General features: G+C 42.5%; 1 protein-coding gene and 1 long non-coding RNA gene across 3 annotated transcripts; one reads left to right on the forward strand and one right to left on the reverse strand.

The window, feature by feature from the left end:
* Window positions 1-694: 694 nt before the first annotated feature.
* On the reverse strand, window positions 695-52,540 carry LSS (lanosterol synthase). Its single transcript, XM_077448165.1, has 22 exons — window positions 52,391-52,540; window positions 47,794-47,953; window positions 45,029-45,167; window positions 44,836-44,944; window positions 41,862-41,983; window positions 38,756-38,852; window positions 32,897-33,032; window positions 32,715-32,823; window positions 29,054-29,172; window positions 28,462-28,559; window positions 27,073-27,100; window positions 23,978-24,034; window positions 21,527-21,598; window positions 18,624-18,674; window positions 14,264-14,413; window positions 10,961-11,057; window positions 10,066-10,171; window positions 7,999-8,064; window positions 6,583-6,663; window positions 6,091-6,255; window positions 4,483-4,561; window positions 695-1,508 (listed from the first exon to the last, which is right to left on the reverse strand). Exons 1-22 carry the CDS (start codon window positions 52,402-52,404, stop codon window positions 1,362-1,364), a joined length of 2,202 nt encoding a protein of 733 aa, XP_077304291.1. The 5' UTR covers window positions 52,405-52,540; the 3' UTR covers window positions 695-1,361.
* A 6,854-nt stretch (window positions 52,541-59,394) lies between these two features.
* On the forward strand, window positions 59,395-64,860 carry LOC143924110 (uncharacterized). 2 transcript variants are annotated; one of them, XR_013261823.1, is made up of 4 exons: window positions 59,400-59,666; window positions 62,605-62,626; window positions 64,131-64,427; window positions 64,588-64,860. It is a non-coding gene; the product is annotated as an uncharacterized LOC143924110 (long non-coding RNA). The 2 variants fall into 2 exon arrangements; XR_013261822.1 differs by having other exon boundaries at window positions 59,395-59,666; window positions 64,131-64,860.
* The last annotated feature ends 7,229 nt before the right edge of the window (window positions 64,861-72,089 follow it).

Here is a 72,089-nt window from a genome sequence, read left to right on the forward strand (position 1 = left end):
GATAACATCCCACTCTCACTAGCACCCCAAACTAAAGACAGTGATATGTAAGTATGTGCAGATTAAGTGCCTCAACATCTGTAAATGGACATGTTAGTTGCATATTGCATGGCCAGCTTAAGCCTGATGGCCTAGATGACCCTGCCTACCAAATGGGACAGCAAATAAAAGACCTTACCTCTCCATACATTCTCTATGTTATTCACATATGCTGGAATCTTCTAACATACCAGTTACCCTGGGTAATTAGCTCTGTTATATATTCCATGCATGACCTTACAGACAATCTGATTCCATGCATGCATCCTAAGAGAAGTCCATTCTTTCTTGTGGAATTTGTAACAAGAACCAAGTACTGCTGAACAATCGGTGTATTATTAGCAAAAAAATAATCATGTAAGGCATGGGTGTTCAATCTGTGGCCATCCAGCTGTTGAAGGACTACAAATTCCATGAGGGAACCAATCTTCTTTAGCCTGGGGCTCTGGTTTGTTGAGTCAATACAATGACTGATTAAAACTCCCAGGCCTATCCAGCTATTTTTGCTGCCAGTGAGGGTGCCCAATATAGAAATATGTTAAAGAGAATTAGAGTCCCTGCATTTAAAAGGACCCTGGCTTCAGCTTTTGAGACTTCTACAGTCCTTGTAAGCCAACCTTAGCAATATCTATATATAGAGAGAGAAACCACAATGTAACTATTGTAAAAACTTTATTTTGCAAAGGTAAAAAGCAGTAGTGACAGGTTATCTTTTCTTTCACTATGCACAAGTTACTTAAACAATTAAATTACTACATAGCCACGGTTAGGTTACCCATGTTTTTGTGCAAAATATACCTTGGTTGCCTGAACTAAAATTATTTTATAACATTCTGGTCATTTTACTATTAGACGAGAACTACAATCAGAAGGCTGACAATCAAATTTTAGCTCATACTGTTTCATGTTATGTTGCTGTTTCTCAGTGTGCCTGCAGCAGCACACCATCACAGTGAAGGTTGCAATCTAAAAAGGCTCTTCCCATGATATTATGTTTTTAGTAGATAAAATTGGAAAGTGTGTAGTAGCTTACCTACAAAATGAAGGTTAAGGCATTTTTATGTCAATTTGGTGTCCCAAAAACATAAAGCATACACTGCTTTTCTTTTTTGTGCCTATTTGTGTTTTTGTTTTTTTCTAGAGCTCTCCTTTCAATATTGCACAAACTGATAGTAAGAAATATATTGAATAAATACTGTCAGGTTTGATTTTAAAAATTAATAACCAATTAACAAATTAACCATTTTAGCAGACTGAAAAACTTGGGAGGTAGACAGGTTTTGTAAGGGGTAGTTGGTAGTTAGTCCTGTATTCACTGATGATCAGCCATATCTGGCCTTATGGATGCCAGCTAGAGGGCTGTTTGGATGAAGACGAGAAAAACGCCCCAGCGTCCATATTGGGAAAACATTTCGATATGAGGTGTAGCTTATAGCACAGCTCTTGTTAAACACACCTGATATATTCTCCTAGACAGAAAAATATATATAAGAATATAAGTAATACAAATCATAATCAGTGAATTTCAACTATAATAACATTTATATGTAAAGCTGTAAATATGTAACTTATACTAAAAGGCTTGTTAAGGACTGAGCTTGATTCAAATACCCATGTCATTTAAATATCTGTTCATCTTAAAGCCGCAGTGACCCAAACAGAAGTGGGAGCGGGTACCTGTCAAATCCATGTACCTTCCCCACCGATCCTCTAACTCCCCAAAAAGTGCCAAAAGTAGAAGGGGGGGGGATTGGAGGGACTTTCCCTTTAGAATAAAGTTCCGCTTTAACAAACGTGTGAAAAGAAGCCAAGAAACTGCCTCAACTCTGATGCTGAAAAGCCCATGCAACACTAAGAGAGCTGCTACAGTGAGCTTTAAAGTAGAAGAAAAGTCATAACCTAACTAATCGACACTCACCCCCATTCTGTTTACCCTATAAAAGGAAGGATGCCTATATTAACCTATTCTGAAGTTACTCCAGTTCCGGTCATCTGAGCAGATCCCAACACTAGCTTTAGTGGGGAGGAGGAACAGCCAACAACTTATGCCACGTAGAAAGTCTATCGGTGACGTCATCGCACAGGTTCTGAAGCCATTGTCGGTGATTTCTCCCCTTCACTGAAGCCGACACTGGAAAGATCATGTGACCGGACTGCAGCGACTTCAGAATAGATAAGTATAAGCATCCTTCTTTTTACAATGTAGATAGAATAGGCTTAGAATGGGGGTAGGAGTAGTTTTAAGCTTAGTTAGATTTTGAATTCCTTCCACTTTAAAAAGTTTTGGAAGAAATCTATCCTCCAGACTGCATGCTATAAAAATAGCAATGGTGGAAAAAGAAAGAGACAGGGACACCCTTGTGGGAACCTTAAAGTGTTACTAAACCCATCGCAGTAAAATCAGTTGGTATATGCAGAATAGCTTGCTTGTTATACTCACTGTGGAACTTAGGGGGTTAATCCTCTGTATTGTGTAAAAATGCTCTTTGATCTTGTATGGACAGATCCTCCCCCTCCTCAGGGGCGGATCCAGGGCGGGGGGGTAATGGGGAAATTGCTCCCCCTGAGAGTCGGCGGGTGACTGAGCAGGCCGGCAGGCCGGTGAGTGAGCAATCATGCCAGCGGGCGGGTGTGTGACTGAGCGAGTAGGCAGGTGTTGTCAGGAAGCCGCTCCCCTTCTGAATATGTGACTGAAGGGACGCACTCCTCCACAGTTAGCCTAGTGTTATAAGTCAGCAAGCGGACATGTTTATACACCCACCAGAGTCTTGCTTTTCACAGTTATTTTTAACAGTTATCTCAACTTATATTTCACTAAATAAGCTGAGTTTACTATTAAAAATAACCGTGAAAAGCAAGACTCCGGTAGCTGTATAAAGATGTCCACTTGCCGACTTCTAACTCTAGGCTTACTGCTGACAAGTGGGGATGTACCAAGGTGGCCGAAATGCACCATATTCTGATGAGTAGCGGCTTTCTGACATCATCTCTCACCCTGCATCACCACAGCTCAGCTTCTGACAGAACACTGCCATCACTGTGCAGGCGTGGGCAGCAGAGAGATTACATTATCTCTCACTGCCCGCCTTCACTCTGGGACACAGCCACTGGTAAGTGACAATCTGCATCTTGTGGCAGGCAACATTGTCAAGTGACAGTCCACATCTTGTGGCAGGCGACATTGGCAAGTGACAATCCGCATCTTGTGGCAGGTGACATTACTGGGTTTAGTAACACTTTAAGGAAGCAAAAAGAGGGAATTTGATTTCCCAAAAGTAGTAGCCAAGAAGTAAACTCTCGTAGCACACACCAAGTCCAGACAGCGGACAGACATTTACCTAGGACAGTGATGGCGAACCTTGGCACTCTAGATGTTTTGGAACTACATATCCCATTATGCTCATGCACTCTGCAGTGTAGTGGAGCATCATGGGAGATGTAGTTCCAAAACATCTGGGGTGCCAAGGTTCACCATAACTGACCTAGGATATTTCAGAGCAGGAGATAAGGAAGGAAAGAAGGACAATATCCTGAATCATGTGGAAGGCAGGGACCACCTTTAGTGATCCTGCTAGAAACACACTTCCTGTCCTAGGGTGAGAATGTTCACCATACTTCATCTATGAAGAAGAAATGTTGTCCTCCTGGAACAGAAAGTGTGTTAGGATGTTAGGATTACAGAAAACTACCCCTCTCCTCTGTTATCTGACATGGGGGGGGTGGTATTTTGAAGCTCACCAAGAGAGTTTGGATCAACTCTAACTGATAAGTGCAGCAGAGGCAGAGAGCACAGGAGGTTAAGTAATAGATTTCTGACAGGATCACAGATCAAACAGATTTAACAAAACACTTGTACTGATCTAGTAAACAGACCAAAGGCAGTAAAGAGAAGTTCAGTGTTAGGGTTAAATATACTTTAAGTGGGTATGGCAGCCTCAAAAGCACCTGTAGAAGTTAGGTTACCATGTGCTGTGATAGACTATGTTGTTACAGAAAACAAAAGGATATTTTCTAGGATGAGTAGGCCTTAAAGCGGGAGTAAACCCGCTGAAATTTATTTTTTTCAGACCTGTAAGGGAAAAGGCATAATGAGCTAGTATGCACTGACATTTCACCCGATACACGCCAAGGGAGCTGACATCTTCCCTCTGCGTGTCTTCTGGATATCGCGGCTCCGGCGCTGTGAGTGGCAGGAGCAGGTTTCCGGCAGGGTCTGGCGTCTGCTGGCCTTCCAACCGAGAATTCCCTGTGCGCATGCGCCTCTGCACGCAGCGGCTCATTGCGAGGGGAATATCAACTAAACCATACAGGTTTAGGAGATATTTTTTTTACCTACAGGTAGGCCTTATTATAGGCTTACCTGTAGGTAAAAAGTAAAAAAAAGACTATACAACCGCTTTAATGGCTCCACATGATATGTATTATACGTAATTATAGTCATACCTGAGGCCAGTCCCCATTACTAAGTTGCTTTTCCAGGAGCAGTTTAATGCCTCTTTCCAAAACACCGACATCTGGGAACCTGTATGGTATTACAGGAATATGACCATTATTGTAGCAATTACAGTGAGATGAGTAAAACAAAACACAATTTAACAAATTTCTGAGTAAACAAATATAGATTTTCAAGGGCTAATAGTAAAGAAAAATAAAACACCAAAAAAAAAATAGAAAGAGGAAAGAAGCCATTGATAATCTTTTTTTAATTGATAAGGTACTGATAGAGGATAACCATGGAGAGGGCAGGTAACTACTCCACTGTATCTGTAGAGAGAACCTTGGTTGCCACCTAGGCTGGACTTTAAAGTCATCTTCCTCTCTTCATTTCTATTACATGGGTGTGGGAAAGTGAGCAGTTTAGGCTAGGTTCACACCTATGCACATGCTTTTCATGTGTTTTTGTTGCATTTTCACACATTTTCATGCTTCATGTGGGTTTTTTTTTGTAAGGAGAAGGAGACTGGTTGTTCAACACAAAATCCTACCAAAAATGCATGTACATTGAAGTTCATGGACCCAAAATTGCACATTCTAGCATGAAAAAAGTCCCTGCACCTCTTCCAAAAACGCACTGCAGGAAACTGCACAGAAGTTAATGTGACCCTTAGAAAACCAGGTTAAATCAATTGTCGTGCAATCCTGTTCATCTGAAAACTGCTAGAAAATGCACAGGTATGAACTTAGCCCTACAGATGGAAGAAAAGACAATGTTGCTTTCATATCAGCTCTTGAAATGACACAGCATTTCAGGCAGGATCAACCATTATTTTCTGCATTTGCTAAAAATGTTGTTAGTCTGAAAATGTAAAAATTAATGCAGCCACTGCATCTAGGGAAACTGGTAAGCTGCAATACACTGCATTTTTAGTTCTTGGGTTTAAATACCAGGTATGGATATTTGTAAATATCACATCGGTCCAACTTGGGTCAATGTAACTATACATATACCATATCTGTGGGATACCTCTAGAAACTAGTAATAACTTTAGTAGGCACCCCTTATACCCCTTATACAGTGATCTACACTAGCTTCTGGATCATGCAGACTGCTGCATTGTTTCATTCATAGGCTATTTTGCATTCTCTCAATGAATCAAATCAAAGCTTTGATTCGAGGTAGAGAGATGGGCAGTGATGTCACACCCGCCACCGCATCTAATCAGAGAATGCTTTGCATTCATTCAGAAAATGCATTCTCTGTATAGTGCCTGTGCCAAGCAGCTGACCTTTTGTGTTCACCATGCAGCAGGGAAGCCACTTACCAAGAGAAGCTAATAGAGATCACTGTAATAGGGGTGCCTACTACAGTGATTACTAGCTTCTAGAGGTATGCCACAGGTATAGTATATGCATAGTTACATTGGTCCAAGCTATGTAAAAAAAAAATCCATACCTGAAATTCTTCTTTAAATAAGGAAGCCAAATCTGATGATTTTCTCACTACTGATTACTCAGCAATGGGAGTGTGAGTTTTAAAAGTATAAGTGACTTTTTTCTATATTGCGTGACTTTGCTTCAGAAGTGCCAGGCACACTTTTTTCAAAAACTTACCCAACAGCCATTAGTCCCATCAGAGCCCAGCATGTATTATGTATTTGAGAGTTTGCACTCTGAACATATCTCCTTTCTTCGCAGGACTCAAAATCTTCTCCCCAGCCCCCATCCTTCATTTGATGTGACAGCAGAAAATCGCATGCCTTTCTGATCTCTGGGCAGCTGAACAGGTACAGAGAAAAAAAGAGTAATTATGCATACACTGCAGATAATTATTCATTTGTAAACCCTGCATTTTCTAGCCCATGTATACCTTTCATAATCAAGTTTATTTGTTACAGGTATTTATATAATGCCAACACATCAGTCCCTGCCCTCAAAGAACCTACAATCTAGGTCCCTATCTTACATGTATACATACACGCATTCACATACTAGGGCAATTTTAACAGGAGCCAATTACCCTGCCACTGTGCCCATATATTTTTGAATAAAAGCATGATAAAGAAAGATCTGTCTATCTGACTTTAATGTCGAATCTGTACTTACTCATCAGAGAATTTATATCCCATGCAAGCAAAGGCCTCCAGTCCAAACCAAATGCCGTATGTAAAGCAAACACCCCATGACCTGAAAAATAAAGATAGTATAAATCCATGTTCATAAAGATGTCAGATTGGCCTTTTTTATTGACTCATTTCTGTGAAAGAAACAGAAGAGATGTTATGGATATTACATGTTTCATGGAGGGCAACATTTTTCCATGCACTGACATATCTTGCCCTACAGCAGCCCTGAATGAAAAAGACCCCAGAAAAAAAAGAAATATGATAGGAGACCTCCAAGCATAAGGGAAATCTGCTTCCTCTATTATTTTCACCATTCACTATGTTTTTCCTATGTCAACACGGCACAAAAAACTAATTTAGAAGTAATGAGGACAGACACCAACAATTTAGATACCGTATATACTCGAGTATAAGCCGAGATTTTCAGCCTCTTTTTTGAGGCTGAAAGTGCCCCCCTCGGCTTATACTCGAGTCATCGCTGTCTGCCCGCTCGATCAGCGTGTCGAGCAGACAGACAGCGGCCATTCTGATTCAAAAGCCGCGCCTCCGGCTCCGCCTTCGCCTGTGATAGGCGGAACACTGAATTTTCCAGCAGCCTGTGTTCCGCCTATCACGGGCATCCGCTCATCCTCGTACTACGGACGAGGATGATACGACGTCCGTGATAGGCGGAACACAGGCTGCTGGGAAATTCAGTGTTCCGCCTATCACAGGCGAAGGAGGAGGCGCGGCTTTTGAATTTTACAATGGCCGCCGACGAAGAGGGCACGGGACGGAGGCAAGGCAACGCACGGCACGGGACAGGACGGGACGGGACGGGACGGGACGAAGGCAAGGCACGACACGGGACGGAGGCTCGGGACAAAGGCTCGGGACACAGGTAGGCTGGACACACACACACACACACACACACACACACACACACACACACACACACGGATGGAGACACACACACACGGATGGATGGATGGATGGATGGAGACACACACACACAGGGATGGATGGATGGATGGAGACACACACACACAGGGATGGATGGATGGATGGATGGAGACACACACACACAGGGATGGATGGATGGATGGATGGAGACACACACACACAGGGATGGATGGATGGATGGACACACACACACACAGGGATGGATGGACGGACACACAGGGATGGACGGACACACAGGGATGGACGGACACACAGGGATGGACGGACACACACACAGGGATGGACAGGCATGTCTCACCCTCGGCTTATACACGAGTCAATAAGTTTGCCAGTTTTTTTGGGGGTAAATTGGGGGCCTCGGCTTATATTCGGGTCGGCCTATACTCGAGTATATACGGTACTTTAATTTGTTCCTTGATGAATACGATATAAATAAAAATATATGAACACACACCCTTCCCAGGACCCATCTTCTCTCTGTACTGAACGACAATAATCAAGCCCACGTTGAAGAGTCTCTCTAGAAAAATAAAAATAAAATAATGACTATCAAACAAGGTTTTACATCACAAATATGGCGATATGTTACACAAGAACACCAGCTTTATTGGACAAGACATAACTTTAAAGAGATTGTGATCTAGATCCTTACCTTTCTGCAAAGCCATCTTCCAACCCCTGGCCACATAACAGGCCTGGAGGATGTGACTAGCTTTCCATCAGTAAATGGCCTGGGAACTCAGGGCTCCTCTAATTATCATGGTAAGTATGTGAAGCATGTAACGTACCTTGCATCTCACAGATTGAGGCAGTCTACAGTATGTCATGTCCAGCCTGGTCTACAAATAAGTCAGTCTGGAGTATTCCACTTACAGTATACAAAATATAAGCAACTATGGAATCCAGCCTCCAATCCAAAAAGTAGTACTGACCTACTTAATAGCGGGGGATGTAATCAAAAAATATATTAAGGGGTATCGTGGATTATGCTTTTTGTATTTTTTCTGTTCATAGCCAATAAATATATGTAGTTTAACTTTTTAGGGCGTGTGTTAGTATCATATGTTTTTGTTCTTCTGTTTTGGGTATTCCACTTACAGCACAGTGTAGAAAGGTGAAAAGGTCTGAAGTATGTCATTAAAACACAATGTAAAGAGTGGGGTTGTCCAGCGTAAGCTACAGTATGTCCAACACAGTATACAGAGCAGGGCAGCCCAAGTATGTCATGTACAACACAGAGTGCAAAGTGGGACAGATTAGAGTACATCAAGCACAACACAATGATGCATTTTTTTGAACAATGTAGCATACAGCACAGCCATAATATGTTCACGATTGGAAGTATTATTGTAAACATAAAGCTGGTTGTCTGTTTGTATCATACATCACACTAAACTATGTGATATGAGACTGGAGGGTGGGGCTATTTTTTACTCACTTTCTGGGCTTTCCCTTTAATATATTGTAACTATGAGACTGATATCACAGCTCACATGCAAGAAAGCAAACATAGCTTTAATTGTATTATGATACCTAAAGTTTTTTTATCTTGATTTAGACGTATGTATACAAGTCACATGCTGAGAAGGAAGAGTATCCACTACAGGTACACCGAATAGACATTTTTTAAAAGATATACCGTATATATTTTTATATAGAATTGTATTATATTCGACTTTTTAATTAATATCTCAAATTCAAATAAATAACCATGAGTTTAAATGAATATGAATTTATTGGCAGCCATCATTGGCAACTTTAGCACAAGAAATGTTTAAAAGAAATGTATTCCTTTCAATTCTATATATGTCTTTACACTGGTCTGTTGCACTTCCATTGTGATGTTAAAAATCCTGCTTGCTGCATTTTTGTTCAGTTGAAAAAAAAACGCACCAAAAAGCACCTCCTCACTGAAATGCATTGAAAATGCAGAAAGAACGCTTCAATAAAGCAGCCATGTTACATTTTTAATGTGATTTTTGAGTAACTTGACCTATGAAAAAACACACCATAAGCATAGTAAAAGCACTGCAAAATCAAGTGGATTTTCTGCGCCATTATCGGCATCATTTTCTCTTATTGCCAAAATGGCGTTAACAATTTTTGGCCGATATGTTTCAGCTGCCGAAATTTTGGTGCATCTCTAGTATCCACTTGATGTACTAAGAAGGAACCCAAAAAATAATTATAATTTGCATAAAAATTCGTAATTAAGGATGAACGAAAAACAACTGAAAAAACAGTGGGGTTGATTTACTGAAACTGAAGAGTGTAAAATCTGGTGCAGCTCTGCATAGAAACCAATCAGCCTCCCATTTTTTTTTTTTTTGCCAAAGCTTAATTGAACAGGCTGAAGTTAGAAGCTGATTGGCTACCATGCAGCTTGCACCATATTTTGCAGGCTCTAGTTTTAGTAAATCAACCCCAAATACTATCTGAATGGAGCTGTTTGTATGTCAGCCCAACTCAACTTCCTCGTGCTTTATTCACTGCTGTCAGCGATGGGTATGTGATTGCTTACCTGATTTCATGGGTTTGGTAGTCAGGATCCCAGGCTTGATAATGCTTCAAGGCTTGCATCGCAGCAGATGTGCACTCTACATACGTGTAATCAATCATGATGTCCCCTGAAATATATATGTTTTCCTTACAACAAGGCTATTTGCAAATGTATACAGTGATTAAAAGACAGCATAATCAAAGTGTGGATTTGTTCAAAGTAGACATTTGAAAAAATAATGTATTCATGCTTATTAAAGGAAATGTGTGGTGTATTTCTAGCGCACACATTTTTTTGGTTTATTAGTGCAGTATTTAAAGCAGAACTCTGGTGGAAAAAAAATCCCATACAGTGGGGCTGTGCCCACACTGCATTGGTTAACTCCTTGTTTTGGCCAGTGGTACACAGAAAGGCTATACTTACCCGAGCCTTCGATCCTCTGAAAAGCAGCACTCCCCCAAGGTCCAACGGTGGACTTTTCCTGCCATCCTTAGCTCCAAAGCCAGTTCATGGGTGTAAAGACGTCAGAAACAGTCCATACACAGGGTGGCTTGCATGCACGACGGGGGGGGGGGGGGTTCAGGAGTGGCAGGGACTGGCCTTGTGTTTGGAGGATCAGCAGATTAGGCAAGTATATCTCCGCTCTCCTCACCACTAGACAAAAACGGGCAGTTAACCCATCCAGTACAGGCATAGCCCACTGCAAAAGGAAAACAAATTCCCAGAGTTCTTCATTAAATTTGCTTTTCCATATTTTTGTTAATGATTTAAATAATGATATTTACAGTACATATCTCTAACTAGAGGGAGCTCTGAATTTTGCTGAATTTCTCTGTGCGTTGTCAGGGAAGTCAATGGGATATGTGAAAACACATTTCTGGGATGCAAAATGCTATTATTCAGATCACCTACTTACCAAACACTTCAGAGGGATTCAGCAGTTCAAGCAGGCGGCCACCACGTTTTGTTTCATATGTAGCAAATCCTCCATCAGAATTTCTCATGCTAAGAAGCTGTGAAATCATTAGATCATCTGTGAATGTTACCAGTTTACACAGAAGGAAATTATATAAGTCCAGTGGCGTGTTTATATTGGTCTCAACTAAAACTCACATTGAAAAAAGAGGGTCCCAGTACCTCAACTCCAGGGACAGACGCCTTGAGCTGCACTTTTGTTGCAATCTCACCACTTCATATTTAGCTCATATATATTTAATGTATGTGCCCCTGAAGAGTGGAATCGATCCACGAAACACGTAGGGCTTATTTAGATGCATCTCATCTTCATTGGATGGTTTAGGCCAGTTTTATATATACAGGTTTTATCTTTTATACAGTTTCTGAGGTGGTCCATGTCAGCTAGGATGGCTGTTATATATTTACACTACAATGTATTATCTTGGTGCAGCGGTCATATGTTTATTAAACAATGTATCATTTATCACTGTTGCCAGTTTTCTACATACTATGTTTGTTACATGTTGTCATTATGGACACAAACCTATTAACCCCCCTAGCGGTAATCCCGAGTCTGGCTCAGGTTGGGATTTTACGGACAGTAGTGGTAACCCCGAGCCAGACTCGGGATCACATCGCTGGATACAGGGAGGACACAGGGAGAGTTACTTACCTTGTCCCTTGGATCCAGCGATGTCCGCCACGCTGTGTGATCGAGCTGTCCTCCTCTCAATTCACAGTGCCGAATGCCGCCGAGCTCCGTTCCCTGCGACATTACGGCGCACGGGAGCGGAGAACGGCGGCAAATTCAAAAAAGTAAAAACACACAAAACACACACAGCACTGTAATCTTACAGATTAAAGTACTGTATAAAAAAATACACACACCCTTTGTCCCTAGTGGTCTGTGCAATGCCCTGCGTGCACTTTTATATTATAAATACTGTTTTTTTCTGCCTGAAATTTGGAGATTGTCCATAGCAACCAAAAAGTGTCCCTTTTTCAGTGTTTTAGGATTTGATTACATTATTGAATAATTTTTATTATTCTTTATTATATTATAAACTTTATCATACCCGGGATATCTGCTGGACTCTGGTTTGAACAGATTTAAGAGAGTTATTCCTAAGAATTACAGGACTACAATATAAAACGCCAAATTTCCATGCAAAATAATTGTACCGCTTTCAGCACCTAAATCCAGACTGAATCATACGGCCAGGGAGGTTAATTAATTTTCTTACATGTTATATAATTATTATTTAGCAATAAACATTATGTTTTATATTGACTGCGTTTCTGTTGCCACACATACAGTACTCACTTTTGTGAGATACTGTATGTGCTGATGGGGAAATTGAGCAAACCTGTGGCTGCTAGAAAGAAAGTCACTACTGTTACTAATATGCTTTATTTGCATTGCTGCATTCCAGTGAACTGATGTACTGCTTTGCCTGGATACTTAGAGGGCAGCTTATACTCCATCTGGGCTCAGTACTATATACCATCTAAAATTCATTAACTAAGATTGTGAACCAACCTCTATTATGATATTGGTTCCTATTTTAATTGTTATAATTCAGCATTTAATACTATATTGTTATAAGACAGCTATTTGTTTAACCACTTCCCATCCCGCCTATTATCATATGACGTCTGCAGGACGATCTCCCATCCTTACATCCTGTGCTTCCTAGCCATCTGGGAGGCGCCCTCGTCAGTCGGGAGCCGATACACGTGCCCACCAGCCACGATGTCCGCCGGGCACCCGCGATTGCCCCATAAAAGAGCAGGACCGTTGTTCTGTGTGTGTGAACACACAGATCCACGTTCTGTCAGGTGAGAGGAGACCGATCATGTGCTCCCAGTACAGAGGAATACTGGTCGGTCTCCTCCCCTTGTGAGTCCCCTCCCCCTACAGTTAGAATCACTCCCTAGGGAACACAGTTAACCCCTTGATCACCCCTAGTGTTAACCCCTTCCCTGCCAGTAACATTTATACAGTAATCAGTGCATTTATATAGCACTGATCGCTGTATAAATGTGAATGGTCCCAAAATGGTGTTAAAAGTGCCCAATATCTCCCCCCGCAATGTCAAGATAAAAATCGCAGAACGCCGGCGTTACTAGTAAAAAAAAACAATAATGATAAAAATGCCATAAAACTATCCCCTATTTTGTAGACACTATAACTTTTGCGCAAACCAATCAATATATGCTTATTGTGATTTATTTTTACCAAAAATAAGTAGAAGAATACATATCGGCCTAAACTGAGGGAAAAAAATGTTTTAAAAAAAATGGGATATTTATTATAGCAAAAAGTAAAAAATATTGTTTTTTTTTTTTTTCAAACTTGTCGTTCTTCTTTTGTTTATAGCATAAAAAATAAAAACCGCAGAGTTGATCAAATACCACCAAAAGAAAGCTATATTTGTGGGGAAAAAATTAATTTGGATACAGTGTTGCATGACCGCGTAATTGTCATTCAAAATGTGACAGCGCTGAAAACTGAAAATTGTCTTGGCCAGGAAGGGGGTGAAAATGCCCTGTATTGAAGTAGTTAAGCTTTGTATTTACAGTGTAATTTGTTCTCTCTGTAGGGATGTGTTTGCTCTCTAGGCAACTGTCAGCATCATTAATAAACAGCAACACCGTTTAAGACTGTGTTGTGGGTAAACAGTGATGCATTCTTCCATGTCTATCTGATGTTCACCAATTTTTTCAACAAATACGAATATTCCTTATACTCACCCAGACTTCCTTGCAGCGATTCATCGCTGGCTATGTACTAGGCGGTACCTTTTTTGCATAGTTCATACTTGACTGATACGTTGTTTTGAACTTGATTTCAAAGATGCTTATTTCTCTGACCCTGATGTTGATTTTGATGTGTGATCTAATCTCATTATAGAATTTTATATAGCTGTATCACTCCGCATGGAATGCCCCTGAGGACAGGACTCGACATCGGTCCTGAAACATGTTGTGCTTAACACTGAAGAATTTGCATTTGCCTGTTATATAATTCTGTTCTTGTTTATGCTATTGTTTATTGTGATGTATGCACCACACATTTGTATATAAATAATACATTTCTATTTTCAATAATACCATTCTGTTGATAAGTTGCCCCTAAAGTCCCCTAGTATTCCTATGGGGGGGTACTTCTTGTATATGATTGTAGAATGAAAGTTGTTCCATGTACGGCCAGCCTTACAATCTACTATGTTTAGACATTTCTAATCTAAAAGCGTCTTACCACATCTACAGCCTGTCGTAGTCTGTCCCTTGGAATGTGATCAGATATAAAGGAGCAGTTTTCCTGGAGCAGCATGGCAGATTTTAGTCCTTCAGCTGTACAATCTGCCACAACCCAACTGCAGTCACGAGTGCTGAATGAAAACCCTCCCTGTTATACAAAAAACAGAGGAACATAGAGTCAATGCTATATAGAACAATGCACAGCATTCTAGCTGCTATTGAGCTGCTGCAATATGTAACTTAACTGATCTGCTCTCACCCTATAACTTTTTGGACCTGAATTGCTGTTTTGCATTGGGCACCGTTCTGTGGGAGGCATTTACTGTTAAATATTACTTCTTTACATTTTTATGAAAATTATTTCTAAAATATACAATAGACATACTTCAGGCAGCTCCCATTGATAGTTGGACTATCCAACAAAGACACATAAATAAAAATGACCCCCAGTTGTTCTTCTAAAGCACTACAAGGAAAGTCCAAAAACATGCAAAATATTTTCTGTAAGTGCACATTTGGATTGTTGTTGATGTTAGAGTAACTCCACTTTTATTGAAAAAAAAAATTCCCCTCTAGGTGATCTATGCACATTGCATGGATTTTAACATTTTTAGCCGATTCCTACTTTTTGTTATTCTAGAAATAGCTGTTTGTCTGTGTCCACATGCAGATTGAATCTTTATAGGAGTGATTTTACAATTATCCTGCACCTGCAGGGCTCTAATGAGGAAAGTGGCAGGACCTGCATCCCTTCAGTCATGATTTCCCTTTGGGAGTATGTCATCAAAAATAATATTTTTGTTTCAGAGGATGCTCAAAATCTGATTTATATCTGGGAAAATCAATTAGCTAATCACACAAGCAGGAAATTACATTTCTGGGGGGCGTTCTGTACACCATCTGTGTACGTCTTTAGGTAGCCATATTTTTTTTAGAAAATTCTAGCACTGCACAGTGAAAAGGAAAGGTCATTTTTAATAACAATCAACGACAATATGACTTGAGTAACAATTGTATATGCTATATTATTTATTTATTTAGCTATTTTTTTTCGATTGAAAGTGGAGTTACCCTTTAACATAATTTCAGTATAACATTCACGTTTTTAAATTATTTTATAGTTGTCCTATAGTAATCTCATAATTACAGATTAGTCACTAGAGAGAGCTCTGAATTTTTCTGCAATCAATCAGATTTCACTTTTAGGAGAATACAATAATTCAATTCAATGCCTGTGACACTCCTCGTGAATCCCCCTAACATGCATTTAATCTAGCTCTGGGAAACAGTTTGTCATGTATTATGAGAAAATCTGACCTGTGCTCTTCCTCCAAAGAATAAGTATTCCTAAGTATGGCTTTCCCCAACAACAGCAAACAGACATTTTACTACAATTTTTCACAGTTTAGAGATATGGGGAATTGTGTACATATTTCTGAATGGTATTATTAGATACAGTATGTTTAATATGGCTAATGTTGGGCTTACTGATTATTTAAAGTATAACCAAAGGCAAATTTTGTTTGGACAGAGTGGAGAGATCAGAACACGTCACGTTTTCATTGGTGTCTGTGCTCCAGCTATGGAGATCCACCCTCTCCATTTGTCCTATTTACCATTATCACCTAAAGTGAAAGTATAAGAAAATCCCAAATTTTGGGTTGTCCCCAGAACAGGAAGAGAGGGGAAATCTTTCAATCGGGTCACTAGTTCCAGGGACCCTGGTGACAACCAGGAATTTCAATCAGTTTGGAGGGCTTTTCTCTAATTTACTGTTTTGGATATGGGACGGGAAATGAAGGGAAATCTCCACAGTGGGACAAGGATGGAAAAAACCTGATATAGCACTCACTTATGCTATCCGAAATGAAAAAAAAAAAAGTTGTGCCTTTAGTTTTACTTTAATAGAATTCTACTGGTGGAAGGACACAAAGTCCTTCAATGAACTGAAGGGATAATGCAATGCAAAGAGCAATTGTTGTACATGAAGGGTACTAACCCAAAGTGAACTATTAGGCCGCGTACACACGGGCGGACTGTTCGCCCAACTTTGTTCGTCAAACAATCCGACAAACAGTCCGCTCAAAATTTGCATGAACGGACTTGACCACACACGATGAACGAACAGTCCGCTGAAAGCGTGCGCGATGACGTGAACGGCACGTACGACGGGACGAGAAATTCGACGTCCAATACACTGCAATGCAACCTTCGCCGTGTAAATCCTTTCTGAGCATGCGCGAAACTTAGTTTGTCGAACAAGCCTACACACGAGCGGACTGTCCGCTGAAACCAAGTTTCAGCGGACTGTCTTACGGAAATTCCGAAAAACTTTGTTCGTCAGACTGTCCGCTGAAACTGTCCGCTGAAGCCCACACACGAGCGGACTGTCCGCTGAAACACTGTTCAGCGGACAAAGTTGGGCGAACAGTCCACCCGTGTGTACGCGGCCTTAGACTTCATATTTGTTCAAATAGTCAGAATAATTACGAGGGGTTTATTTACTACAGGCAAATCCTTTTTGCACTAAAAGTGCACTTGGAAGTGCAGTCACTGTAGATCCAAGGGGGATATGCAAGGAAAATAAAAACAGCATTTTAGCTTGTACATGATTGGATGATAAAATCAGCAGAGCTTCCCCTGATTTCAGATCTTCCCTTCAGATTTAGTGACTGCACTTCCAAGTGCACTTGCAGTGTACTTGTAGTGCAAAGTGGAGTTTCCTTTAGTAAATCAACCCCATTGGCTCTTGTGGATTTCAACATTTAATATTTGCCTTTTTTAACAAGCCATTTGGTTTTCACTTGCTACCATATGGTTTCCTCCTCCTTTCCTGAGCGTACTGTAAAAACTAACAGGTGTCCCTAGATAGGATGATATACAGAATCCTCTGTTACTTCTGTTTAACTGGTTTATCGGGTAGCAAAGCACAGATTTAGTAAGCTATTGATAGGCTTAAAGTGGTTCTAAAGCCTAAACATTTTTTACGTTAATGCATTCCCTGCATTAAGGTAAAAAGATTCAGTATCTGTATCATCCGATCCAGCACTGTGCCCATCTGTAGCAGCTCTCCTTGCTCTCAAAGGCTTTTCCTGAAGCAGTGTGAGCCATTGGCTTTTGCTGCTGTCAATCAAATCCTGTGGGAGGCAGGGCCAAACTGCACCATGTGTGTCTATGGATGCAGACAGCATGGCTTGGTATCAAGACCACAGGTGTGCCACCACAGGAAGTGGTTTCATATGGTGGCAAACCAAAAAGAGGAGGAGCCAGGAGCGCCAGCGGGGGACCCCAGAAGAAGAGGATCAGAGCCACTCTGTGCAATTCAATTGTACAGAGCAGGTAAGTATAACATGTTTTTTATTTTAAAAATAGAAAAAAACATAGAAGTTAAAATCACTTTAACCCCCCTGACGGTATTCCCGAGTCTGACTCGGGGTGGATTTTTCATACCAAAAGCGGTATCCCCGAGTCAGACTCGGGACAGCGTCGCTGGATCCAGGAGGAGGTTTCCTTACCTTCTCCTTCGAATCCAGCGATGTCTCCTCGCTGTACGAGCGAGCCGTGCCTCGCTCGATCTATCACATCGGCGATCTCCGTGCCCTGCGAGCGTTGCGACGCACGGGCACGGAGATCGGCGCCAAATTCAAAAAGTGAAATAAACAGTATACATACAGTATAATGTAATCTTACAGATTACATTGCTGTATGTAAATATTTCACATCCCCGTTGTCCCTAGTGGTCTGCCCAGTGTCCTGCATGCAGTTTTATATTGTAAAAACTGTTCTTTATGCCTGGAAACTGGAGATTGTCCATAGCAACCAAAACTGTCCTTTTACATCAAAAATGATTTTAGACCAGCTAGAAAACAGCGATAATAAATTAGAATGACTCGCAGAATTGAGCGATAGCGATTTGTGGGGAGATCCGTCATCAAATACTGAAAAGTAATGACAGTGACAATTCTGCAACTCGGCAAATTTCAGTGTTTTTGATTAGATTACATTATTGAATAATTTTTATTATTGTTATATTATTATTTGGTACAATTATTTATAATTATTTATTATATTATAATTTATGATTTAATTTTTCAAACTTTATCATACCTGGGATGTCTGCTAGACTCTGGTTTGGACAGATTTAAGAGAGTTATTCCTAAGAATTGCAGGACTACAATATAAAACGCCAAATTTTCATGCAAAATAATGGTACCGCTTTTAGCACCTAAAATCCGAAATAATGGTACCGCCAGGGAGGTTAATACAATGGATGTTATGGCAGAATTATAGGGGTAAAGTTTGACCAAAGATAATTTTACAGTGTTGTTTATAGCTATAGGCCCCAAGGTACACATCACCTTGTTCATTTGTCTGTAGTACTTTTTATACTCTGGAGGATTATCTGGTATCTGTAACACAAAAGCATACACAAATTACAACGCACAAAACTTTACACATAGTTGTTATATTGCTTCTGTTTTTTGGGTTAAAGAATAAACTTAGTAAAAACAAAAACATTTCTGTACATTCTAAAGGCAAAGTTGATATTTAAAGCCTATTAAAAAATAATAATGAAAATAAATAAATAAAAATTACACATACACACACATACACACACATATATATATATATAGTACAAAAGTGAGTACACCCCTCACACCCCAATTTGATGCAGTGTGCGGCTTATGGTCTGAGTACTGACAGGCTGACCCCCCCAACCCTTCAACCTCTGCAGCAATGCTTAATCTCTATGTAGAGCAACAATTCTTTTTTTTCGATCCTCACAGAGTTCTTTGCCATGTTGAACTTCCAGTTACCAATATGAGAGAGTGAGAGCGATAATACTAAATTTAACACACCTGCTCCCCATTCACACCTGAGACCTTGTAACACTAAAGAGTCACATGACACCGGGGAGGGAAAATGGCTAATTGGGCCCAAATTGGAGATTTTAAGTTGAGGATGTACTCACTTTTGTTGCCAGCGGTTTAGACATTAATGGCTGTGTGTTGAGTTATTTTGGAGAGGGCAGCAAATTTGCATTGTTATACAAGCTGTACACTTACTACTTTACATTGTAGCAACGTGTAATTTCTTCAGTGTTGTCACATGAAATCAAATATTTACAAAAATGTGAGGGGGTGTACTCACTTTTGTGAGATACCGTATATATATATATATATATATATATATATATATATATACTATATTGCAGCTTACTAATCCTTAGATGAGATGTATGCATTTGCTTTTCTTTATTTTTACGTTTTGATCCTGAGAATAGCATGCTCCCTGTGCCTTCATCTCTGCACTTATTTCTCCATTGTATCTAATTTCTCCATTGTATCTATGGAGGGAGCCATGGTTGTCACACAGGTTGAACTTCAAACATTTGATCACCTTCATTACATGGTGAATTGATGGGATTAGTTTATTATACAATAATGATGAGGTTTTTTGAGCTCTCTCTTTATCTTACAGAAATTGCATTTTCGGCAAGATCAACAAGTGTTTTCTGTACTTGCTGAAAATGTTCTTAGCACAAAAACTGGGAACAAAATACAGCTACTATATCTAAATATTGATATACAACCTACAAAAATGCAAGACAATGGTGTGTTTGTTTGCAGCAACACAAACATCTGAGGGTGACCATTTTCATTCATTTTGAGGCTAGTACTGCATTAACCTAATGTTTAGGGTACTTACAAATGTTACTAGAATTAAGTGGGTATATACGTAACTGTCACAGTCATCAAGTACATATCTTCAAAAATATATATATAAGATATATATTTGGCATGTTTGCATTACCTACAGTGCATCCGGAAGTACTCACAGCGCTTAACTTTTTCCACATTTTGTTATGTTACATCCTCATTTCAAAATTCATTCAATTCATTATTTTCCACAAAATTCTACAAATAATACCCCATAATGACAATGTGACAGAAGTTTGTTTGACATCTTTGCAAATTTATTAAAAATAAAAACAAAAAAAATCCATGTACACAAGTATTCACAGCCTTTGGTCAATACTTTGTTGAAGCCCCTTTGGCACCAATTACAGCCTCAAGTCTTTTTGAGTATGATGCTACAATCTTGGCACACCTATTTTTGGGCAGTTTCTCCCATTCTTCTTTGTAGGACCTCTCAAGCTCCATCAGGTTGGATGGGGAGCGTCAGTGCACAGCCATTTTCAGATCTCTCCAGAGATGTTCAGTCAGGTTCAAGTCTGGGCTCTGGCTGGGCCACTCAAGGACAATCACAGACTTGTCCTATAGCCACGCCTTTGGTATTGGCCAGGTAATAAGTGGTATCTGGTTTCCTCCAGACAAGCTTTGTTTCATCAGACCAGAGAATTTTGTTTCTCATGGTCTGAGAGTCGTTCAAGTGCCTTTTGGCAAACTCTAGGTTGGCTGTCGTGTGCCGTTTCGTGAGGACTGGCTTCCGTCTGGCCACTGCCATACAGGCTTGATTGGTGGAGTGCTGCAGAGATGGTTGTTCTTCTGAAAGGTTCACCTCTCTCCACAGATAAACGATTGAGCTCTGTCAGAGTGACCATCAGGTTCTTGGTCACCTCCCTGACTAAGGCCCTTCTCCCCCGATCGCTCAGTTTGGTCGGGCAGCCCGCTCTAGGAAGAGTTCTGGTGGTTCCAAACTTCTTCCATTTATGGATGATGGAGGCCACTGTGCTCATTGGGACCTTCAATGCTGCAGAAATGTTTCTGTATCCTTCCCCAGATCTATGCCTCAATACAATACTGTCTTTGAGGTCTACAGACAACTCCTTGAACTTCATGGCTTGGTTTGTGCTCTGACATGCACTGTTAACTGTGGGACCTTATTTAGACAGGTGTGTGCCTTTCCAAATCATGTCCAATCAACTGAATTTACCACAGGTGGACTCCAGTCAAGTTGAATAAACATCTCAAGGATGATCAATGGAAACAGGATGCACCTGAGCTCAATTTTGAGTGTCATGACAAAGGCTGTGAATACTTATGTACATGTTATTTTTTTTATTTTTAATAAATTTACAAAGATTTCAAACAAACTTCTTTCGCGTTGCGATTATGGGGTATTGTTTGTAGAATTTTGAGGAAAATAATTGATTTAATTAATTTTGGAATAAGGCTGTAGCATAACAAAATGTGGAAAAAGTGAAGTGCTGTTAATACTTTCCAGATGCACTGTACATCTACACTACACATCCAAATTCCATCATCTTTTGTTCCCCCTAGTGAGCACTGTACTGCACCTGTGAAAAACGCAGAAATTCATGTGCTTTCTCCAACACTTTCTGAAACTGCTTCTTTTTGTGAGCTCCAGCCTGCAAGTTTTAAGAAAAAATAATATGAGTACACATACAAACACACACACACACACACACACACATATAACATTTCTGTCAGAGTTTACCTCATTACAGAAATGACTCCTCGTGTTCTGTCTCCATGAAAATTCCCCATTTGTCTCACATAGAGACAGATGATGACTGGTACCTAGTCCTAGTAGGTATCGATGTGGAATCTCTGTATACACTGATACCTCACTATTCGGGACTAAAAGCTGTGGATTATTTTTTGGGATAAATTTTATTCTGAAATGGCCCACCAAAATTAATTCATCTTGTACCTACTGGAATTTGTCCTCCATAGCAGCCTTTTTCAATTTAATGAAATCAACCATCAACAGGTCTTAGGCACATCTATGGGTGCCCCATGGGCACCTTCATGTGCATGCCTGCACTTGGGTATGTGGGAGGAAACTGTGGTCTATAAATTTAAATCATTTGATAAATCAGTGGGTGTATGGCTATACTATATATATGATATTCTGTTGGTCTGGAATGGAAGTGAAACAGATCTGCATGGGTTCATTAATGAGCTCAATGATAATGAATGCAACATTAAACTCACTTACAGCTTCGATCTGAAATCAATTCCCTTCCTAGACCTCAGGATCTCCAAAAAAGATGGGCAATTTGAAAGTTCTACTTATCAAAAACCTAAGTAAGGCTAACACCTTACTTCGTGCAGATAGTTTCCATCCTAAATCACTGGTGGAAGGCATACCTATTGGCCAATTTCTCCATATTAAGAGGAATTGCACTAGTGACTCTGAAAAAAAGCGGCCGATGAAATGTATGCTAGATTTATGGAAAGAGGCTATACTCATAAGGTCTTAACAAAAGCAAAGAAAAGAGCATTAAACCAAGATAGATTTTTATTGACTATGGAACGTGTCTCTTCTTCCTCCTTCCATGAACAGGATAAACAGAAAGAACCTGTAAGATTTATTACCCAGTATGGCGCACAGTGTCTCGTTGTCCGATACTATCTGGTATAGTGGGAGAATATCTACATATGGTTGCCCGTAGGGCCCCTAAGCTTTCTGACATGCTTACTCAGTCCAAATATGTACGGACATCTGTAGACTCTTAGCTAATGTCCCTTCCTAGAACAATAGGGATGGTTCCATGTAGGCATTTCCAGATATGTAAATTTGTTGAACACAGTGACACGGTCGCTGACGCTGACAATTTAAATACATACAAAATACAAAATCAAAAGTCTAATAAACTGTGCAACCACTAAAGTAATTTACAGTCTACAATGTCAATGCAATAAAACTAGGTAAAACTAAATGCCAACTGCATGTCCGCATTGGCAAACATCTTGGTGATATTAAACACAAGGCACCAAAAAGTCCCTTAGCTTAACATTTTCTCCTTCACCATCAGTCAAAAGTCGACGGGCTGCGGGTGAAGGGGATTTATGCTCTGAAGCTGGGTAACTGATAAAATGCTACTCAAAAAAGAAAAATTCTGGATTTACAAATTAAATACAAAAAGGACTCAATAGGGAGTTAAATCTACAGGTATTTTTAGACTGATTAGACTTGAATCTCATTGAGTTCCTTGAAAAATATGTACTCCTGGTGTAGGCTATGTCTGTTTCTTTTACATTTGATTCGTCCCTTACTTATTTCTAAATGATCTATTTACTTATTGTTTATTCATTTTCATATAATTGTATTTCTTATATTTTTAGTATACTTGTTCACTACATATTGTTTGATTATTCGATTGGTAGGTGGAACGCTGTATGTGCACTGTCTTTAATTCATGAGGAGGTGACCTATCAGTGGATGAGATACCTATATGAGGTCTATAACACTGTTCACACATCCAATTTTGCTGATAAGCAGATGGAGCATTAGGTCTCCTTAAGAGTAAAAAGAAGCTTGGTCAGAAGGTGTATTTAGTCCCAGCTAGAGGACGCCAATTCCTGATGAAGCTGGGGTTTCCAGCGAAACGCGTTGACGTCATACCCCTGTGTGTCTGAGATCGCTCAACTCTTTCCTTTGCATCCATCGAAGTTTGGATGTATCAGTGTGGCTACGATTGCTAGCTGGCTGGGAGCCAAGGATTCCTATACTAGCTATGGTCACTCACTGTACCATGGAGTATACAAGCCAACACATGGAAATGTAACTTTGCAATTACATATAACACCTCTCTGCTATGGAGATTTATAATCTCTTCTTGTACCAGTCATACCCATATGGCATGACAAGGCAGCAAGTGGTGCCAAATCTTCCCAAAGGGGACAAAAAGCAATACAACTTTGACAGTGATTCTGTCCCTCACCAACTCTCTTCAAAACAAAATAACTTGATAAGGCAATAATTACAACAGCTTTTGTACCTCCAGGTATGCCTGTATCGCAAATGCAGTGTCCCACAGCTGAGAGCCATTTGTTCCCTGTGAATAAAAAAAAATGCATTAAGGTAAGAGACTAAAACCATGATATTTTATGATACATGTACACTTACATGCTGACTTACTAATCATACATGTACATGCAGGAGTCAATGGACCCCTTATTAATTCATTAGAGCATTGCCCATGTTAAAACTGAAGTCTAGGCAGATATAGAAAAAAAACATTAAATCCACCTTTACATAGAAAGAACATATGTCTTTACATCAACCACTTATAATGCTTTGCACACCAGTATTTACAATGGCGAAAGAAGGGTAAACACTACCAGCTAATCAAGGGTCAATTATACTGTGTGCTTTGAGTGCTTCTGCTTCTTCAATGTCCAATCACAAGCTGGGTTGGGGTGAGTCCTTGACCAGGCTGCATTACTTAGCTACAGTGTTGGCTACCTTATAAAGGTAAATATGAATTTACAAGGTTCAGTAATCCCTAACAACTAATCTTTAACTTGTCTAACTACAAAAAAATAATGGGAATGGTTACTATGGCCTGCTATATTCTGCTCACTGCACTGCTAAAAAGCCCATGTCTGAAGGAAATAGTTGGTAGAATCAGTAGGATCCCCTTAAGAATTCATATGACCATGACAAAACGTGTAGGGCTTAGACGGGTGACAGGATTGAGAACCTAAATGGGAAATGACGCAGGAATGTGGCCATACTGTCAGTTTGTTATGCCAGTGTTTTCACAATATTGTAAGTGCATTTTAATTTTAATTCTAAAACTAAAGTGGTTTTAAGTAATACTACACTATGTGTGGTCCCTATGCCTTTTGAGTTTGGTTGCAGAGCGCAGGACGGCATGAGGTCTAACTCTTAAAGGGGTCATACACCTTTAATTTTTCTATGATCTATGGGCCAACAATCTTGAGAATAGTATACAATGTGGTTGACCCTACGAATCAAACACTAACAGCGCTCTTTTGCACAATCTGAGTGGTTACTCAGATCTCTAACGTGTTTGCAAACAAAAAAACTCTTATTATAAGAATGTAAAACACATGCCAAACATGATTATCATCTTTCCCCCGTGAGGTTGTATTTCAAAAGCAGTAGATGACTGTCCTACACCATCACCGTTTCCACCAATATGTGTGCCCACATAGATGGCCGCTTCAGAGGGCTGAAGACGTAATCACGAAACGCGTCAGTGCGTGGTCACGCGGAGTGTATGGTCGGCCATAGCAAACGAACCCTGGGACTCTACCAGCAGACAGTTCAAAGCAAAGATCGGTCGGCGGTGAGATGTTTGTAGTGCTATGCTGACATGTTTTTAAGCCATTTTATTATGTGTAAATGTAAGTGCATTATGTTAAAAGGGGGGAGAGGATCATTTTAATAAAGGGTATAACACTATACCAGTCCCTTTGTATTTTTACATGCTTACGTGTAATGAGGAGACTATGCTAGAGAGTGGAGGAGTAAGGAACATTGAAGAATCAGCCATACCGAAAGTCCCAGCTTATAAAGGCCCATTTGCAGAGGTGCTCTGGTAAGCAGCCATCTATGTGGGCACACATATTGGTGGAAACGGTGATGGTGTAGGACAGTCATCTACTGTTTTTGAAATACAACCTCACGGGGGAAGATTTTGCTCCATCCACACGTCTCTCTGCTTGAAGGACTCTTTTATATTGTAAAATGATAATCATGTTTGGCATGTGTTTTACATTGTTCTAATAAGAGTTTTTTGTTTGCAAACACGTTAGAGATCTGAGTAACCACTCAGATTGTGCAAAAGAGCGCTGTTAGTGTTTGATTCGTAGGGTCAACCACATTGTATAGTATTGTCTTTGGATTTATATCAGCTGCTGAGCACTAAAGAGGAGAGAGCTTCTCATAGTGCTAATTGGTCAGAGCGTGCAAGTTCAGCTGAGCTCTTAGGCCGCGTACACACGGGCGGACTGTCTGGCCAACTAAGTCCGTCAGACAATCCGACAGACAGTCCGTTCTACTTTCGAATGAACGGACTTGACCACACACGATGAGCAGACAGTCCGTTGAAAGCTTGCGCGATGACGTGTACAGCACGTACGACGGGACTAGAAATCGGAAATCCAATAGACAGCAATGCAACCTTTCGCCGTGTAAATCCTTTCTGAGCATGCGCCATACTTAGTCCGTCCAACTTGCCTACTCACGAGCGGACTGTCCGCTGAAACCAAAGTTGGACGGACAATATTACGGAAATTCCGAAAGACTTAGTCCGCCAGACTGTCCGCTGAAAAAGTCCGCTGAAGCCCACACACGAGCGGACTGTCTGCTGAAACACGTTTCAGCGGACCAAGTCCGTCAGACAGTCCGCCCGTGTGTACGCGGCCTTAGGAGCGCTGGGTTCAGGTTTAAATTTAATATTCTATTTTATATATTCCTGAAAGTTTGTTTTGAATCTTGAGAATAGAAAGAGGAGTAACACCAATATCACCAACAAAGCATGAGTCAGATTGATCCCCAATGGTGAAGGCGATTGTGACCTGTTTCTAGACAGGTCCACATCTGGAGGTGAGCACTTAGGCACAGCGGTGGTGGGAATCTCTGAGCACAATGTGAAGGATTGGTGAATTTTTAGATTGTAAACTGCACATTGGTGGCTTGTAAATAATATTGTGAAGCTTATATGAAGAAACGCAAGAGAGACTTTAACCACTTCAATACAGGGCACTTTCAACCCCTTCCTGCCCAGAACAATTTTCAGCTTTCAGCTCTGTCACACTTTGAATGACAATTGCGCGGTTATTCTACACTGTCTGTACCCATATTAAATTTGTATCTGATTATCAGCGCAGACCCTCCCTGTCAGGAGAGCTGCTGATCAGCAGGTCTTGTCAGCGCAAACTGAGGAACTGAGGAAAGACGATTACCGGCACTTCCTGGTTACCGCTGTGATCAGCTGTGATTGGTCACAGAAGCTGATTGCTAGCTATCGGTACAAATTAAAAATTTCAGAAACATAAATATTCTAATTACTCTACGCAAACATAGCAAATAGAGTTTGCAAGCATACAAAACAGTATTTACCTGCATTTTCATTCCATCCAGACCCAACCTGTAATAAATAAATACTGTATGAAAAGCAGAACATCAAGCAAAACAAAAGAGAAAAAGACTACACAGATTTGGTCAGTGATAGACAACATAATAGAGTACAGGCAGGTTTATTTTATGATGGAGCCACTTGTGCACAAGACAAAGTAAGAGGAACTTCTGTTGTTCCTCCCACTCTGTGGCATCAAATACCAGAAAGCAACAAGGATTTTGACATTTCTGGTTTGTTTGTTTGTTTACAAGTCTTTACCAGCTTGTAAAGCAGCCAATCAACCCAACATTGGTTTGATTGGTTGCTTTAGAGGTCAGAGGAGAGATAAGGGGTCACACAGACCCCAAATCTCTCCATAAAGTGGACCTGTCATGGCCCGTGCTATCACAAGGAATGCTGTTCATCCCTTGTGATAGTAATAAAGTTGATTAGAAAAAAACTCTGCGCAACTTTAAGCTGGTAACCTGTAAAGGATTTAAAGCTATGCAAATGGGTACTTGAATGTACCATAGCTTGTCACCATTCCACGGGCGTCTGCAATTTTAAATAGTGACATGCTTAGTATCTGTTTACTCAGCGTAACCTCATATTTTATGTTTTACCAAAACATTGGGTATTATATTGTGTTTTTGTTCACTGAAATTCAATAAAGTTTTTTGTTCCGGGAAAATTTGCATTTAATCATCCTTTTCGCAAATGTTGAGTGACATAACAAATTGCAACACCCACCATTTTATTCTTCAGGGCCGGTGCTTAAAAAATATAATGTTTGGGGGTTCTAAGTAATTTTCTAGCAAACAAATGCAGATTTTTACATATATGTGAGCTCTATCAAGATTGGCCTGGGGGAGTAGGTGGTTAAACAGATATGAGCATGAAGCAACTCCATTTTAATTTGCATCTGTTCCCTAAGACCCCTTTCACACCACACCGCCCTTTGCATCGGCAGTAAAACGCCGCTATTTTTAGCGGCGTCTTACCACCGGATTTGAGGAGGATTTGCGGCGCATTTCGGTCGCTAGCGGGGCACTTTTACCCCCCGCTAGCGGCCGCGAAAGGGTTAAAACCGCCGGCAATACGTCGCAATACTGGCGTTTTGCCGGCGGCATTACAGCGCTGCCCCATTGATTTCAATGGGGAGCAGTGGTGGAGAAGCGGTAAACACACCGCTCCTTCACCGCTCCAAAGAAGCTGCTGGCAGGACTTTTTTCTGACGTCCTGCCAGCGCGCCGCTGTAGTGTGAAAGCCCTCGGGGGTTTCACACTACACACAATGGTGCAGCTTCTAACGCTATAGCGCCTGCAAAACACCCTGGTGTGAAAGGGGTGTAAGTGACACCATTTGTCCATTAGCTGCAGCAATATTCTCACCAAAGATAATCTGGTATGCGGTCTACATGCTCCTTGAATACAGGAGACTCTGATCCATCCACATGCCATCGAACTAGCATATTAATAACCTTTGAGATCTGTAAAACATAAAGGCCAGTCTTTTAGCTACATATAGTTATTTGCATGTCATCAGTATTAATTCCATCAATGAAATCTAGTCATTCATGTGCCATCAGTATTGATTCAAACTGGCCATAGATGGTAGTTTCTTCTTCTTTTTTTTATGTTTAGCCATTTTGCTGAATAAAAAAAAATAATTAACAGATTCATCCATCCATAAAAATGAGGTGGATGGAGGAATTCCTCTGTTTAAGATTTTGTAATGTGACAGCAGGACAGGGCGTTGTCAGAATACATTGATCAGCAGCTGCAGCCAATTGTCTGCTAATCGGCAAAAGTTTTCCTGTGTGTCCCTTTGACAAAGTCAATCAAACAATCTACTTCTGTCAAACAGGGATGGTCACACAATAGTCGAAATTCTTCTAGTTCCCTGCTGAACAGGTCAAATTTCAATCCGTCTATGGCCAGCTTTAATCTATTAAAACTAAAAGTGCATGAGCTAAATTCTTACTGGACCAATGCTGATACATTTAGTGAAGCGGTCATCAGCTGTAATGTGGTCATATAGTTTATGTACTGCGCGACGACGGAGGGCAGGAATGTGGTACGCTTCATATATATTCAGCAGAACTGCAAAAAAATAAAAACATATAAATGAACAGAAATGGACGCAAAAGGCAAAGTGCAATAACCCATAAAAGAAATTCTCATTCCCTGACCTGATCACAATAACCTAAAATCTTCTGTGGGATGTATAGATTTTTGTAATCTGAACACTATATTACTGAGGTTAAAAATGAAAAGTGTTTTAATCTCGAGTAACGTCATTAAAGTGTATGTCATAACTTTTTTTTAGTTGTGGACTGAAGGGAGACGTATTACAACCCCACATGGTTTTCACTGCTGTCAGGATCTCCATTAGAGAGGTTTAGACCCCTTTCACATTGGAGAGTTTTTCAGGTGCTACAGCGCTAAAAATAGCGACTGCATAGCGCCTGAAAAAATGGCTCCATTCACTCCAGTGTGAAAGCACGAGGGCTTGCACACTGAAGCGGTGCGCTGGCAAGGGGTGAGAAAAAGTCCTGCAAGCAGCTTCTTTGGAGCAGTGAAGGAGCGGTGAACTCACCACTCGTCCACCGCTGCTCCCCATTGAAAATCATGCGATACCGCCGTTAATATGCTGATCCGGCGGTGTTTTGCGGGTGGATTTAACCCCCTTTCGGCTGCTATTGGGGGATTAAAACTGCCCCGCTAGCGTCAAATAGCACCACTAAAACAACGGTAAGGCCGGGTTCACACCGCTGCGATGCGGGAACGAATCCGCAGCGTTTTCCCGCATAGCATTACTCCCGCCGGCAGTTCACACTGCCCTATGCGGACGGCTGGGAGTGTCAATGATATGTTAATGACACCCCCAGATCCGTCCGCATATCGCAGTGCGATCTGCCGACTCACCCATGCGATCCGATTCTGTTGCGGACCAAAAAAAAGGTCCCGTGCGAGTTTGCTGCGGGAGCGATGCGAATTCAGCCATACTATCTGTATGGCTGAACTCGCATCGCTACGGAGATCGGATGTGATTTGCACTGCAGTGCGGTGCGAATCACATCCGGATCTCCCCCCGCAGCAGTGTGAACCCAGCCTAAAGCGGTGCTAAAAATAGTGCCACTTTACCACTGATGTCAGGGGTGGATCAGTGTGAAAGGGGTCTTATTCTCAATTTCTGCCATGGTGAAATTGTTTTACCAGACAGGAAAAAAGTGAAAATCTGCAAAAAGGACAAAGAGGTAAAAATCAACCAGGGGTTCTGCCATCCCACTACTTTGCTAAGAGGGGCATTTTAATTGTGATTGTGATTTTTCCCTCACTTCCTGTCTTGTAAAACTACTGTGACTGGGACAGTAAGCAAAGTCCCTGGATAGCAGAAAAATCCAGCAGGGATGCTAATCCTTCCCCATTCTATCCAAAAAGAAACAACCAACTATATTCTTTCAAAAGTATGATGTACCTTAAATGCAACAGGATGCCAACAATTTGTTAAAGTGGTTGTAAACCCTTTCATATACGGTATATGAATATGATATATCCAGTGAAGTGACTGGCCTCAGGTATCACACAAAGATTAAATAAATCCTCTTACATACTTTGTACCCGTCTATCTGCAGGCGCTCTTTTCTACATCTGTTCAAAGTGCTGAGAAAGCTTGTCTGAGAGTTCAAAAAAAAAGGAGGAGGAGAGTTGAAACTACACTCTGGAGAGCTCAGTGAGGAGAGCTCTGAAAGCTGATTGGAGGGAATGGACACACCTCCCTTCACATAGCACACAGGCACAGAGCTGAGGCTGTCAATCAGCTGGAGCTCCCTTCCATCATTATTTTTCTCTTGGTGTCAGGAAAACTTGTCTGAAGTAATTAATGCTGATAACAGAAGAATCAAGCAGCAGACAGAAATTACACTCAGTGCTCCTATAAATACATGAACGGTCTGTCACCACAGGGTGGCACCATGGACAGCACAAAAAGATATACTATGCCACGTCCTATTGAATAGTCAGAACCAATGGAAATGGGAAAGAATGGACTTTATAGGCATACTTAAAATGGTTTACAATTTGTATTATTGAAAGGACATAAACTAATTTAAAAACATACAAATCAGTGAAAATGACTAAAATTGTGTCTCAATGACAACACAGCAGCCCAGAGTCCCAAGTGGACTCTATGGACTAGGCTGGAAGGCCAGAAAAAAACCTGAAAGTGCTAATACCCCAATGTAATAACACACCTAATATACATCTTAACCTCAATGGGTACAACCCTATAATAATGAAACAGGGGTTAATAGAACCAGTTCAAAAAATGTTGATACTGCTTTTCAGAGATTCAGAAGACTTGCTCGACTAGTTTTCACTTAAAGAATGCCTCTTATGGATCTAGGTAGGTCTATATTGGTGATAAGTGGCATGAGTAACCTCACATATGCAAAGATTTCAGATAGATAATCACTTTCTCACATGCTTTGATACACAATTCCAAAATTGGACATCCACTTTAAAAACATCCACATCTGATGAATAATATAGGAAGGAGTAGTTTGGGACGTGTACAATATAATAATATTATAGAGCTGGTATGCAGATATACCAGCAGATGTCAGAATAACAGCAGGGTTAGTTCATCACATGGCACTGTCAGCGCCACATGCCCCTGGATGCATAGCTCTCCCTTTTGGTGTCCCCACAGGTAGAAGCGTCCTGAACAAGTGATTATCTGAAATCTTTGCCTATGTGAGTTTACTCAGGCCACTTATCACCTATCACTTATATATGTTTTTAAATTGGTCTACGTCCTTTCATTAATAAAAATTGTAAACCCTTTTAAATATGGCTATAAAGTTCATCCTTTGCCATTTCCATCGGTTCTGACTTAGTGCTCCTAATTGAGACAAGTACACACTATGGAGGGATATGCTTTGTTCATATTTTATGTCTGAGGTTTACAACCTCTTTAAGTATTTTAGGTCATATAGCAATTTTATGGGCTGATTACACGTTATGCTGACCACACACACTGTAACTGTTATTAGATTGGACTGTCCTTTTCTGTTAAGATGAATTATTCTTTCTGCAGTGGTTTTATGTTTTTTATAACTCACTCAGTAATTAAAAACTAATTGTGAATGTGCTAATCACAAAAGCGATTCTACAACACACATACAGTATATCACAGGTAGATCCCAGGGTGAATATAGCATATGTGCACACTGAGTAGCTGCACAAGGACCCTCTGAGCCCATTTTATCTAGATGTAGGTCACATGGGTGGGTACTGCGCCCCTGCCACTGTCACATGGACTTTTGAAACCGCTCACTTCTATATAGCTGTCAGTCAATACACAATGTATAAATAATTTTACTTGGCCAGTAGTTCAATGGGGGACTAAAATTGGCCATGCACAGGGGTTCCTTTACAACATAGTCTGCCATTTGGACACAAACTTTTTCTGCTTTGCCTGATCTGTATTTTACTTGATCTGATCGCAACATTCAAATCATAGTTATGGAAATCCCAGAAAGGCTGGATGACAAGTCAAATAAACCAAATGCAAAATAATCAGACTGTAACATATACGTTGGCGCCATTAGACATTAGAAATTTACATGTAGGCCTCTTACCATAAGCAAAATTTAGCAGTGTACTGTGGGGGGTGTACAGATCACAAGGGGCCACATTATTTCTCTGTGCTGGCCAATTAATGCTGTTGTAGTCTTGCACATAGAGTTCCTGAAGGAAAACAATATCTGTGAATAAACACGTTGGTAAAAAGAACAATGAAGATTCTTGTTCTTCTACTCACTTGTCTCAAGCTGCGGATCAAGCCATCCTCATGGGAACTCAGCCTTGTGGCATAACAATAACTCATGGGAAGGTAGACTTGCCTGCAGTGACACCATATAGTGCTGGGGTGAGCTGGGAACCACTGTGGCAAAAGCCTAGAAAAGTATTTGAAGAAAGTATATAAATATGATTACATCAAAGTAAAAAAAAAAAAATACTATGTGGAGTAGTTTTTTTTCTGTTATATCAAATACATTTTATTGGGTTTTACACAATAAAAGTTCACAATCTAAAAAGTAGCACATAGTTTTGCAACCTCTTTACAGTAAAGAAGCATCTGTGCATTGTATGGGTTCACAGTTTTCAGTGCTAACTATTGTAGCTTATTACAGCACATTCACAGTTAGATGTTCAATTCCAGCTGTTATATTACAATTTACTGTTGATATAGATTAGAGGATTGATCCTGTCTTCCAAGGTTTAATGTAAGCATAATGGTGTCACCAGCTTTTTATCCGTTATTAAATTCTCCGGTAAAATGAAAAAGTTGCTATCTTTATTTCTTCTTTGGTCATTACGAGATTACAACCTTAGTTACATTGAAGCTGTGTCATAAGCACAACAGGAACCAAACCAGGTGTAGTTCCACAATTTGTTAACGTTATTAGAAAAACCGCTATCCTGAAAGATTAACTTTTCTCTAGGTGGAGGGATTAGGAGATATCTATTTTGGAGATGTCTGCTTTTGGGCTACAAATACAGGCATACCCCACTTTTAATTACACAATGGGGTTTATTTACTAAAGCTGGAAAGTGCAAAATCAGGCTCACTTCTGCATATAAACCAATGAGCTTCTAACCTCTACTTCTTCAATTAAGCTTTGGTAATAAAACCTGGAAGCTCATTGGTTTCTATGAAGAAGTGAGCCTGATTTTGCACTTTCCATCTTTAGTAAATAAACCCCATTGTGTACTTAAAAGTGGGGTATGCCTGTAAAAGACTAGATACATGAGCCAATATTTCTGGGGGTTGTGCCTCATGACCTATTTCCTCCAAAATGCAAATTATAGGTTCTAGAGAAAGGCTACATGCCCACGGATGTTTTAAAAAAATGGGATGTAAAGCCAGTAAAGACGCCAGGAAAAAAAGCGTAATTAAAAACGCAATGTTATATTTTGCGTGGAATTCAATGCACGTTACTCCACGCTGGCTTTCAGACGCATTTCTCTGTCTCTGTTCAAGATCCTCCCTATGGGAGCCCATTGGTTTGAATAGAGGTCGCACCAGAGGTCGGATCAAGAGGATATAACTCGTGGTGCGAGTTGTGTGCTGAAAATCTTGAGGGGGGAACCCAGCGAAAATGTAAAAACGTCTATGAGCATGAGGCCTGACTGTTAACCCAAAAATGTTATTTATATGTGGAGTAGTGTTTTTAGTTCTGATATTTCAGCTGCTGTCAAATAGGTTTCAACACTGGTAGTGCTGTTAAGATGAATACAAACATTATATATATATATATATATATATATATATATATATATATATATATATATATATACACAGTGGTGTGAAAAAGTGTTTGCCCCCTTCCTCATTTCCTGTTCCTTTGCATGTTTGTGACACTTAAGTGTTTCGGAACATCAAACCAATTTAAACAATAGTCAAGGACAACACAAGTAAACACAAAATGCAATTTGTAAATGAAGGTGTTTATTATTAAAGGTGAAAAAAAATCCAAACCATCATGGCCCTGTGTGAAAAAGTGATTGCCCCCCTTGTTAAAACATACTATAACTGTGGTTGTCCACACCTGAGTTCAATTTCTCTAGCCATACCCAGGCCTGATTATTGCCACACCTGTTCACAATCAAGGCATCACTTAAATAGGAGCTGCTTGACACAGTAAGGTCCACCAGAAGATCCTTAAAAGCTACACATCATGCCGAGACCCAAAGAAATTCAGGAACAATTGAGAAAGAAAGTAATTGAGATCTATCAGTCTGGAAAGGGTTATAAAGCCATTTCCAAAGCTTTGGGAATCCAGCGAACCACAATGAGAGGCATTATCCACAAATGGCGAAGACATGGAACAGTGGTGAACCTTCCCAGGAGTGGCCGGCCGCCCAAAATTACCCCAAGAGCGCAGCGACGACTCATCCAAGAGGTCAAAAAAGACCCCACAACAACGTCCAAGGAACTGCAGGCCTCACTTGCCTCAGTTAAGGTCAGCGTTCATGCCTCCACCATCAGGAAAAGACTGGGCAAAAATGGCCTGCATGGCAGAGTTCCAAGGAGAAAACCACTGCTGAGCAAAAAGAACATCAAAGCTCGTCTCAATTTCTCCACAACACATCTTGATGATCCCCAAGACTTTTGGGACAACATTCTGTGGACCGATGAGACAAAAGTGGAACTCTTTGGAAGGTGTGTGTCCAAGTATATCTGGCGTAGAAGGAACACTGCATTTCATAAAAAGAACATTATACCAACAGTAAAATATGGTGGTGGTAGTGTGATGGTCTGGGGCTGTTTTGCTGCTTCAGGACCTGGAAGACTTGCCGTGATAAAAGGAACTATGAATTCTGCTGTCTACCAAGAGATCCTGAAGGAGAATGTCTGACCATCTGTTTGTGTACTCAAGCTGAAACGAACTTGGGTTCTGCAGCAGGACAATGATCCTAAACACACCAGCAAGTCCACCACCGAATGGCTGAAGAAAAACAAAATGAAGACTTTGGAGTGGCCTAGCCAAAGTCCTGACCTGAATCCTATTGAGATGTTGTGGTATGACCTTAAAAAGGCCGTTCATGCTCGAAAACCCTCTAATGTAACTGAATTAGGACAATTCTGCAAAGATGAGTGGGCCAAAATTCCTCCAGGACGCTGTAAAAGCCTCATCGCAAATGCTTGGTTGCAGTTGTTGCTGCTAAGGGTGGCCCAACCAGTTATTAGGTTTATGGGGCAATCACTTTTTCACACAGGGCCATGATGGTTTGGATTTTTTTTCACCTTTAATAATAAACACCTTCATTTACAAATTGCATTTTGTGTTTACTTGTGTTGTCCTTGATTATTGTTTAAATTGGTTTGATGTTCCGAAACACTTAAGTGTCACAAACATGCAAAGGAACAGGAAATGAGGAAGGGGGCAAACACTTTTTCACACCACTGTATATATATATATATTAATTTTTTTTTTTTTTTTAACAATACATTTTTATTGAGGTCCACATTGTACATGTAAAATATAAAGCATTACCTACATCACAAGAAAGATACAAAGTGGGAATCGAATATCGAACTTGTGCTTGAGCTACTTATAAGAACACAGAGTACGACCTCAACAGGAGGTATGGTCTGTCACGCCTGTCACCCCAACTGGGTACACACTGTGAGCAGGCTTTTCTAAGAGACTTTTAAGGAGTAGCCCTCCTTGGACCTTGTTGAGGGTCCCTGGAGACGGGATGTGTAGTAAGCTCTTTTGTGCAGTATTATTAACCAATAAACAAACATTGAACTTCTCTTTTAATACAAAGTAGTACACATACAGGGGCGGACTGACCATTTAGCCGCTCAGGCACTGGGCCACTAGGGGGCCCCATCAGGGTTGCCAGCCTTAGTAAAACCAGGCACAGTATGTAAAAATCTGTGTTTTTTTTTTTTTTACATCTGCCTCTGAAATGTCCCTTAACCTCACTGGCGGTATGATTCGTTCTGGTTTTAGGTGCTGAAAGCGGTACAATTATTTTGCATGGAAATTTGGGGTTTTATATTGTAGTCCTGTAATTCTTAGGAATAACTCTCTTAAATCTATTCAAACAAGAGTCTAGCAGACATCTTGGGTATGATAAAGTTTATAATATAAAAAAATAATAATAAAAATTATTCAATAATGTAATCAAATCCTAAAACACTGAAAAAGGGACACTTTCTGCTTGCTATGGACAATCTCCAAATTCCAGACAGAAAAAACTGTATTTATAATATAAAAGTGCATGCAGGGCACTGCACAGACCACTAGGGAAAAAGGGGGTATGTAATTTTTTTATACAGTACTGTAATCTGTAAGATTACAGTACTGTGTGTGTTTTGTGTACTTTTACTTTTTTGAATTTGGCGCCGATCTGCTCTCCCGTGCGCCGTAACGTCGCAGGGAACTGAGCTCGGCGACGTTCGGGCACTGTGTGAATCGAGCGGAGGACAGCTCGATCACACAGCGCGGAGGACATCGCTGGATCCAGGGGACAAGGTAAGTAACTCTCCCTGTGTCCTCCATGTATTCAGCAATGCGATCCCGAGTCCGGCTCGGGGTTACCGCTCGTGGAACTAAAATCCCAACCCGAGCCAGTCTCGGGATCACCGCTAGGGAGGTTACCGACATCCTTTTGGTCTAAAAATCCCGAGATTATAGCTGTCCCACCTCTCCAGTACCTTCTCAGCCAGTAGAAACATATCTGTGTATACTGTGTGTACATGTATGTGTAACCTGTGTGATTGTATACTGTGTGTGTGTGTGTGTTTGTGTATACTGTGTTGCCTGGGGGCCCCATAATCTCCTATTGCCCGGGGGCCCCATGAGTTGTCCGTCCGTCCCTGTACACATATGTTGTTTAGGTTGTGGTCACGTGTTCATATTATCATATATGGTTCTCCGGATATGACCACACTTAATATGGATGGATGTTATCCTATAAGTATCAGGAAAAACTAGCCATACATCACAAGTGTGAGGAAGCATATATAGAAGTTCTCCAGATCTCCCAATGTACAAACATTATATTAGACAGTAGATTAAAGTAGAACTGAATTCAAATGTGAAGTTCTGCTTTGTTATTAGAAAAATTTAGTTAACTGAATCTAAACAGTACCATGCAAAATTAACCTTTTGTCAAACATTCCTCCAAAAAAAAAAAAAACTGCTATATACTGCTAATAAGAAAAGGTATTTAGAAGTTTATATTTACAAAAATAATTGCATTTCCATGTTCTGTGTACTGTGGGAGACTAGATATAGTGAATGCAGGGTCCTGGGTTTAGTAACACTTTAAACTGGCCACACATTATACAATTTTCCAATTCAATTTCCTTTAAATTTACCTTCAACTATGTAGTGTAAGAGCCTGCCTGGCTGCATACAAATTTAAAGTGTTTAGGTTTGACCAGATATTATATGGTTTTAGTAAATCTAAAGAAAAATTGTACAAAGGAAATTGTATAATGTATGGCCAGCATTAAGTCCAGTGTTCTAGGGGCAGGGAAATTTAGGATTGATTTGTGTTCCTGCCTGACTAATCAACCTGATCAATTGATGCTGAATATTCATTTTGATTATGGCCCGCAATTTACAGACCTCATTATTATCACAGTTGTTACAAGCAACGCCTCCTTTTATGCATTACTCTGTAATTGATTAATATAATGTGTATGTGGCATATTATTGACAGGACGTGTAAATACATTTTTCCAAAAGCAATGGGGACTTCTGGGTAATGCCATGTTTTCCAGACATGCTAGTGAATGAATGTAGATTGGTATGTAAAGAGGAGAGCACCAGACTAATTTTTGTGAAGTGCAAAAACTTTAATATTATTGGAACGTTACGTTCAATAAAAGTCAACACATTTCAGAATTTCAAGGGGCTGTCCCTTCATTAGAGCTTGAAAATACTTTGAAGGTAAATAAAAATGGTTATATACTTGTAGGAGTGATCACAAAAGGATTTTTTTCAAAAAACTTAGAAAAGGATCTGTTCCTGAGGCTGGTTTTAGCAACTTCCTATTCTAACTTTCGTTAGTACGCATTTTGTAATGTTAAACCAATGCCTAAATATTGAATCATAGAAACACCATATCGTACAAAAGAACAGAAATAACTCACCACATCTCTGGAAACAATGTATTCAGCCCCTCCCAGCTGTAGACATTGAGCACCGCCAGCCAGAACTTTCCCCATGATGGAATTCCAATGGCACCACCTGTGACAGCGGGTAAGATGAGAGCGGGTAAGATGAGAAGGGTGCACCACCATGTCTTTAATATTACCACACTCTTTTAAATGATGTCATGAATTAACAAATCTAATCCACCATCACACTGTCAGACCTTGGCTGACATTTTAAAGCCTCTTGACACAACATCCCCTATTCTAAAAAAAAAAGAATGCTCTGTTATTGTCAGGGCCATCTTTAATATTGATTGGATCCTGGGCAAAACTTTTCTTGGGAACCCCCCATGCAGTTTCGTTCTCCACCTGCTCTGAGACATACAATAAATAGCAGGTAGACTCAAAATCAGTTTACTGAATCAGATCAGCAGCTATTGCGATTGGTTGCCAGAGGTTACAGTGCATCATTACCGCTCACTGACTAGTTGTTGGAGGTTACAGCACACATTATGGTTAACTGATTAGTTGCTAGACGTTACAGCACATGATTTCTGCTTGTTGCCTGGTTGCCAGAGATAACTGTGGATATGACCTCAGGGGGGCATGATATACATATCAATGCCGCTGGCCGCCACTATTTACATATGAATGCCACCACTATTTACATATGAATGCCGGTAATTTACATGTAAAAACAGGGTCTGCAGGTGAGTCATTTGTACAGAACAATAGGGCAGAGCTGGGCAGCATTAGTAGCAGAACTTCACACTGAGATATTGGGACACAGCACGTGACTAAAACCTCAAGGCACGAGGGAATTTAAACCAGGATAGTTGGCAAGTATGAGGCAGCTGCTTTGGGGCCCACCACAATAACAGGGCCCAGGGCAGCTGCCCCTTTTGCCTTGCATTAAAAACGGCCCTCATTATTGTTAAAGCATAATTAAACCTTATGCAAATTCTTTCTTTATACATTTTTGCAGAGATGGACTTTAGTAAAGTATTTGGTAATATTATCACTCATTTGCAATGCCAAACTTGCCCATATAGCATCACCCTGGTATGTACATTTAGATATGCATAAAGGACCTTTAAATTAAGCTTTCTCAAGAAAAACAGGATGGCTTCTGTGTTCTTATTCTGGAAATTCGTGTTACCTGGCTGCCATGTTGACCCTCTAGCTTCAATACTTTGGAGTGAAGTGACTGGCTCCAATCACTGATAGTGACACCTGACTTTCCCGATCTGCATGCTTGTTCCAGATCAGTGGCTCAGGAACTATTAAAGCAAGTGGGCCAACATAACAGCCAGGCAACTAGCATTTTCAAGCAGGCAGCATTGGCAGTCTACCTATTTCTCTATGAGAATGTACACAAATCGAGAAAAAGGAAATTGTGATTGCTAGTACTCTACCTTATAAATCCAGCTGTCTGGAAATTATAGGTTTAAAGTCTCATCTTGATTATCGTAAAATATATGTAGAGTCTTTATCAGAATTTAAAGCTGAACTTCAGCCTTACCTTTAGTCTTGCACAGCTCTACAGACTACTTTCCTATACTGAAATAGTTTGCTCTGATTTTTCTGCACACTGTGAGCTATTTACAGTACACATTAGAACATGTAGCAAGTCCAGTAGCACCTGCCTCATTTCCTGGCTTGTAGATATCCAACATCATCTAGTCCTTTCCTCCCCAGCCTTACTGTTCCTTGCCCACCCCTTTATTTTATTGGATTTCAGTTCATTTTTTATGGAGGCTTAGCATCACATGTGGGCGTTCCTTATAAGAGTTTGCAGACTGACATCCACCCATCAAGAGATTTTGTTATTGGCATAACTCCTACAAAGAGCAAGCTCACTGCTTGCATCTTGTGAGCAGTACTGAGGCAGAGGATGTGATGTTTTCTGTACGCTATGTACATCATTCTATTGGTCCCTCCCACCCATGATGTTCCTGCGTTGCATAGAGAAACACAGAAAACCAGTGATGACATCACTGAGACTAAGGCTGGGTTCACACTGCAGCAAGCTACGGCTCACAGAAGGAGTCTGGAGCGCCCCCTTTCACCGCTTCAAGTCTGATTTTAGCCTGGATTTTTGTCTGAATTCAGATATGAAACGGACCAAAGATGCACAGGACTCACATGCAATTCACACCAGAGCCACTGCGGAGATGTGTGAACCGGCTCCATAGAGAGCCAGTCATGATCTCCTGCTATGCAAATTGGATGCGGGGGAAAACCCACATGCAAATCGCAACAGTGTGAACCCAGCCTAAAATAATAAATGTAATGAAAACAAAGGTTTTATTAAAAAAAAACATTAAGCCCCATACACACTATCAGATTTTCTGCTGATTTTTGTCTTCAGATTTACCAAAACCATGTAGTGCAAGAGCCTGCCTGATTGCATCCACATTGAAACTCCTAAGGTTTGACCTCATATTATATGGTTTTGGTAAATCTGAAGGAAAAATAATCTGCAGAAAATCTGATAGTGTGTATGGGGCTTTAGTGTTTTGATAAGGAGGGAAAGTAGGAAAATTGAATCAGATTTAACTTTAACATAACCATTTCCAGACTTCTCTGGTAACCCTAACCAGGAACATGACTGAGCTGTGAGGCTGCCTCCATATTTAGTGCATTTTAAATTACAGACATGCAGCAAGTGAAGCGTAAATGCAAAACTCCTATTTTGTATACTTGCTCCATAATGTGGATCAAATTATTAAATCAACGGGAACAGCAGAACAGCCTGAAAACTTGGGTTTTCAAAAGGTGATGGCAGCCTGAGCATTTTTCTCAATAAAGCCTTCCAAAATTCTTTCAGTGCTTCAGGGGGGATCCCCTTTTAAGCAGCTGTACATTATAGTGTACCATTATGTAAGACATTACAGGCTGCACTTTGGTGCTATATTTGATCACCTGGTCAGTCCCACTTAACCTGAGAAACTGCAAGAGACCTCTACATTGCTGCAGGAGATTCATGGAAGCTAAATGAGACCTCTACTTGGAAGGTCAAATGAACTTAAAAAATATTGTAAGCTGCAAAAACAAAGTAATTGTTAAGGGAAGAAGACAATTTTCTGTATATAAAACTTACCTTTACTGTGAAGATTGTTCCTGGCCCGGGTCAGATCTGGGTCATCCTGTGAAACTCCCAGCAGACGTAAGGAGGTATAACTGAGAGCTGTGCCAAAGACCGTGCTTTTATCTTCAACATGCCTGAATTGCAGATTGTTTATTACTAGAGATCCTCAGCCAGAATAAAAAGTTTCATAACACTCAGTGACACTAACAATGATCATTATAAAATATCTAGTGCCCAACACACAACAGGGTAAAGCAATAGTGTTTTTTTTTTTTTGCACAGTAATTTGCACTATTGTAGGGTCTGATTACCTAGTGATTTTTGGTCGGTTTCGATTGTTGCACGGGATAGGTGTTTGCACTTTGCACATTGCACTTTATTATTGGATAGTCGATTGATTCTAGCGCAGCACAATTACCTATTTCACATATTACTTTTGTTTACTGACCACATTTAAGTGTTGCAGCTGTTTTCATTTAAATCGTTTCACGTAGATTCCATTTTTGCGATTTAGTAAGTTTTTGTTGTAATCTATCCATCTATGGCCGTTCCTGCTCACACTCTTACAACTGACTTCTATGGAATAGGACTGTTGTAAAACTTTAATTCGATCAGCAGCTGCAGCGCTGATCAGTGTATTCCAACAGTGGATGAGTCCCTGCTGTCAGAATATATTAGGAGGATCACTTGTTCGGATGGGAGAATCCGTTCATATGTTTTTTGATCAGCCCTCTCACTAATCTAAAATAGAAAACAAATTACCTATGGCCAACCTTAAGCTGGAAATATTATGTTTTTTTTTTTAGTTTCTTGTTTGTGTTTCAGTTCTGCCAGACATGGATAGTGGAATCTGTCAGGACAGAACCTACCAGGACAGAAGATACCACCGTGATCTTTCTTTTAAGGCTAGGTTCACATTGCAGCGATACGGGAACGCCGCGAATGCGCGGCGGGTTCCCGCATCGCATACCTCCCGGCGGCAGTTCACACTGCCCTATGCGAACTGCTGGGAGTGTCAGTGAAACGTTAATGACACCCCCAGATCAGTTTGCATATCGCAGTGCGATCTGCAAACTCGGACAGGAATCGGATCGCATGGTGTGAACACCCATGCGATCCGATTCTGCTGCGGACAAAAAAAAGGTTCCTGTGCGAGTTTGGGCCGTGTGCGATGCGAATTCAGCCATACTATCTGTATGGCTGAACTCGCATCGCACAGAGATCGTATGTGATTTGCACTGCAGTGCGGTGCGAATCACATCCGTTCTCATAAACCACTGCAGTGTGAACCCAGCCTTAGACCCCATTCACACCTGAGCGTTTTGTAGCATGAAGCCTGAAGCTGCAAAACGCTGGAGGGGAAAAAATGTATTATTCTCAATGGAGATGGTTCACATCTCCACTCCATGTCACCTGAAGCCGAACGCCTAAAGCTCAAACAAGTTCTGGACCCTTTTTTGTCGCTCGAATTGAGCAGATTTGGGCGTTTTTTTCTTCTTTTAACATTGGTGACCTTTTGCCCTGCACAAAATCGCGGTAAAAAACTATGCAAATCGCGGTAAAAAACGCTGCAAAATCCCACGATTTTCTGCTTGAAAACTCTATGCTAAGGTGTGAATGCAGAGATATTTGATCTTCACTGTATGCATGCTTGTGCTATGTTAGTGATTTAATAAATAGTAAATCACATATGAGGATAAGAGCCCCAGAATGTGCACCCAATTTCCTTTAAACTGACCATTATTTGTACAAAAAAGCAGTATACGCAGTATATATGACTAGGTCCCTTCTTATGTGGGTCACAGACAAAACGATCTACTCCTTAGCAGGCAAGCGAGAGTGTCATTAATTCTTAATGGCACCCCCTACATCAGAAAATACATTGTGTTTTTGGGTGTGGGAAACCATATAGTCCATACGGCTGCCCTGCAGGTGCATATTGGTTAAAGGGTCTTGAGATTTCTTCCCCAAACTTCACGCAGGTACAGCGTGTTTCCTGGGCAAACGCACAAAACACAGAGGTGTTAACCTAGGTTAACTGATAGGATCATCTTCCTAGAGTGGATCATATACTGGTATATTTTCATACAAATGTTCATACGAAAAAATCTTGTCAGCACATTCAATAATGTCAACAGAGACTTAAAAAATGTCATTCAAAAGTACCGTTACTTTAAAATTGCATTTGTTTTAAACATTCAATTTAGGTATGAATGGGATTTCCCAAATGAAAACCACATACACTGTTAGAAATTTGTTCATGGAAAATTTTCAATCTTGAACTTTCTCATCACTACGAGTGACGATCAACAGTTTGACTCCACTAGTGATTAAAAAAATCAAGCAAATATTCTAAGAAAACTCTACGAGTGTATGGTCATCTGTGACATGGCACTGTAAACTTATTGGTTAGCCCCTGTCACATCTATAGTGCAGAAAATACACACTCTGTGTGAGGAGGAGGACAATAATCCTATATTATAACCTTGTTTCCCTGAAAATAAGACCTACCCCAAAAATAAGACCTAACATTATTTTCCAGGAGGGCTGCAATATAAGCCCTACCTCGAAAAAAAGCCCTAGTTTAAAATTCTTGTGAAATCCTATAATCCACTCTATTACAGTAGTATATAATGTACAATGTGTATGTTTCTGTAATATAATTGTGGGGAAAAGAGCTCCGGTGGGTCACAGAAGAGCAGAACGACGTTATAACGAAGGTATTTGGCACAATTATATTACAGAAACATACACATTGTACATTATATACTACTTTAATAGAATGGATTATTGGATTTACAAGCATTTTAACTCGGTTCACACTGGGTGTTCCTGTCAGGCAGGGAGAGAGAGGGGGAGAGAAGACAGCAAATTACATGGTAAGACCTACCCTGAAAATAAGCCCTACTGTGTCTTTTGTTGCCAAAATTAATATAAGACACAGGCTTATTTTCGGTCAAATGCGGTAAGTATGTTGTCAACTTACAGGCCCCATCCACCATCTGGAAGCTGCACAGAGCGGAGGTAGCGCACCATCTCCTTCTTTGTTGCCTCAGGTAGTGAAGTTTGAGTTACATGACATGCAATCAAGAGACCTGAGAAAACACCACATATTTACTTTATGTGTACAGAATCAAAGGTAGACTGAGATCAAGTTAAAAAAAGCTGGAAATCTCTACCTGGCATTAAGAAAAGAGGTCCTCCATAGTCACCAGCCCAATGTCCATCTTCAGCTTGTAAAGCAGAATAAAACGTCATTCCATTTTCAGCTCCATCCTGGGCTGTAAGGGCCTTTGGCAATTCCTTCAGAAACTCACTCTGTGTAAAACAATACACTGTGGGGGTTATTTACAAAAGGCAAATCCATTGAAAGTGCAGTCACTTTAAATCTAAGGAGTAGATCTGAAATGAGGGGAAGCTCTGCTGATTTTATCATCCAATCATGTGCAAGATAAAATGCTGTTTTTTATTTTCCTTGCATGTCCCCCTCAGATCTACAGTGGCTTTACTTCCAAGTGCACTTGCAGTGCAAAGTGGATTTTCCTTTAGTAAATAACCCCCATTATTTACCTCATACACACAAGCAGCACTAAAAAGCACACAGACAGGGGACGTTTCTTAGTAGCTGCAGTAAATAGGCAGCAAGGGTTAACATATGGGACTTGAGGTACTGAATCTTTCACTTATGTTCTTATTCTGAAAATGATCATTGCCTGGCTGTCTCTGGCTTCAGTACTTCTGAGGTACCCAAAACAGGTATCCAATGTGATTCAGAAAGTAGTACATGCAAAGCATCGGCATCATAGAGGAACAACTAGATAAAAAGAAAAGAAAAGAATGGCAGCCTGCATGTTTCTCTCACGACTAAAGTGTACGTTTATGAAACCCAGATGAGCTGCAATCCCGATGATCGCATCTCATCTCAGATCATTTACAAAATGGAGATGATCAGCAGAGAACATGTTCTCCTCTGATCATCTCAGCACACAGAAAATCTGTCACTGGCCGACACAGAAACAGGCAGTTTATGACGGTGCGATCTCAACACTTCACTGACGATCTCTGTGAAAATCCTACCTCCCATATTCTCCAACCCAGAGCTGGAGAACCGGGGAGAGAAGAGAGAATTGCCAGAGAACTGAGGAGGATGGAGGAAAATTATTGCTCCTTCTTCCTCAATCAGACCCCCCAAGACAGTAAAAAAGCCTCCCCACCTGCCTTTCACAACCCCCCCCCCACAATATATATTTGTAGTCAGAGTCTTCCCTCGTGACATTGTAGACCCTAACTACCAAGACCTGCGGTGCGCCTCGGTCTCGCTGGACGGTACGCCTAAGGCCCCTTTCACACATGCGGACCGTATGTACGTATTTCATCCATCCGTTTGCGGATGAAAAACGGACATACATGCATTCCTATGGGATAGCGGGTTTATCCGCAGACACCCGCTATCGTCCGCCTCCGCAATTGTCCGATTCTGCAGATGGAGGAAAATCCTATTTTTCTATCCGTCTGCAGAGCGGATCGGATGAACACGGACAGACGGTCCGTGTTCATCCAATCCCCCATAGAGGAGAACAGAGAGCTGACAGGGCAGTCCCTGCACAGTGTGCCGGGATCGCTCCCTGTTATCCGCCGGCTCAGCGGGGACAACGGAGCGATCCCCGCTGAGCAAGCGGATAATCACGGGGCGTATTATTACTGATTCATCCCGTGTGAAAGGGGCCTAAAAGAGGGCATACCCTGAATGAGAGTAAGCTAATGTGTGTAGTGAAATGAAATGAAATGGAAATATGGGGAACGGGAGGGTGGGCAACCGGAAGACGAGCCGACGAAGGAGCTGTAGGAGGAGGATGGATATGTACCCCCTCAGACTCCCCCTTACAAATCCAGGCCGGCCTCCGGCCAGCCTTCTGACTTGTAGTCAGAGTCTTCCCTTGTGGCATTGTAAACCCTAACTACCAAGACCTGCGGTGTGCCTTGGTCTCGCTGGACGGCACGCCTAAAAGAAGTCAAAAGACACAAGATAGGTATAGTATGAAGCTTTAATGAAACATAGTATATAATATATATAGCGAGATTACGGTAACAGGAGGCATTCTCCATAGCTTGAAGCATTTGTAGATTGCTTCACTTCTCAAAAGTAGAAGCCATCTACACTGGTTCATAAACGGCCACTTAGAGGAGAGCGATCTCCTCTGAGAATGCCAGAGGACTCAGTAGGAGTTATTGTAATATGAAACATGGCCATAGCCTGCAGCTGCCCAACCCCTTCCCTCTTACAGAATCCAGGTTCTTCTTCCCGCCGGTTCCTGTCATCATTTGAATTTGGCTTGGATCTATGACTGAAAAAACTACAAGTCCCATCTGTCACTGCACTTGTAATCCATTGATGCTTCCTCCTGATCCATACTTGAAGGTCTGTACCTTGGTGAGGACATGCTGCTGCAGGAATAGTCTGCAGGACCTGATTGCAGTTGCAATGTTTTACAGGCTTATATGCAAAAAAATAAAAAATTTCCACATTTTATTAATCAATATGAATATATGTGCATTTATTATTTTTTGGCAAAAGGTAGGGTTAGCCTTTTTTTTTTTTAACAAAGGTTTTTATTAATCAAACGGTACATACATGTTATGTTGGAGGGTTAGCCTTTAAATAGTGGAGCTAGAGTCCCCTTCTCATGTTCAGGAGAGCCACTACATCCAGGTACCATACAGTACACTATGTAATTGGGGGGATTTACTAAAACTGAAAAGTGCAAAATCTGGTGCAGCTCTGCACTGAAACCAATCAGCTTCCAGGTTTTATTGTCAAACCTTATTTGGGCAAGCTGAAGTTAAAAGCTGATTGGCTACCATGCACAGCTGCACCAGATTTTTAGTGTTCCAGTATTAGTAAACCCCCCTATGTTTAGTTTTATGGTTGAGTTTTCTTATTTACCGTAGTCAGTCCTACAGAATGTGCCTCCAGCACACTTTGTGGTCGGTCTTCTTCTTCCACATAGCTCCAGGTTTGCCTGCCCTCTTTGCAACTGAGGCGCCAGCGTGTGAGATCTGTTGCTGGCTCAGTCTTATAAGGGCCCCCCCTTCTCCGCAGGCACCTGATGGTATGATATATAGTAGAAAAATTGTGTTAAAATATTTAATTGGCAATATTGTCTTTGAAAGCAAATATTTGTGTTGCAGAGAACAACCATACATTTATCTTTTAACATGTGCGAAAAAAGGTCTGACAGAATTTCATTTTTTTTTTTTTTTTTCCTTTTTAGGTAGAACTATGGCCTCCCATAAAAATAAAAACAAAAACAAACAAAAACAAAGAAAAATCTGCTGTGGCACTTACATTTTTGAATTAAGTCAGTTTTATTGAACTTTTTTTTTTCAATAACATTAAAAATAAAAAACAAAATCCAAAAAAATCTGTTACAGCTGTCACAACATACAAATTTGTCATTCGTAATGCACATATCACAGAGCATGCATTGAGACAAACCAGTAACAGAAAAATTAACCCTTTACATAACATTAGAAGACTCTGATTGTGTGAACACAGACATGAGTCATCAGATACAAAAAATAACCCCTTCTCAGTGTACATCACCCTATAGCAGTGATGGCAAACCTTGGCACCCCAGATGTTTTGGAACTACATTTCCCATGATGCTTAACTACACTGCAAAGTGCATGAGCATCATGGGAAATGTAGTTCCAAAACATCTGGGGTGCCAAGGTTCACCATCACTGCCCTATAGACTGAGGAAAGAGCACTACCGGTATTACTGTTATGGTGTATTTGTTATGACAATATTTTAGTGCATGGTCACCCTTGGCATAAGGGTAAGGCTGAATATGTGGATTCAGTTGATTCTAGCCATAACGACCGGATTTTTTAAAATTTCTTAGGGCACCCCCTATGTTTATATATTAACTCCTCGCTCTCCACAGAGTAAAGTCAAGCATGTCGTAGGAGGGGAGGGTGGAATCCCCTTCTGTAGGATATGTTTATGAGCTAAATATACAGTGCCTTGCGAAAGTATTCAGCTCCCTTGAACTTTTCAATCTTTTGCCACATTTCAGGCTTCAAACATAAAGATATAAAATTAAAATTTTTTGTGAAGAATCACCAACAAGTGGGACACAATTGTGAAGTGGAACAAAATCTATTGGATAATTTAAACTTTTTTAGCAGATAAAAAACTGAAAAGTGGTGCGTGCAAAATTATTTGGCCCCTTTACTTTCAGTGCAGCAAACTCACTCCAGAAGTTCAGCGAGGGTCTCTGAATGATCCAATGTTGTCCTAAATGACTGATGGTGATAAATAGAATCCACCTGTGTGTAATCAAGTCTCTGTATAAATGCACCTGCTCTGTGATAGTCTCAGGGTTCTTTTGAAAGCGCAGAGAGAATCATGAAGACCAAGGAACACACCAGGCAGGTCCGTAATACTGTTGTGGAGAAGTTTAAAGCCGGATTTGGATACAAAAAGATTTCCCAAGCTTTAAACATCCCAAGGAGCACTGTGCAAGCGATCATTTTGAAATGGAAGGAGTATCAGACCACTGCAAATCTACCAAGACCTGGCCGTCCCTCTAAACTTTCAGCTCAGACAAGGAGAAGACTGATCAGAGATGCAGCCAAGAGGCCCATGATCACTCTGGATGAACTGCAGAGAACTACAACTGAGGTGGGAGAGACTGTCTATAGGACAACAATGAGTCGTACACTGCACAAATCTGGCCTTTATGGAAGAGTGGCAAGAAGAAAGCCATTTCTCAAAGATATCCATAAAAAGTCTTGTCTAAAGTTTGCCACAAGCCACCTGGGAGACACACCAAACATGTGGAAGAAGGTGCTCTGGTCAGATGAAACCAAAATCCAACTTTTTGCCCACAATGCAAAACGATATGTTTGGCGTAAAAGCAACACAGCTCATCACCCTCAACACACCATCCCCACTGTCAAACATAGTGGTGGCAGCATCATGGTTTGGGCCTGCTTTTCTTCAGCAGGGACAGGGAAGATGGTTAAAATTGAGGGGAAGATGGATGCAGCCAAATACAGGACCATTCTGGATGAAAACCTGTTGGAGTCTGCAAAACACCTGAAACTGGGACGGAGATTTATCTTCCAACAAGACAATGATCCCAAACATACAGCAAAATCTACAAAGGAATGGTTCACAAATAAACGTATCCAGGTGTTAAAATGGCCAAGTCAAAGTCCAGACCTGAATCCAATCGAGAATCTGTGGAAAGAGCTGAAAACTGCTGTTCACAAACGCTCTCCATCCAACCTCACTGAGCTCGAGCTGTTTTGCAAGGAAGAAACGGCAAGAATTTCAGTCTCTCGATGTGCAAAACTGATAGAGACATACCCCAAGCGACTTGCAGCTGTAATCGCAGCAAAAGGTGGCTCTACAAAGTATTAACACAAGGGGGCCGAATAATTTTGCACACCCCACTTTTCATTTTTTTATTAGTTAAAAAAGTTTCAAAAATCCAATAGATTTCGTTCCACTTCACAATTGTGTCCCACTTGTTGGTGATTCTTCACAAAAAATTAAAATGTTATATCTTTATGTTTGAAGCCTGAAATGTGGCAAAAGGTTGAAAAGTTCAAGGGGGCCGAATACTTTCGCAAGGCACTGTATATCAATATATCTATAATATAGAACGTATCCACAATGCATTCCAGCAGGAAGAATATTTTCAGGCATTAATCCTAAAATAGCAATTTTTTGTATCCACTGACACCCGCGTGGAGCAGAGGGAATTACAGATCGATGAGGTAGACTCCCAGTAACGATGTAGCTTGGGACAGCGCCATAGCATGTGTAGGAGAGAACCTGAGGCTGTAATATATCTGGAGCACTGTGGAGATGTTTCCCCCCCCCCCCCCCCAAGTATAAAGCTTCAATGGGGTATAATGTACTCTATGAATGATGAACAGCTGCGCCAAGCACTGCAAAGGGGATAAAGAAGCCTTCGTCAAAATTTATAATGCCCCAGAGTACTAGTCATTTTGAAATCTTTTTACTAATAAAGTTGTCCTCTGTCATGGAATCCTTGTTAAATCTGGAGCTGTCTCGCTTCACTGCTATATCTAATGTTATATGTTTAGAGCCAGAGGCACCATTCTTTTAATTTTGTTACTGAAAATTTTCTTTTTTTTTCCCTCCAGTACCCAAACCTTTCATTTGTACGGTTATTTAGAAGGACAATATATAGAGAGTACAATGTTGGAATTATCACCAGATGTTGGCGGTACACATTTTTATGCTATAAAAAACAATAAATTTCCTTGATATGGTAGATGTATAGTATGACTATAAGCCCTCAGTCACACTGAAGGCAGGTTTGAAATCTGAACACAATTTCAGACCCACATGTCAGAGTTGGGGGACGATTTGAAAGACATCTATGTGGGTACAAGCACAGCTGTCAATTGAAATCGCCCTCAAAGTCACCAAAAGTAGTGCAGAAACTACTTTTGGAAATCGGTGCGGCGTCGCACCGATTTGGACAGTGCCGTCTCCGGCAATAGGTTGCGATTTGACATGTCAGATTGCTCGGATATGAACAGGGGCTTACTAACTGATGCTCTTCCACTGTAACAATACTAGCTGATTGTTCTCTCTGATGTGAGTAAGTAAGTTTTTTTTCTTTTGAAAAACCTCAATAAAAAGTAACTTGGAAATTTTCCAGTGCCCAAGTTCAATGTGGCACACGCGAAGTTCCACCAAAAAGTGGAACTTCCGTTTTAAGCACTCCTCGCCCCCTTAAATGCCACATTTGGCATATCATTTATTTGGGGGGGGGGTGGGTACCTGGTTTTGACAGGTACTTCCTGTCCCACTTCCTCCTTCTGTCTTCTCGCCGCCTCTGCGACTCCTCCTCTCCTCCTAGGCGGCCGCTCCATCTTTGCAATCTTCTAGGACACGTCAAAGGCCCCAGAAAATTGCCTGCCCACTAGGAGAGCGCACCGTGACTCACGCATGCGCAGTGCGCGCCCGGCTGTGAAGCCGCAAGCTGTCACAGTCGGGGGTCCACAGAAGCAATGTCGGCAGCACGGAGAGGTGGGGGGGAGAAGCGAGGCTTCGAGCGGCTGCATCGCTGGACCGTGGGACAGATGAGTGTTTATTAAAAGTCAGCAGCTACACTTTTTGTAGCTGCTGACTTTTAATAAACTGAAAAACGAGTGGAACGCTGCTTTCATTGTACGTGTATTGGTACGCTGAAATGTATTCCATTTTAGTTTTGGGGTTGTGTAAAGCTTTAAGAGTCTAATGAGCTAACCAGGCAGGTTTTCAGTGAATTCCAGTACATGTAAATGTACATATTTATTATTTCTCAGCCTGCATGTTACACACTATGTAATGTATAAGTTGAATTAATACTAGTATTCCATGAAAGAAAGGAGCTGTGTTCTGTACTAAAGCCTGCATTTTATTATTAGAAGTGCAGTTTCTGTACACCGGAAAAAAGTTAATTCAAGAAACCAAAATTAGCACATAGATACACAAATCTATAATACTCACGTCCCCTCACTCATAGCTGTGCTGTCTCTCTGTGATCACTGGTGCAGCTCTTTTGATAAAGAGGGATTGCCTCTGGACGCAGAGACTTCTGGGAGTTGCAGTTTTTAAAGCACAAGTATTCAAGTCTCAGGATGCAGAGAGGACAACATCTCCCAGAATGAAGTGCGCCGTCTGCTCATGGTAAGCTGACATGAGCAGAGCAAGGACAAGCCAATCAGAGACACTGTGGTAGTGACAGAGGGGCGGGGCTGATAGATTTGAGCCAATGAGATGTTTGTGTGGTTCCACTGATTGCCTAGTATCAGGCGTTGATCGCTCGGTGTATCACAACCTGTAGAACTCGAGCTGTTGTTGTTTAAATCTGATGTGGGGAGATTGTGGAGAACTGGACCGCACAGTTCCAACTGAATATAATGCATTGCAGTCAGATTATAAACAACAGATTTGTTGCGCTCAATTAAAACGAACATAAAACGCGAATGGCTGCTCACTCTATATTGCTGGAAACGATATGCAAAATATAAATAGAGAAAATGTGGAGCACGTAAAAAATGAGTACAATCCAAAAAATTCATCAAAGAACATATATGTAAACAAAAAATGATATAAAAAGTCCCAATATGGAGAAAAGCTTCCACCAATCAAAAGCAAATCGCCCTCCGCCACATCGAACAGATAGGAAGGTAGCCAGGGGCGGACTGACAACTCATGGGGCCCCCAGGCAATCAGAGATTATGGGGCCACAACGTATACTGTACACACACACAGTCAGGGCTGGTGCAAGGATCGTTGACACCCTAGGCGAACCCTGACACCTACACTGACCATCACGCTGACACCTAAACTGACCATCACGCTGACACATACCCTGACACATACCCTGGCAATCACACTGACACCTACACTGACACATACCCTGACAATCACACTGACACCTACCCTGACACATACACTGACACATACCCTGACAACACATACACTGACACATCACCCTGAAAACACATACACTGAAAACACATTACACTGACACATTACACTGACACATACCCTGACTCTGACACATCACCCTGACACATACCCTGACACATACCCCGACACATACCCAGACACATACCCTGAAAACACATACACTGACACATCGCACTGACACATCGCACTGACACATCGCACTGACCCTCACACTGACGCATACAATGACGCATACACTGACCCATCACACTGACACATCGCACTGACACATCGCACTGACCATCACACTGACCATCACACTGACACATCGCACTGACCATCACACTGACGCATACACTGACGCATACACTGACGCATACACTGACCCATCACACTGACACATACCGTGACACTGACACATCACACTGACACATACACATACCATGACACATCACACTGACACATACACTGGCACTGACACATACACTAACACATACACTGGCACATACACTGACACATGCACTGACACCTACACTGACCATCACACTGACGCATACACTGACACATACACTGACCATCACACTGACACATACACTGACACATACACATACCCTGACACATCACACTGACACATACACTGGCACTGACACATACACTGGCACTGACACATACACTGACACATACACTGGCACTGACACATACACTGACCATCACACTGACGCATACACTGACACATACACTGACCATCACACTGACACATACACTGACACATACACATACCCTGACACATCACACTGACACATACACTGGCACTGACACATACACTGACACATACACTGGCACTGACACATACACTGACACATACACATACCCTGACACATCACACTGACACATACACTGGCACTGACACATACACTGGCACGACACATACACTGACACATACAATGGCACTGACACATACACTGACACACATCACACTGACACACATCACACTGACCTACCTGACTCCTACTTCCTGCATTACTCACACACAAACCCCCTCCATACAGCTCAATGGATCCATCCTCCTCCTTACCTCTGCTCTTTGATGCTGCCTTCAGCGACCATCATCCGGGCCTCTCCGACTACTCCGCACTGGGTGTGCAGAATTCCACACCCACTCCGCCGGGGAACACAGAACACCCACTCCGCCGGGGCCACGCCAGCGCCGTGCACCCACTCCGCCTCCATCATATCCCCGCCGGGACCAGGCCAGCGCCGTCCACCCCGCTCCACGATGTCCCCGCCGGGCAGGAGGTCAGCTGACCAACCTCTCAATGCTCCCATCTCCGCCGAGCCCCGCCCCTCCGCTGCACTCACACAGACACACAGCGCCGCTCCAGAGGGACAGGCTGGAGCAAAGGAGTCCCGGAGCGGCGCTGTGAGATAAACACATGTGAGCACGGTGGGGCGCTCAGCGGGAAACATGGGGGATTGGTGGCGCCGGCGGCCCACTACAGGGGGGGGGGCGAGAGATCAGAAGAGGAGCCCACACTGGACAGAGGCCGTGGTTGCGCCCTAGGTGGTAGTGCGCCATAGGCGGCTGCCTACTTCGCCTAGTGGTAGCGCCGGCCCTGCACACAGTATACAATCACACAGTATACACATACATGTACACACAGTATACACAGACATGTTTCTATTGGCTGGGAAGGTACTGGAGAGGTGGGGCAGCTATAATCTCAAGATTTTTAGATCACAAGGATGTCGGTAAGGGACATTTCTGAGACAGATTTAAAAAAAAAAACACAGATTTTTACATACTGTCCCTGGTTTTACTGAGGCTGGCAACCCTGATGGGGCCCCTAGTGGCCCGGGGCCCTCGGGCACTGGCCAAATGGTCAGTCCGCCCCTGAAGGTAGCAGGGTCCCATCACCGTCACTCGATAAGCAGACCCTTACCATCAATGCATAGATAATGCACATGTAATGTGGGACACAGATGAACTACACTACAGCGGCTACTTTTGAAGCGCTGGGCGCTTCACTTTTCGCATTAATCATTCAGCTAAATGTTAGCTAACTTTTAACAGCAATAAATTGATGAATGTTTTTTAAGATACTTGCGCAATGAGTGGTGTCTTTTTTATTCCATTGATATGATTATTGAGCCACGCAAGGATTCCTATACCTGTTCCATGCTTTGAGAGAGCCTGCTCCAGGGTACTGATTGGGAGGAATTGCTGACCTGAATTGGTGTCATTACATGTGCATTATCTATGCATTGATGGTAAGGGTCTGCTTATCGAGTGACGGTGATGGGACCCTGCTACCTTCCTATCTGTTCGATGTGGCGGAGGGCGCTTTGCTTTTGATTGGTGGAAGCTTTTCTCCATATTGGGACTTTTTATATAATTTTTTGTTTACATATATGTTCTTTGATGAATTCTTTGGATTGTACAAATTTTTTATGTGCGCCACATTTTCTCTATTGTAGTCAGACTTTCGGGAACAGAGGGAGCCCTCCTGTACAGGGTCTGCCAATTTAGCAGGAACCTCGCGGGCACAGAGGGGCCCTTTTTTTCGGGGTGTCGCGGTACAATCTCTGCAGCATTAAACACTTGCCTACTGGGCACTCAAACCCCCTCCTGCCCAGACCAATTTTCAGCTTTCGGTGCTCTCACATTTTGAATGAAAATTAGTCGTGTAATACTGTACCCAAACAATTTTTTTGGCCTTTTTCCATACAAATAGAGCTTTCTTTTGATGGTATTTGATCACCTCAGTTTTTTTATTTTTTGCACTATAAATGGAAAAAGACTGATTTTTTTTTTTTTTTTTAAAGCATTTTTCTTTGTTTCTGTGATAAAATTTAGCAAATTATTAATTTTTCTTCATAAATTTTGGCCACAATTTATATTGCTACATATCTTTGTTAAAAATAACCCAAATTAGTGTACATTATTTGGTCTTTGTGAAAGTTAGAGAGTCTACAAGTTGTGGTGCAAATCATAAAAAATTGATCACACCTGATGTACTGGTGGCCTATCTCATTTCTTGCGACCCGAGCAAGCCAGGAAAGTACAAATGACCCCTTTTTTGAAAGTAGACATTCCAAGGTATTTAGTAAGATGCATGGTGATGTTTTTGATGTTGTCATTTTTCCCACAATTCTTTGCAAAATGAAGATTTTTTTTTTCCCCACAAAATTGTCATTGTAATAGGTTATTTCTCTCACATGGCATGTGTATACCACAAATAACGCCCCAAAATACATTCTGCTACTCCTCCTAAGTATGGCAATACCACATGTGTGGGACTTTTTAACAGCCTAGCCACATACAAAGGCCCTATATTCAAGGGTTTTAGGAGCATAAATTACACATCTCATTTCTCAACCACCAATTATATTTTTGAAGGCCCTGGAGCACATGGGCGTCCACAGGTAGGGGCAAGGGGGGTCAAGTGCCCCCCCTGGAATCAGGGGCACATTCAGCACAATAACGTTGCTATGGGGGTGCGGGCAACCAGCGGGGTGACACCATCAAGGTGCTGTCAAACCCCCCCATCAGTGTAGTGTGACTGCGGGCTCTTTTCCCTGCTCATTCCAGCAGAGAACTCAGTGGCACTGTGTCAGGAGAAAGTCGAGCTGCGGGCTGCCAGAGGTTTCCCCCCGCTTGCCCCCTCTTCTTGGGTCAGGGAGAAGAGATGGCGGCTCTCATCAGGTTCCCCACCCAGCTTCCTGCCCACTCCGTTCCTTCCCCATTGACCATAACTGAAGGCCAATCAAAGGAGACTGGGAGAGGAGAGCATCATGGGACATAGGCTACAGCTTGATCAAGAGAGATATTGAGAGACTGTAGCCTGGAAAAAAGCTGAGGGAGAGAGTGCTACAGGACAAAGAAAGAGGCGTGTGCTGGGCGGAAGCCAGAGAGAGCCACGCTGCCCAGCACCAACAGAGAGAGCCACGCTACCTAGCGCCACCAGAGAGAGAACCATGCTGCCCAGTGCCAGAGAGAGAGCCATGCTACCCAGCACCACCAGAGAGAGCCACGCTACCCAGCGCCACCAGAGAGAGCCACACTACCTAGCGCCGCCAGAGAGAGAACCATGCTGCCCAGTGCCAGAGAGAGAGCCACGATACCCAGCGCCACCAGAGAGAGCCACACTACCTAGCGCCGCCAGAGAGAGAACCATGCTGCCCCGTGCCAGAGAGAGAGCCACGATACCCAGCGCCACCAGAGAGAGCCACGCTGACCGCGCCGCCAGAGAGAGCCACGCTGACCGCGCCGCCAGAGAGAGAAATGCTGAGCCACTACCAGGGTACAGACATGCTACACTACTGATCAGAATCGCCCCCGGGGAACCCAGAGTGAGCGATCGTTCAGTCGGAGGGATCACTGCTGTAGTTTCGCTGGATCTGGTAAGAGGGTCTGTCGGCCATTATCCATTACTTATCCTATCCTTATACTACACCTGCTGTCTCTGACCATGATAATGTTATAATGACATTTTCGAAAAGAGGTGGAACATGGGTGATCCTTAAATGATGCCCCCCCTAAAAAAAGTTATGCGGACGCCCATGCTGGAGCCCCAGGACAATGGAAACGCCCACAAAGTAACCCCATTTTGGAAAGCTAACACCCCAACGTATAATCTATGAGGCATAATGAGTCTTTTGAATTGTTCATTTTTTTCCAGAAGTTTTTGGAAAATGTGGGAAAAAAATGAAAACTCATTTTTTTTACACAAAGTTGTCCATTTATAAGATATTTCCAACACATAGCATGTACTTAGCAAAAATGACACCCCAAAAATCCATTCTGCTACTCCTCCTAAGTATGGTGATACCATATGTGTGAGACTTTTACACAGCCTGGCCACACACAGAGGCCCAATATTGAAATAGCACCTTCCACCGGTTTTAGGAGCATAAATTACTAATCTCTCAATCACCAATGGAAAGTAGGGCCTCGTTCAGGACAGAATGGGGACAGGGGTAGAGGCTTCTCCCACCCAGATCTCTTTGAAGCCTCCGGGTCTCCAGAGCCTAATCTAGGAATGAGAAAACAAAAAAAAATGTTTTTCTTCATCCAGAAAAACAATTCTGGAGCCCCTCACATATGTGAGACCCCTGTGTTATGAATCCCACTAGTCCAGTGGCAGGGTACAAGATCAGTCCAAGAGGCAGGCAAAAAGCATGGTCAAATAGCCCAGGGTCAGTTCCAGATCAAGCAGAGGTATGTACAGAATCGGTAGGCAGAAGCGTGGTCAAATAACAAGCCAGGGTCAGTTCCAGATCAGGCAGAGGTATGAACAGAATCAGTAGGCAGAAGCGTGGTTGAATAACAAGCCAGATTCAGTTCCAGATCAGGCAGAGGTATGAACAGAATTGATAGGCAGAAGCATGGTCGAATACCAAGCCAGGGTCAGTTACAGAGCAAGTAGAGGCATAAGGGGTGTGAAGGTAAATGGCAGTAAGTGAGGGTTATGTTTACCATACTTTACTAATAATTTCATGAAGTATGGTAACGGTGGAAACAGTCAACTATGCAGAAGCCTGTTTGGGAAGGACATTGGGGACAATGATAAGTGGTGTCTCTTCTAACTCTTGCTCTGGAGCTCATTCCAGCCAAAAAGTTCTATTTTAACCTCATCGGTCCACAGAACTTGTTTCCAAAATGCCTCAGGCTTGTCTATATGTTCATTTGCAAAGTTCAAACGCTGATTTTTGTGGTGAGGATGTAGAAGAGGTTTTCCTCTGATGACTCTTCCATGAAGACCATATTTGTACAAGTATCTCTTTAGAGTGGAATAGTGTACCACAAGTCCAGTGTCTGCCAGATCTTTCTGGAGGGATCGTGCAGTCAAATGTGGGTTTTGAATTGCTTTTCTCACAATCCTGAACGAGCTGTTCTGTCTGATATTTTTCTTGGTCTTCCAGATCTTGCTTTAAAGTGGTTTTCCAGCCAAAATGTGACTTTTTAAATAAAAATAACCTATCATACACTTATCATACACAAGCTTAAAGCATTCTAGTAAAGTTAGTCTGTAAACAAAGGTCCGTTTTGTTAGGTTATTACAGCATTTTGTAACTTTATAAACTTGCAGCAGACTGTGGCCATCCTTGGTGTGGGCATCTGAAGCCAGACTGTATTTCTTCCTGGATCTCAGCCTTGCAAATCTCGCACATGCTCAGTGCTACACAAGCAGTGAAATAGGTTTCAGGTCAGGTTTCCATAGCAACGGCAGTGCCAGAGGAAGTTGCCGCCCCTTAGCTATGCAAACCCCTCCTCCCTCCAGGAACCAGGAAATATACTGCATTTATAACAGACACCAGCAGCAAAAAGGTAAGAGGCTTAAAAATATACTAATTGTAAACTAAATCATTTGCTTCTGTGCAGATATATCTACATAACAAGAGATATATATCTTGTTTTATATATATATATATATATGTGTGTGTGTATATGTATATAGCTATATAGATATATCTATATCTCTTGTTATACATGTATCTTATATATGTATCTCGTTATATATATATATATATATATGTGTGTGTGTATATGTATATAGCTATATAGATATATCTATATCTCTTGTTATACATGTATCTTATATATGTATCTCGTTATATATATGTGTGTGTGTGTGTGTTTCTCTCTCTCTCTCTCATATATATATATATATATATATATATATATATGTATGTGTGTGTATATCTACACCCAGCGGCTACTTTTTTCTGTACAGCTTTTCATTAAAAAAATAATTGCAGCAACAAAATTAATATATGCGTTGTTCGATCACCACTTTGCTCACCCATTGCTGCCTGCCAGTCCCGCACTTACCCCATCCACGTCATGGCTACAGTGGCTTACCCCTGCATCTCCCCTGAGTCATGGCGTTTGCTGATTATCACGGCCAATCAGGTCTTAGGTAGGACTCCCACCCAGTTGTGTCTCAGAACCCTTTTCCCATGAATGACCAAGAGGAAATTAGTGTCACAATAACGATTTTAAATTTGCTAATGTCACACAAGTGGGTGGGCTTTGAGCACGGTGCTCTCTGCGCCATGGTCACCCTTTCTTGAAGCCTATTAGAGCCTTTGGGCTCTAATCCAATGCTTACAAAAATAAACAACCCCACGTTGTAATCCATGCATCCATCAACCTTCATGTAGATATAGGGGCATGGATATGGGGGTGTGGTGCGTTTGCCTCCATTATGGACCATTTGTTATGTGTGTGTTAAAATCCCTACTTCATATGTGAGTTCAGAGTTTTTAATGGTACAGATTTTAGAAAGGCAACATTTACTCAAATAACCACTATTTACAACCAAGGTATGCAGAATACCATCTCTTTATGCCCAACACATTGAAACTTCAAGCAGATGGGCTACAGCAGCAGAAAACCACACTGGGTGCCACTCCAGTCATCTAAGTACATGATGATATTGAGGCTACAGTTGTCACAGATTCACCAAATTTGGTCAATAGAAGATTGAAAAAATGTTGACTGGTCCGATGAGTCTCATTTTCTGTTGTAACATTCAGATGGTAGGGTTTTAAATTTGCATTAAAAAAAAAAAAGTGAAAGCATGAATCAATCCATCCTGCCTTGTATCACGGGGTTCAGGTTGGTGGTGGGGGTGTAATCAGGGCTGGTGCAAGAATTTTTGACACCCTAGGCGAAACCTCATTTTGCTGCCCCCCCCATTGGTTCTGCCCATGGCTCCACTGCCTTTGCAATATGTGACCCGCCCGACCATTACACACACACACACTGACCCACCTACCTGACACATACACTGACCTACCTGACCATTACACACACACACTGACCCACCTACCAGACACATACACTGACCTACCTACCTATTACACATACACTGACCCACCTACCTGACCATTACACACACACACTGACCCACTTACCTGACACATACACTGATCTACCTGACCATTACACACACACACACACACACACACACACACATACTGACCTACCTACCTGACACATACACTGACCTACCTGACCATTACACACACACGCACTGACCTACCTACTTGACCATTACACACACTGACCCACCAACCTGACACATACATTGACCTACCTGACCATTACACATACACTGACCCACCTACCTGACACACACACACATACACTGACCTACCTGACCATTACACACACACACACTGACCTACCTACTTGACCATTACACACACTGACCCACCAACCTGACGCATACATTGACCTACCTGACCATTACACACACACACACACACACACATACACTGACCTACCTGACCATTACACACACACTGACCTACCTGACCATTACACACACACACACTGACCTACCTACCTGACACATACACTGACCTACCTGACCATTACACACACACCCTGACCCACACATTGAGCTACCTGACCATTACACATACACTGACCCACCTACCTGACACACACACACATACACTGACCTACCTGACCATTACAAACACACACACACATACTGACCTACCTAGCTGACTTCTTATTTCCTGCACTACTCTTCCCCCCCCCCTCCCTCCACAGCTCGCTGTAGATAGTGATCCTCCCTCCTCCTTACTTCTGCTTCATCGATCATTACATCCGGGGCTCTCCTCAGCACTGGGCGGTGTTGCTCTGGTGTCGGCTAACAGATGCTGCACCTCTCGATGCTCTGTTCTCCACCGAACCCCCGCCCCTCCTCCCCACACACACACACACACTGCTGTGAGCTTTTACTCTGTGAAGACATTGGGGGATTGGAGGCATACAGAGGTTGTGGCTGCGCCCTGGGGGGTAGTGCGCCCTAGGCGACTGCCTACTCCGCCTAGTGGTAGCACCGGCCCTGGGTGTAATGGTGAGGGGTATATTTTCCTTGCCACACTTTGGACCCCTTAGTACCAATTGAGTATCATTTAAACACCACGGCCTACCTGAGTATTGTTGCGGACCATGTCCATCCCTTTATAGCTGCAGTGTCCCCATCTTCTGATGGCTCCTTCCAGTTCTACACTCAAAACGGTGCTGTGAAAGCTGTACATAATAAAGTGTCCAGTATGTATGTATTTATACCTATACACAAACACTTTTTGTTTCATTATATGTGCGTTACTATACATATTATGTGTGTACATATATACGTTTTTTCTTTACTAACTATACAAAATATAATTTTAGTTATTTCTCATTTAACCCAATTTATAATTTTTTGTGATCTAATAATTTTTTTTATTCTTACATCTAACAGATCTTACTGATAAAAAATAATGGTAAGTAACTTTTTAAATTTCAAAAACAAACTTACGTTTATAATGTAAAAGTTACATGTCTCTACTTCGTATTGTAGTCATGCATGAGCTTGTTTGGCTGTGCTTCTCCCGTTTTCAGCTGGTCTGAAGTCCGCTCTCTGCTGACATCACACAGATCAGTCCAGGCACCGTGTCATCTCGACTCTGGAAGTCTGGATGCGCCAGGTGCTTGGACTGCGAGCCATCTCAGTGGAGAACCGCTGAGTGACAGGCAGTAGCTCTCCGATTGGCTTGGTTCTCACGGATCCCCCTTGGCGATGTTTGATCGCTCTATTCTCAGTGCAAGGCACCGGTGGACAGATGCAGCATCGGTCACATGCTGCATCCACCTTGGTAAGTATAACGTACAAAAAAAATCCACCACAATTCTCTTTTAATGTTTTTTTCAGTGTGTGCCAAAAATTAAATGTAAAATCCACAGCTACAAATACAGTAGCTGGTGACTTAATCTATGGACACTTACCTGTCCAGTGAGGCTGCAATGTCTTTTCAGATCAGCTGTTGGTAGCTGCCACCACCATGACCAGTATGAGAAACTGGCATTGAATCCATTGGGATTCATGGTCATATCCCTAATGTGCAAGCGCAAATCATGATGCACTCTCCAAATGTCATGGGGGCAAAGGAGGGAGGTTCTAACGTTTGATGTACCAAACATCGCCTATGTCAGATTGAAGTGTAAATATGTACCTGTCAAAAACAGTTGTGGGAAGGCAGATAAGTGTAGCTATAACTCCAATTGGAGCCTTGCAACTTCACAGCTAGTTTCCCAATGTGCATGCTTAAACCGTGTTGCGCTTTGACAATGGAAATGTTGCATGTAAAGGAGGAAGGGGGAGACAAACCTATTGGACAGACCATTTCTCGTACCAATGTTGACTGTGAAGTGTGGTCAAGGAAGCAAGACAGTTAATTCATTGTTTGATTTAAAAAGCCCTCATTTTATTGGCGTAGGTATCTAAGGGATGGGGTAGGTGAGAATACAGGAGGACATTGGATAGGGGGGGTTATTTTCTGAAGGCATTCCTGTAGGCATTACAAGTGCAATCTCTAAGTGTGTGTGTGTGTCCATAAAGAATTGTAAAATTGGCAATGCTCTTGATAAGTAGAAAATATCTTTTAATGTAAAAAAATTATTATTAAAACATGGTGCAATACTGCCTCAGATTGAAGTTGAAATCCCCTCTGTTAGCAACTACATGGGAGAGTGTAAGCATTATTAGAAATAGCTTGAGGTATCATGAAGTGTAACATGTGTAATTATAAAATTAAATAAAAAAAAGAACCATGATGAATTACTATCAAACATTATTTATTTAAATTAAAATAAAAAACATCTTTCTTTAAATACATTTTTGCCAAACAAGAATAAATATTAAATCAAAATTCGTAATAAAATTGATTTTATTTATTAACCTATAAAGGATAAATAGGTAAAGAAAATATTTTTTGGTTTATGCTACAGAGACAAATGTTGCTTGAGGAACTATGGTCACAATATACAGAGCCAGAAAACGATCCAGCGTTTCCATGTAATCCATTACAAAAGATTTTCATGCTTCAATCAACAGAAACTAAAGAGGAAGGTGAAACAGAACGTCTTGGGAATAGGAAATGGTGCAAGTGCAGAAAATGCATTCCAATATTACTGATAATCTATAAAAAAAGCCCCAAAAAAAAAAAAAAAAGTGATCTGTTGGCAGTGTATAAAAAAAATTATAATAATAAGCTGGTGTGGCGACATTCCTAGACTCCAGGACAGGTAAGTGTCCTAATATTAAAAATCTACAGCTGTAGTCTGTAGCTGCTGGCTTTTAGATTTCTGAAAAAGGTAGGCAGACCTACGATTTAACAAATTAAAAGTTCCAATATATAGTGAATTATTTGTTATGCAACTGTAATCATTTTTATTTATTTTTAAGACGATTGCGGAAGACAGCTTATAGAACGTTTACTGCATGGATCTATGGCTACTTGGGAAAGGGAAACCGGAGAGTCATCCCATCTTGTGCTGTTAATGCTGTACGAAACGCTTTGTTCCAGATCCCAACGATTCATGTCGAATTCATGTACTCTAATGCTTATGAAGCCTCAGAACTGGCCTTAGAGTAACATTCAATTTAAATTATTTTATATAATTTTTTTTACATTATGTTAAAAATGTTATGAAAAAAAATAAAAATAGTAAAACTGAATGAGAATATGTATACCTTTTTTCATTTTTTATTTTATACTTACAAGGTTGTTAGATACCACAAACCAGAAATGGATATCCTAGTTTAAATAAAACATATTCGGAATCGGTCTCCTCTCTTGTCTTCCAGTATCAAAGGTATAAATTGTTCAACCATTGGGCTGTGCATTTCAGCATTTCTAAAAGAAGTATAAAAATAAAAAAAATAAAAATGTAAACTCCATAAAAATTTGGAGAATTGTAATATAAGAGCACCTGGATCATAAATCAAAACGGTATTGTCTACAGCAGGGGTGGATCCAGAGCCTAGTCTCAGGAGGGGCACTGCCAGAAAATATGTTTTTTGGGGGTAAATTTATCAGGGAAATTGCTGGTGTTAGCGATTCAATCATCACGGCGCCACGGTTGTTATGGTGTCAGGATGATTGAAGCACATTACTATTATTACATTGTTATAAAAAATTAAATGGTTCAACTTACCATAATGCAGAATCAGTGGGAGCCCCGAGCGTGTCACCTGCTGCTGTCACCTGCCATTGCGGATTGTCACTTGCCACGTCGCCTGTCACCAGATGCAGATTGTCACGCCACCAGATGCAGATTGTCACTTGATACGTCACCAGATGCAGATTGTCACTCACCACGTCCCATGCCACACGTTGCAGAGTGTCACTTGCCACGTCACCTTTCACCAGCTGCAGTTTGTCACATCCCATGCCACACAATGTGGATTGTCACTTGCCATGTCCCATGCCACACAATGCAGATTGTCTCTTGCTCTGTCCCAGGCAGCAGATTACCAGTCAAGCAACAGAGAGATGAAGTAATCTCTCTGCTGCCGTGGCTGCCTGCACACTGCAGTGAGGGCGGAACTGCAGGGATGCAGGGCGGGCGCCTGGCAGTGAGAGATGTCATCTCTTTTCTCCCCCGCCCGCCGGCTCCCTGATTGGCCAGCAGACGCTCAAATACTGTCAGTGAGCTGAGCCAAGCCACCCGCTGTCTCTCAACAGAGCCGCCGGCTCTCTCATCCTCGGCGACACCTGCCCGCCCACTCACATTCTCGGAGGTGGCAATTGTCCCTTTTTTTTTTTTTTTTTTAAGGCATTTGGATTGCAGATAGGCTTGTGTAAGCAGATAAAAGTCTGTTTACATATGCCGCTCTATAGAGGTGAATGGAGGGTCCTCATGAAAAACAGACAGGTAGACCTCATCGGACCAATCGTGTGAAAGGGGCCTAAGGCTGCTTTCACACAGATGCATTGTGGTTTTCTTACATCTCAACTGACCTTGATCTTCACTTCTTCCTCAGGATTCCTGCAGCTGGTTGTGGCTGTCCCCCATGTGGCTATAACTGGTGGCTGCTGCTGGCTGTCCTCAAGGGCTGGTACTTCGGACAGGTGCTGGTACTGCTGGCTCTTAGGTCTGATTCACACCTATGGCATTTTTTGTGCTTTTTGCAGATTTGCTCTACAGAACGTGTTCCATTTCAATCCAATGTTAAATGGATGTGGTGCAAATTTGCAAAAAGCACAAAAAAATGCATAGGTGTGAATCAGGCGTTACTGCTGTTGGGCACTGCCTGCTGATACCACCGGCTGGTACTTGTACTGCTGGCTGGTACTGGTGGCGGTTACTGCTGTTTGATACTGGTAATGCTGCTGGGTACTGTTGTTCAAATTGTGGGTTCCCATGCGTTAGTGTGACAGAAAACAGAAGCATGCGGCTGCTGTAGAGAGCAGAAGCGATGCTTCATGTCATAGGCGGGAGTACATTTGGTATCACGCCACCTGAGAAGGAGCCAGCTGGCTTCCTCTAGCGAGGGCTCCATTCTTTGTGCTGATGCTCAAAGATGGAGGGTCGGGAACCCGCGATCTGGGCATGCTGACCCGACATCTCAGAGCAAGACATGGCGGGCCACATCAGAGTGCCAGCGGTTGGGCACCCCTCGAATAGCCCATTGAGCTTATGCGTAGAAAAAAAAAAAAATTTTTTTATAGTTGTCACCACACACTTCTGTGATAAAAAGTGTGACCAGGTGCACAACAAAGACTAATAAATTTCCACCCAAAAATATAGCTCCACTCACGAGAGAGAGAGATTTGTTTACTTTCTGGTGTGATATAGAAATACTAAATGTATGTATTCTTAGTGTAACGTGACCTTAGATATAATCTGACCTATAACCATATATTTAAAAAAAAAAAAAAAAAACGCACACACAAATGTATGAGAATATAGAATTTTATTGAGAGAGAGAGAGAGAGAGAGAGAGAGAGAGAGAGAGAGTGTATTATTTAGCTTAGAGTAATGAACCTTTTTCATACTATATTTCTTAATTTTTAGTTTTCCAAAATCATTTGGATCTTCAACCTAGAGGATTAAAATAAAACAAAAATTAAATTATGAATTTAATAAAAATATATACACATTTGTGAATAAATTGCATTATTTTGTTCATTGCTTACCTGTAAATGGCGTAGACCAAGTAAAGATGAATTTCTACAGTCCAACAGCTTCTGCAATAAAAATAAATAAATTCACTGACTATATTTCATCATTCTATGATAAGGGGGTATAGAGACATAAAATCTACCTGCCCAGCACAGCACACGTCCCACCACCGCACATCTGACCCCACACCTCCCCCCACCACACATCTCCCATGTCCCCCAGCACAGCCCACCCCCCCACCACACATGTCCCCCCACCACACAGCACATCTCACCTCACACCACATATCTCCCATGTTCCCCAGCACAGCCCACGTCCCCCAAGCCCATGCCCCCCATCGCACAGCACATGTCCCCCAAGCCCAGCACATCTCATCGCACATGTCCCCCCACCACACAGCACATCTCACCTCACACCACACATCTCCCATGTCCCCCACCGCACATGTCCCCCCAACGCACAACACATCCCACCGCACAGCACATGTCCCATGTCCCCCCCATCGCACAGCACATGTCCCATGGAGGACAGTGTCAGTAGGGCAGAGGACAGTGTCGGTAGAGTAAATGGTGTCAGTAGGGCAGAGGACAGTGTCAGTAGAGTAAATAGTGTCAGCAGGGCAGAGGACAGTGTCAGTAGAGTAAATAGTGTCAGCAGGGCAGAGGACAGTGTCAGTAGAGTAAATAGTGTCAGCAGGGCAGAGGACAGTGTCAGTAGAGTAAATAGTGTCAGCAGGGCAGAGGGCAGTGTCAGCAGGGTAAATGGTGTCAGTAGGGCAGAGGACAGTGTCAGAGTAAATGGTGTCAGCAGGGCAGAGGGCAGTGTCAGCAGGGCAGAGGGCAGTGTCAGCAGAGTAAATGGTGTCAGTAGGGCAGAGGACAGTGTCGGTAGAGTAAATGGTGTCAGCAGGGCAGAGGGCAGTGTCAGCAGGGCAGAGGGCAGTGTCAGCAGGGCAGAGGGCAGTGTCAGCAGGGCAGAGGGCAGTGTCAGCAGACTAAATTGTGTCAGTAGGGCAGAGGACAGTGTCGGTAGACTAAATTGTGTCAGTAGGGCAGAGGACAGTGTCAGTAGGGCAGAGGACAGTGTCGGTAGAGTAAATGGTGTCAGTAGGGCAGAGGACAGTGTCAGTAGAGTAAATAGTGTCAGCAGGGCAGAGGACAGTGTCAGCAGGGCAGAGGGCAGTGTCAGTAGAGTAAATGGTGTAAGCAGGGCAGAGTCAGCAGGGCAGAGGGCAGTGTCAGTAGAGTAAATGGTGTCAGCAGGGCAGAGGACGGTGTCAGCAGGGCAGCGGACGGTGTCACTTGGTGAGAACAGTATATATGGATGGTGTATGGAGGGGTGTGTATGTATAGTGTATGGTGGGGGAGGGGGGTGTATGGTGAGGGGAGGAGGGTGTACATAGTGTATGGTGGGGGGAGGGGTGTATATAGTGTATGGTTGGGGGGGTTGTATGGTGGGTGGAGGGGTGTATGTATAGTGTATGGTGGGGGGAAGGGTGTATGTGTAGTGTATGGTGGGGGGAGGGGTGTATGTATATAGTGTATGGTGGGGGGGTTGTATGGTGGGGGGAGGGGAGTATGTATAGTGTATGGTGGGGGGAGGGGTGTATGTATAGTGTATGGTGGGAGGAGGGGTGTATGTATAGTGTATGGTGGGGGGGGTGGAGAGGTGAGAGTACTTTGAAATCCTGACAATGAAAAAAATAAAATAAAAAATTACCTTACAAGCTGTGCTGCAGTCTTAGCGATCTTTGCACACATTCCAGAGCAGCAGGGAATGGGGATGTTCCGCCCACCTCCTTGTCCCTTCTGCAGCCATCCAGAGGATTTGAGGAGAGCGCCATGGAGGCTCTGCCACATGTTCCCCCACCACCACCACACAGCACACGTTTCCCCCTCCACCACCACCACACAGCACACGTTTCCCCCTCCACCACCACCACACAGCACACGTTTCCCCCCCCACCACCACCACACAGCACACCTTTCCCCCCCCACCACCACCACACAGCACACCTTCCCCCCCCCCACCACCACCACCACACAGCACACGTTTCCCCCCCCACCACCACCACACAGCACACCTTTCCCCCCCCCACCACCACCACACAGCACACCTTTCCCCCCCCCACCACCACCACACAGCACACCTTTCCCCCCCCACCACCACCACCACACAGCACACCTTTCCCCCCCCACCACCACACCGCACACCTTTCCCCCCCCACCACCACCACCACACCTTTCCCCCCCCACCACCACCACCACACAGCACACCTTTCCCCCCCCCACCACCACCACACAGCACACCTTTCCCCCCCCCCCCACCACCACACAGCACACCTTTCCCCCCCCCCACCACACACAGCACACCTTTCCCCCCCCACCACACACAGCACACCTTTCCCCCCCCCCCCACCACACACAGCACACCTTTCCCCCCCCCCCCCCCACCACACACAGCACACGTTTCTCCCCCCCCCCCCCCCCACCACACGTCCCCCCCCCCCCACCACACACAGCACACGTTCCCCCCCCCCCCACCACACAGCACACGTTCCACCGCACAGCACACCACACACACAGCACATGTTCGTCCACCACCGCACAGCACACATGTCACCGCACAGCGCCCATGTACTTACCGCTGAGCAGTAGCTTGCTTGCTTCTTTATCTTCCACTAGGCAGGCTCTTGTTCTCCTCAGCAGCGGCGGCGACAACGAGAACGACGCTGCTGCTTAGGGTGATCACATGTCCAAACTGCCATTCAGGGACATCCCCCCATTCCCCCCTCCCAGCATGCATCAGTCGATGATGTCACAAGGGGTGGTGACATCACCGGGTGGCCCCGCCCCTTACTTATTTAAGAAATGACACTCACAGTTGGCGGGGGACCGTGCCTGAGAGTGGAGCAGGGTTTATGTGCTACTTAGTGCCTTAGATAGAAAAAGCATTTGTTTCATGTATGTGAGCTCAATATTGCAGTTACAGGCAGCCCCTTTGTTTCAAAAAGTGCAATTGTTCTTTCAATGTCAGGCTAAGATACATGAAACAAATGCTCTTTATTTCTAAGACAATAAAGTTGCATATAAAAAAAAAACCTGTACTTTACACTACAAAAGGAATATAAATGACGTGAGGGATCTAGAGTTAACATTGGACATACACCAACCCACCTGTCCACTACACTAACCTACTACACTGCCCCTACCTGTCCACTACACTGCCCCTTTGCCTGTCCACTACACTGCCCCTTTGCCTGTCCACTACACTGCCCCTTTGCCTGTCCACTACACTGCCCCTTTGCCTGTCCACTACACTGCCCCTTTGCCTGTCCACTACACTGCCCCTTTGCCTGTCCACTACACTGCCCCTTTGCCTGTCCACTACACCGCCCCTTTGCCTGTCCACTACACCGCCCCTTTGCCTGTCCACTACACCGCCCCTTTGCCTGTCCACTACACCGCCCCTTTGCCTGTCCACTACACTAACCCACAACACTGCCCCTGCCTGTCTACTACACCGCCCCTGCCTGTCCACTACACCGCCCCTGCCTGTCCACTACACCGCCCCTGCCTGTCCACTACACCGCCCCTGCCTGTCCACTACACCGCCCCTGCCTGTCCACTACACTAACCCACAACACTGCCCCTGCCTGTCCACTACACCGCCCCTGCCTGTCCACTACACTAACCCACAACACTGCCCCTGCCTGTCTACTACACCGCCCCTGCCTGTCCACTACACTAACCCACAACACTGCCCCTGCCTGTCCACTACACCGCCCCTGCCTGTCCACTACACTAACCCACAACACTGCCCCTGCCTGTCCACTACACTAACCCACTACACTGCCCCTGCCTGTCCACTACACCGCCCCTGCCTGTCCACTACACCGCCCCTGCCTGTCCACTACACCGCCCCTGCCTGTCCACTACACCGCCCCTACCTGTCCACTACACTAACCCACAACACTGCCCCTGCCTGTCCACTACACTAACCCACAACACTGCCCCTGCCTGTCCACTACACCGCCCCTGCCTGTCCACAACACCGCCCCTGCCTGTCCACAACACTAACCCACTACACTGCCCCTGCCTGTCCACTACACTAACCCACTACACTGCCCCTGCCTGTCCACTACACTAACCCACTACACTGCCCCTGCCTGTCCACTACACTAACCCACTACACTGCCCCTGCCTGTCCACTACACTAACCCACTACACTGCCCCTGCCTGTCCACTACACTAACCCACTACACTGCCCCTGCCTGTCCACTACACTAACCCACTACACTGCCCCTGCCTGTCCACTACACTAACCCACTACACTGCCCCTGCCTGTCCACTACACCGCCCCTGCCTGTCCACTACACCGACCCTGCCTGTCCACTACACCGACCCTGCCTGTCCACAACACCGACCCTGCCTGTCCACTACACTAACCCACAACACTGCCCCTACCTGTCCACTACACCGCCCCTGCCTGTCCACTACACTAACCTACTACACTGCCCCTACCTAACCTACCAGTCCACTACACTGCCCCTACCTGTCCACTACACTAACCCACCTGTCCACTAAACTGCCCCCTCCTGTCTACTACACTAACCTACCAGTCCACTACACTGCCCAACCTGATCCCTACATTGACATACATGTCCACTACACTGCCCTACCTACCTTTCTAAACTGCCCCACCTGTCCACTACACTGACATACATGTCAACTACACTGACCTTCCTACCTGACCCACTGCACTCCGTCCTGCACTACT

The sequence above is a fragment of the Lithobates pipiens genome, unplaced genomic scaffold (assembly GCF_037356315.1).
Source record: "Lithobates pipiens isolate NorthernLeopardFrog02 unplaced genomic scaffold, aLitPip1_a1.2 Scaffold_22, whole genome shotgun sequence".
Taxonomy (NCBI): domain Eukaryota; kingdom Metazoa; phylum Chordata; class Amphibia; order Anura; family Ranidae; genus Lithobates; species Lithobates pipiens.

What these genes read in the sequence shown, in the direction of transcription:
- LSS (XM_077448165.1), bottom strand. An exon ending in TGGATGGAATGAAAATGCAG is followed by an intron (nt 24,035 to 27,072) that starts GTAAATACTGTT and finishes TTTTATTCACAG; the next exon opens with GGAACAAATGGCTCTCAGCT. An exon ending in ACTACAGACAAATGAACAAG is followed by an intron (nt 14,414 to 18,623) that starts GTGATGTGTACC and finishes TTTGTATAACAG; the next exon opens with GGAGGGTTTTCATTCAGCAC.